The sequence below is a fragment of the Nuphar pumila genome, chromosome 9, assembly GCF_984573655.1.
Source record: "Nuphar pumila chromosome 9, dmNupPumi1.hap1.1, whole genome shotgun sequence".
NCBI lineage: Eukaryota > Viridiplantae > Streptophyta > Magnoliopsida > Nymphaeales > Nymphaeaceae > Nuphar > Nuphar pumila.
Genome location: NC_143257.1, coordinates 8628027 through 8700115, shown reverse-complemented (window position 1 = coordinate 8700115; position 72089 = coordinate 8628027). Strand labels below are relative to the sequence as shown.

The 72089-nt window shown below is 37.0% G+C and overlaps 1 protein-coding gene across 1 annotated transcript; it reads right to left on the bottom strand.

Moving 5' to 3' along the window:
- Positions 1-12134: 12134 nt before the first annotated feature.
- Positions 12135-62140, bottom strand: LOC149828378 (GRF1-interacting factor 3-like). Its single transcript, XM_090016831.1, has 4 exons — positions 61566-62140; positions 38151-38227; positions 12777-12864; positions 12135-12687 (listed from the first exon to the last, which is right to left on the bottom strand). Exons 1-4 carry the CDS (start codon positions 61764-61766, stop codon positions 12202-12204), a joined length of 852 nt encoding a protein of 283 aa, XP_089872957.1. The 5' UTR covers positions 61767-62140; the 3' UTR covers positions 12135-12201.
- Positions 62141-72089: the final 9949 nt, after the last annotated feature.

Below are 72089 nucleotides of genomic sequence, written 5' to 3'. Positions count from 1 at the left end.
TCCAACAGTCATATTTCATACCCTGCTATAAAATGAAGATGGAGTGCTTTGGGGTTGTTGAAACCACATACACCTTTAAGTTCATCAAAGATTCAAAGCTTTCAAGATTCAAGCTCTTCAAAGATCTCCAACAACAAACTATCTTGAATCTCTTCGATTGTGTTAGATATATTTAGGCTTTTTTGTTTTGGGTTTATTTCACTCTTGATTAGCATTATATACAAATCTTGTATTGAAAAAGTGTCTTGCTTTCAACCTATTTTTATTTGTATGCTATAGGGTAGAGTTATCATGAACCAGAAAAGTTTACGTTGTTTTTTCACAAAGAGTGTGAAACGGTTGTATTGGTTGCTAGCACTGTGAAGCTAGTGGATTAAGCATGAGACTCAGAGGACGTAAGCCAAGATTTGTCAAACCTCTATAAATTTGGTGCCTTGAATTATCTTCTTCTCCCTATCTCTTGTAATTTCTCTTGTGTGTATCAAAAAGTTTTAAATCCCAATTCAACCCCCCCCCCTCTCGCTCTTGGGTGTTTCACCATATTGGGACTCAACAATTGGTATCAGAGACTGGCTTTTTCATTAAAGATTTCACCATTAAAAAAAAAGATCTCTATGACAAACATCGTAGAAATTGTTCTTGGTGAAGGATCTTCATCCATTTGATGTCCTCTATTCGATGGATCAAATTATAAGTATTAAAAAATTAGGATGAGCATCTTTATTGAATCCATTGACTATAAGGTGTGGAAGGTTGTTATGAATAGACCATTCAAACCAAGTGAAGTGGATGAGTCAAAATGAATAGACTCTTATTTCAAAAAACTAATCATCAATGCTAAAGCTATAAATTTGTTATTTTGTACTCTTGATGCTAATGAATTTAATTGTGTATCTATTTGTAAGATGGCCAAGAAAATATACGACAAGCTTGAAGTCACCCATGAAGGAACTACTCAAGTAAAGCAATCAAAAGTAAACATGTTGATACATTATTATAAACTCTTCAAGATGAAGCCTGAAGAAATAATATTTGAAATGTTTACAAGATTTACCAACATCATTAATGGTTTGAAAGCTCTTGGGAAAGAATACTCAAGTCCAAAGTTGGTGAGTAAGGTACTTCGGTCACTTCCAAAAGCTTGGAGCCTAAAAGTAATGGCTATTGAGAAAGCCAAAAACCTCAACAAGTTGTTTTTTGATGAGCCTATAGATTCTTTAATGACTCATGAAATTACCTTAAAAGGAGAGGAGAATGAAACCGAGACAAAAGGAAAGAAGACCTTTGACTTCAAATCAAAGTCATCAAATCTCCTTGAATTCAATAGTGAGGAAGAAAAGGGGAGTGAAGATGAAGAATTTTTTATGATGTCAAGAAAGTTTAGAGAATTTCTTAGACGACAAAAGAATGGCAAAGGAAGCAGTAAAAGATTCACGAAGAATTCATCAACCCACAAGGAGTAAGATAAAGAAGAAATCATTTGTTTTGAGTGTAAGAAACTGAGACATATTAGAATAGATTATCCGTCATTAGAAAAGAACAATCAAAGTAAAGAAAAGAGAAAAGGCAAGAAAGTTGTGATGGTTACTTTGAGTGATAAAGATGACTCATCATCCGATAAAAGTGAGTATGAAGTAGCAAACATATGTTTCATGGCCAACAAGAACGACCATGAGGAGGTAATTGATCTTGATCACACTTCTTTTACCTTTGATGAACTTTTAAAAGCATTAGATGAATTATTAGAAAACTTATTTAAATCTCAAAGTGAAAACAAAGACCATAAGAAGAATGTTAAAAGGCTAACTAAACTCAACGAAAGCTTGCAAGGTGAAGTAAATAACTTAATGATAGAGAAAAATAACTCTTATGATAAAAGTGAATTATTTGGAAAAAAATTTATTGATTTGTACAAATGTCTTGCAAAATTTGTATGAGGCAAAGAAAAATTAGATGCAATGCTTGGGTCTCAAAAGAAGGTGTTTCAAAAAGAAGGGATAGGATATACTCCTAAAAATGATTCATCCCTCAAGAAGAATGCATATGCTAAAGATATATTTTTCAAATTTAAATTATCTAGTACTCCTTTTGTCACTTATAATTTTTGTGAAAAAAATGGGCATAAGACTTGTTGGTTCCTGAAAAATGGTCACAAAGTGAAAACAATGTGGATTCCTAAAGATCAAATTAAATTGTGGACTAATATCAATAGACCCAAACATATTTGGGTACCAAAAACATGCACTTGAACTTTTCTCTCTTGTAGGTATGCCTTAGAGCCAAGGATGATAGTGATGCTTGTATCTTGGATAATGGATGCTCAAGGCATATGACCAGAGACAATTCCTACTTCAACTCTCTCCTCATGCAAGATGGTAGATCGGTTGTCTATGGAGACAATGAAAGAGAAAAAATCATTAGGGTAAGAACCATTGGTAATGAAAGCTTCACTTTTATTGAAAATATTTTTTTTGTAGATGGTCTAAAGCACAATCTTCTTAGCATTAACCAACTATGTGACAAAGGACATAAAGTATATTTCGATGAATCACATTATTAAATAATAGATAAATCATCTAATATTGTAAAATTTTATAAAAGTCGCATTGGAAATGTGTATGTCATTAGATTAGATAAATTGCATGAGAAAAATGTGTGTCTAATGTCTAATGACAAGGCTGATTGTTGGCTTTGGCACATAAGGTTAGGACATGCAAGCATTAGTGTTTTATTCAAGTTAATCAAGCATGATTTAGTAAATAGTTTGTCTAGTCTATGTTTCACTTTAGATAAAATGTGTGATTCATGTGCAAAAGGTTAACATACTACTCATCTTTCAAATCAAAAATATTTTCACCTCTAGACCATTAGAGCTTCTCCATATAGATCTCTTTGGTATAACTGGTCTTGGTGAAAAATGGTTTGGCTTTGTAATTGTTGATTTTTCATGTTTCACTTGGATTTTTTTTTTTTTGCTAACAAAAAATATGCATTAAATCAGTTTACTAAATTATGTAAATACATTCAATTAGAAAAGGTTTATTCAATTACAAATATTAGAAGTGATCATGGTAGAGAATTTGAAAATTCAGAGTTTGCAAAGTTTTGTGATGAGAATGGATTCTCTCATAACTTTCTGGCACCTAGAACTCCTCAACAACATGGAGTTGTTGAAAAGATAAATAGGACCTTAGAGAAAATGACTAGAACTATGTTTTGTGAAAATAATCTTCCTCATTATTTTTTAGTTGAAGTCGTCCACACATCATGCTACATCATAAATAGGGCTATGATAAGCCCTATCCTTAAAAAGACTTCACATGAGCTTTATAATTGAAAAAAGTACAATATTTCATATTTTAAACCTTTTAGTTGCAAATGTTTTGTTTTGAATAAAGTTTAAGATAATTTGGAGAAGTTTGATGCCAAAAATAATGAAGGAATATTTCTTAGATACTCATTGTCCTCTAAAGCTTATAGAATTTTTAATAAAAGCTCATGTTGTTGAATAATCAATTCATGTTATATTTGATTAATCTAACCTCTCTCCAAGTTAGAATAATATTGATGATGAGATAGGTATTTTTGAAAGCAAGAAAGAAGATTAAAACTACCAACATAAAAATGAACAAGAAGAGATAACCCCACCTTTGGAAGATTTGCAAGAGAAGAGAATCCAACATAATGATCTTCCCAAGGAATTGAGGTATGCCAAGGATCATCAAAATGAAAACATTCTTGGTAATCCAAATGAAAGGGTAAGAAATCGAATTCATTTGAATAATGTGTGCAAGTTTCTTGATTTTATTTATCAAATAGAATCTAAATCTATTTATGTATCCCTTAATGATGAATCTTAGATAATAGTTATACAAGAGAAACTTAATCAATTTAAAAAAAATGATGTTTGAGATTTAGTTCTTAGAACTAAAGATCATCATGTCATTGAAACAAAATGGATATTTAAAAATATACATGATGAATCTGGTGAAATAATTAGAAATAAGGCTAGACTTATTGCCCAAGGATATAGCCAATAAGGAGTTAACTTTGATGAAATGCATGCACTAATAGCTAGATTAGATGCAATTAGAATGTTATTAGCATTTGCATGTATACTAAACTTTAAATTATATTTAATGGATGTCAAAAGTACATTCTTAAATGGATTTATCAAAGAAGTTTTTAAATCAAAGAAAGTTTTTATGGTTTGAAACAAGTCCCTCTTGCTTAGTATGAAAGGCTTAGTGTATTTTTGATAAATTAAGGATTTATAAAAGGTCAAGTTGATACCATTCTCTTTATAAAAAAAATGAACATAACATTTTAATAATTCAAATTTATGTAGATGATACTATTTTTTGTGCTACTAATAATGCTTTGAATAAAGAATTTTCTAAACTCATGCAAGGAGAATTTGAAATGAGCATGATGGGAGAATTAAGCTTCTTCCTTGGACTTCATATTAAACAAAGCAAAGAAGGTATCTTTATTTGTTAAACTAAGTACACAAGGGAGTTACTTAAGAAATACGAATTGCATAACTCAAAAGGAAGCTCAACTCCCATGCCTACCTTAACAAAATTAGAAAATGATGAAAAAGATAAGTCCATTGACCCCAAACTCTATAGAGATATGATAGGTATATTATTGTATCTGATGGCTAGTAGACCAGACATTCTATTTAGTGTGTGCTTATATACATGATATCAAAAAAAATCTAAATAATCTCATCTAAGTGTCACTAAGAGAATATTTAGATATCTATTGGACACCTTGAACTTAGGTCGTTAGTATCCAAAAGGATATCCTTGTGAACTTACGGTTTACTCTGATGTTGATTATGCAGGATGCAAGATAGATAGAAAGAGTACAAGTGGAACATGTCAATTGTTTGGTGGGTGCTTGATCGATTGGTCTTCAAAGAAACAACACTATGCGGCATTATTCACTACCGATGTCGAGTATGTGGCCATCGATAGTTGTTGTGCTCAAATATTATGTCTTATACATCAATTTCATGATTTTGGCATTAATTTAAATTGTATACCTCTTTATTATGATAATACTAGTGTAATAAATCTTTTCAAAAGTCTATTCTGACATTCTACATCTAAGCATATAGAAGTAAGACATCATTTCATTAGAAATCATGTAGGTAAAGGTGATATAGAACTAAAGTTTGTTGACACCGATAAGCAATTGGCGGATATCCTTACAAAACCTTTTAGTGAAGAAAGATTTTCTACAATTAGAAGAGAGCTTGGTATATACAATTGTTCTTGATTTGTAATATGAATGCATGTTCCTAGATATATGCTCTTTAATGGAAAAAGAGTTGTCTTAAAATTGCTTAAACCATATTGTTGATTTGAATGAAAATTAGTTTGTAAGGATACTCGATGAATCTCAAACCATTGTCTCAATCCATCGGGTTTTATCTTAAGTTTTATCAAATCACGAGACTCAAGTATGCTTGAGTCGACTCCTTCACAAAGAAGAGTTGTCTCCCTATCAGACCGACCAACAATTGGCGGGTATTTTTACAAAACCTTTTAGTGAAGAAAGATTTTCTACAATTAGAAGAGAGCTTGGTATATACAATTGTTCTTGATTTGTTATATGAATGCATGTTCATAGATATATTCTCTTTAATGAAAAAAGAGTTATCTTAAAATTGCTTAAATCATATTGTTGATTTGAATAAAAATTATTTTGTAAGGATACTGGACGAATCACATACCATTGTCTCAATTCATCGGGTTTTATCTTAAGTTTTCTCAAATCACGAGACTCAAGCATGCTTGAGTAGACTCCTTCACAAAGAAGAGTCGACTCCCTATCAGAATCTCGCATTGTTAAACTTCAAAATTGTTTTTAAGCCTTAAGAATTGACTCCTTTGTGTTAACTATTGAATCTTTCTTACCAAGTGTCGACCCTCTCATTTCGAGAGTCGACCCCTTGTTTTTTTTCGCACTCAAACTCCTCATGAGAGTCGACTCCTCTAACTCAAGAGTCGACCCATTTGTGACCTATTTAAGTAAAGGGCTGACCCTTCACCATCTTTTCGAGTTGTGTCTTTCTCTCTTTTTTTTTCTCTCACCCAAACCATGCCTAGGGAACAATCGACCCCTAACCAACTCAATGCCTCATCCTCTACTATGAGCAGAGAATCCTCCTTTCGGCTTGTGCATCCATTCCATCACAACCTTTTAGCAAAGCCCTTGTAGATTTCCCAAAAATGGTGAAGAAAAGCCTTGCAAACAAGAGGAAGATGGTTTCTTCTTCCTCCAGAGATCCAATCGGTGAACGAGAGAACCAATCCAAGCGAGCTCAAGACACCCCAGATGCTTCACTAGATTTTGACCAAAGGTATTTTCCCAACAAAGTCTGTCAAACCTTTTATGAAGAAAAGTTTGGAGAAAGAAGGGTATTGAACAACAAGGTGGTAGATTTCAAGTTTATGGACAAATTTTCTCTTCCATTAAGAGAAAAAATTGACATAATGAGCTGGACAGAGTTTCTATCATTCAAATGCCACACTTACCCCATTTTAATGGGTCATTTTTTATGCAAACATGAAGGTACCCCAACAATGGTTTTTTCACATTCGTTAAGGGGAAGAGATCACCATAAACAAGGATGATCTGAGTGGTGTTCTACACATTCCTGATAGGGGGATAGACAGTATGGTCAAGTTTAAGCAAAGTGAAACTGAAGTAGTGAGGCTTATTACTGAAAACCCCTATGCATCGGGTTCAAAAACCTAGTAGCCACCAAGTTAAGACTAAATTACCGCTTAATCCACTACAGTGTCATCACTATCCTCCTTCCAATCAGCGCTAAGCTTGCAGGTATATCAAATCTCCAGATGATGTTTCTGAACTACATCATCAGAGGCCATCGCTTAAATATGCTTGAATTTATTTTATAGCACATGATCTAATGCATTCAATCACAGAGAACCTCTTCTTTATGGCTCTATGATTACAAAGATTTTGGAACTTTATGAAGTTCCTTCAGCAGTAGAAAAAGGAAAAAAATTGGGGGCACTCAAATGTGTTTGATTTAGGTACCCTACATAGGATGAGGTATACTTGGGAAGGAAATTATTGGATCCCTAAAAGAAAGCCTGCATCTACTAAGGGGGAGGACACATCTTCATATGATGAAGTTTATGCTTCAGACACTCCTTTCACCCTTGCATCCTCTTCTGCACCATCATCTTCCAAATCTAAGAGGGCACCAAAATAGCCTGAAGAGGAGCAAGATGACTTTTAGAGATCACAACTTGGCTCTTATACACTCGAAGAAGTTTGTGTTGTAAGGACTGATCTAGCCGAAATAAGGCAACTAGTGGTTAAAACACGAGATCATATGTTTGATATGGAAACTCATATGAACGAGTTCCTGCTTGAGATCAGGAACACACACATTAGTCAATAGTGCCAGAGGCCTCCTCCTTAGGGTGTCCTATCTATCACATCTAGACTTTAGTTTTCTTTTTATCGTTAACAAGGCACTCTTTTGGCTAACTAAACTCTTTATGACATGTATTCAGTGACCTTATACTCTCTATTTTATAAGCTTCCCTGTCAAACATTATATGAATACAAGACATTTTATATTTGCTCTTACATGATTAGATGATTAGTCTTTTCGATGACTGTCAAAACAAGGGGAGAAATGGTAAAAATATTAGAAGAATAATAAATAATTGTAAAGTATAAGGCATAACTATATATTAAAAGAATTATGATGCGTATTTGAAGTTGGTTTTCTTGTGTGCACATTATCTTTGCTTATGCATATCTTTTTGCATTATCTTTGGGAAAGTTTTGTCATCATCAAAAAAGGGGAGACTATTAAGTCCCTAGATTGATTTCAATGATTACAAAACTATCCAAGGACTAATTATTGAATCTCAAGTGTGTAGGGAGTTAATATTACTTACATTGACTTTGATAATTAAAATTCTCTTGAAAAGTGATAAAAGATCACTTTGTTTCAATGAAGGCTTTTGAAAGAAATACACATACTCATAAGGAAGAAGAGTTGATCCCTGAATTGCTTCAAAATCAACTCCAAAGTCTTATAAAATAAGGCACAGAAGAGTTGACCCTTAAACCAAAGAGTCGACCCTTGTAAAAACTTAAAACTTGTGTTTTAATGTATAGTGAGTCGACCCTTAGGCCACCGAATGCATGTTGTTTGATTGTGCATTAAAAGAGTCAACCATCCAAATGAAGAGTCAACCCTTAGAGAAAAAGAGACAACTCATATGGTAGGCCTAAGTCATACTATATGTTAAAGAGTCAACCCCTAGAATGAAGAGTATTAAATTCAACCCAAAGCGTAACATATGAATTTTAACGGTCTTCTAGCCGTTGGATAGATGAGATCTTCTACCCAACGGCTCTCCAATAGTCATATTTCATCTCCGGCTATAAAATGAAGATAGAGGAGTGTTTTGGGGTTGTTGAAATTGCATACACCTTCAAGTTCATCAAAGATTTAAAGATTTCAAGATTTAAGCTCGTCAAATATCTCCAACAATCAACTATCTTGAATCTCTTCAATTGTGTTGGATATATTTAAGTATTTTGCTTTAGGTTTATTTCACTCTTGATTAACATTGTATACAAATCTTGTAGTGTAAAAGAGTGAGTTGCTTTTAACCTATTTTTGTTTGTAAGCTCAAGGGAAGAGATATTGTGAATCAAAAAAGTTTACTTTGTTTCACTAGGGGTGTGAAGTAGTTGTATTGGTTGTTAACACTGTTAAACTAATGGATTTAGTGGATTAAGTGTGAGGCTCAGAGGACGTATGCCGAGATTTGTCGAACCTTTATAAATTTGGTGTCTTGAATTATCTCCTCCTCCCTATCTCTTGTAATTTCTCTTGTATGTATCAAAAAAATTTAAATCCCAATTCACCCCTCCCCCCTCTTGGGTGTTTCACCATATTGAAACTCAACATGTTTAGGTATGCATGTAGAAATTTACGAGCTTTTAAATCATGTACGCATATGTTTGAAATGAAATGTGCATGTTTAAGGCTTAAAATTGGATATCTTTACGTATACGCAATTTTTAGATGTTTTGAAATGCTCGATAATGTGTATACATATGTTAGATTTTATGAAAACATCATCTATGCATGTTTTGAACTGTAAATTGTCCAAAAGAATGGGTTTTGATGCATATATGTTTCTGACATACACAGTTGAAATATTTTGACTAAGCAATTGCGAGACTTTGATTATGTGAACTATGATTGCATGTATATCGAGTTCTTGGATATGCATCTGAGGAATCTAGTTTATCTTGACTTAAGGTTCAGGTATCATTTATGATGTATGTCAAATTTAATTTTCCCAATTACCCTTGTTGGTTTTCAAGTACGTATATGTTGACTTTTGAAAACTTGAATCCTTGATAAAATGCGATATTTCATGTGGCCGTGATGTGATGTCAAAGCTTGCAATAATTTTGTTTTCTTTATTATATTAAATGTAACATGATATGATGTATGCATGTGATGAATGCTTTTGGCTCATGTTGGAGCATGCGGCTCAAGGAATACGGGGTATGGTGTATACTTCTATGTACTGTAAGGCGTGCAAGGGATACATGAGCGAGAGTTAGCTCTAGAATGAGTTGGGGTTGTTAAGAACCACTATGGGTGCCAAGGATTCACATATTTCATGTCAAACATGTACACCTAATAAATGTGTTACTTGCCTTTACAGGTGAAGTGCTTATATGGGCTAAAGGCATCGGAGCAATACTGAATGAATTGGATACATATGAATGAATCAATAATGTATTTTATTATCCTAAAGGGGTACTTGTGCTATTGAGCTTTGATTTTTGTCTACTGCTATGAGGCATACAAAATGATAAGTTTCTGTAAGAAAGATAACCATGTAACCCATTCGGATTTATGGTCTACCTAGAGAGGTAGGTGGTACAAGTCTCGAGTGACAATATCATGTTTATGAGAGCAAGGCATCTCGATGGTCTCTAGTCACTCGAAGGTTAGGAGACCGGAGCTATCAATGTATCATAGGTGATAAATCTCCAACTACTGCATTTAGTCCTGGATGCATCATATATTGAATATTTACCATTGTGGAAGCTTCTCCCATTCTCGGGCCACCTGCTTTAGACTCCAAGCAATTAGACCTTTGAAAAACTTAAAATACATAGCATAATAAATGCCAAAGTATTTTTTTCTGTTGTGTCGTATACCCCGTGTACCCAAGGAGATTATAATCAAGAGAAACAAAGACCTTGTTTAGACAGTCTTGAAATGAAAACATGCCTTAATCACACATGATCACATTCTAAATAAAGTTGCACGATTCTTCACAATTTCTTATTCTTGATACATGTATTATTTTTTTGTTAAATCGTATCATGCCTTGATGAATTGTGGCATCTTATATGTAAATGAGTATTTTAATGTAATGTAATTACTCAAAATTGGTGTATACCTACCAAACTTTCACGAATCCAGCCCTTTTAAGGGATTTCAAGTAATTGATATGCTACACAGTGAATGGTGAGATGCAGAGGCGGCATCGAGAACCAGGACCTCTGAAGATCTAGGGCTAGACAGGATTTTGATTTATTTTCATCCTAAGCTGTTTAATTACAACTATGTCCTCATCTATTTTACTGTATTTTGTAAATGACTACCTTTAGAAATATAAATTATTTTTTGGTTTTTCATAAATGATTCTATGATCTTACACTGTTGATTCGTACCTTTAACCTGCTCCAGAGTCTTTCAACCCCCTGCATGAAAATATCATTTTCAGTTGTTTAAAGTTCAAAAAAAAATTGCTAAAATTCGGGTTAAGATTTTTGGGGCATTACATAAAATGAGATCCCTTTCATGCCTACCCACTATCCCCTGAGGATCATAAAATGGAAGTTCATTCCCTTGTCCGTGAGGATGCCGAGAAAACCTACTAATACAGTTAAGCCCATGGGCTAAAGAAGCTGGGAGTACCTGTTTGTCGGGTTTCCCTGTCTAGCTTGCACCACTTCGACAATTGCGCTAAAAGCAACTGGCCTCTCAACACAACATGAGCCCAAGAGCAAGCATCGACCTCTTTATATCGTCCTGGCTCCTCGATACTGATGGCAGTCACTGTGTCGTGCTTCCCCCTGCCTAGCAGAGGAGGCCATGTGAAATCCTCTACTTCCTATACCCCCTCGCAATCCATTGGTTGTACCCTCACCATCTAGGGGTTCTTCACATAACATGAGCTTCATGAAACAGCGAAGGTGATGGAGTGGAGGAAAGCATTCCTTGTCTTCTTCATTCTTGAGAGAGAGAGACTTGCAACAGTCACTCCAAGGGATTGGTGAAGGCAATGTTGCAGCCGGGCACACTAAGGTTCAGATTTCGACGAGATGGGGTTTCAGCGAGGAGTTTCGGGAGAGATGGGGTTGCGGGAGAGATGGGAAAGATACCAATATCTTCCCATAGAGATAGGATATCAGGAGAGATGAAGAGAGATGGGGTTTCAAGAGGGGAAATGGGCCGAGTAGTTTTGGGGGAGATGGGGTTACGAGGGAGATGGGATTTCAGGAGAGATGGAGAGAGATGGGGTTTCGGGAGGGGAAATGGGGCTGAGGACTTTCAGGGGAGATGGGGTTTCAGGAGAGATTACTTCAACTGGCGAGAGAGATGGGGTTTCAGGAGGGGAAATGGGGCTGAGGAGTTTCTGGGGAGATGGGATTTCCAGAATTCACCAAACCAGATTAGCAGATTTTAGTGGAATATAGTTGCGGTCTAAGGCAAGACATGGAGGTCTAGTCGACTCTCCTAGGACGATCATATACCAAAAAGAATTAGCTTGAGCCATTTGAACCCAGTCAAGGCCTGACATAACCCACCCAACCTATGTGGGACTGATGCACCCTCCATTTAGCAACTAACCCTCTTACGGTTCACAATATGAGCCTGTTGAGCATGTGCTGTGGCGATGATTATGGTGATCATGAAGATAACAATGCCAAAATGAATCCGGTTAAGTAGCTTGGGCATATTGGCCTCGTCATATATGCAGATTCATACACGTATGCAAGCAGAATACCAAAGAACAATAAATTACTAATGGGTCCCATTTTATTCCATAAACAGGTTCATGAGAACAGTTTTTTCTGTTTTCAGACACCCTTTCTCTAGACCCCATTTCCGAATGGTTTAGAATCTATACCCATATGTCCAGTGGTTAAACTCCTAGGACGATTTCCAGATAACGGATTATCAGAGCTAGTTGCACGTGCTTCTTGCTTATTCCCTTGTGCATCAGCCGCCAATCCACTTGTCACTTGCATGTTTTCCATTGGATTACTGGAGGACGATCCCACGAGCATTGTTCCTGCCGGTAATTGTTGTGCTGCATTACTACCCCCTAATGCTACTTCTGCACGAATCCCATTGCTAGACCCAGGCCTCATGCCAAACGGGGTCTGAGAAAACTGTTGCTGATGCAGCATCTGCTGTTGGATATGCTGATGGTGATGTTGATGCTCCTGCATTTGTTGTGGTCCGTTGGGCTGCATAGGGACCTTGGGTGGGAATGGGTGTTGTGGTGTTGCATCAATTGCTTGTGGATGCTGCATAAGATGCCCCTCTCCAGCTTGAGTTGTAGAATGTGGTACGCCCTGTTGCATTTGCCATCCACTCATATTATCAAGATGGATTCAGAAAACTGGAAGGATACAAGAACATCTAATTTTATAAGCAGCAGTACCTGAGCAAGCTGCAGAGCCTGTAGTTGTGGCTGGGCATCAGCGATAGCAGCCAGGTATATGAGATTCTGCTGAAGCCTGTTCTGGTACCTAAATCATCTCCTGGTAATTAGAAATGGCACCGAGGGCAACAACATCATTGTTGCATTGTAATTCATAAGGCCATCATACATGAGTGATAATATATGCAATATGCAATGATCCTATACAGCAATGAGTGCTGATCAGTAGATGGAGGTCCTGCATACTAGGGAACACTCACTAGCACAATTTTTAAGCATTGCCACAGCTCCAGTCTCTTTAATTTTTGAAGCTTCCATATAATCCTATATTCAGCGTTTGCTGTTGTAATTGACATCTCAGATTGGGTCAAACTAATGGAGCTACTTTTGAAGGAAAGACCAATCCCATTATCTATATGCGCAATAGAAATTTAAAAACAGCAAAGGTCATACATTCAAAAGCACAAAAAGACACACAGCAGGTTCCACTCACAGCTAAAAAATCATATAAATAAGCTTGATTTACCCAATATGGAATTCAGAATGAAATGATCGCTTCCAGAGGCTGGCTAAATGTATAAATTGAAATTTCAGTTGCGCATCTTATCAGCAAGAGAGAATGGCAAGGCCGTAAAACCACTGGCAATGGGTTGGTCAGATTTCAGATGGTCCTATCTTTTACTTCACTACCAACCACTTTTCTTCCCTTTTTTATTTTATTTCCATCCATGTATTCATGATGACTATTAAACAACAATAAAAGTCAAAACACTTCGAAACAGATCTTCATTCCCATAGCCTCCACATTTCTTTCCTTTATCTTCATAACAACGTGCTGTTTTGTGCCTTATCCTCATTCACAAGCCTTCTGGCTAATTAGAATGTCAAAATATTGTTGTTTCTTAACAGTTGATAAAAGTCGTCTCCAAGGCTATTATAACCAAAGAGAGTAGATGCTATTGACTACAATTACATATATCACCTTCGTAAGCTGATCTTTGGATGCTTCTTTACTTGTCAGTCAACAATTAGTAGCTGGATCCTTCTATTGGGCAATATAGCTCTTGCTCCCACTGCCAATTCACACTCAAGCAAATCAAGAGCTCATCCATGCTCAAATCACACTTTCAATTAGATAGTCATGCTCCCATAACTTATATGATCAAACAAATGAGCAAGCAGGTTGTTTTATCTCAGACCTACAAGCACAACATAACATAAACTAAAACCGCTTAAATACAAAAGCAAAATAACCTTATGCTATTGAATGTCCTCTAATTGCACACACGCACACAGATTCAGCAATTACCTTCTAAACTATCACACAATACTGCCTTCAACTATTCTGATTTTGCTATCATAGTGCACACCTGCACTCTCACATAGCTTATTTCATTGAACAAAAAATTCTAGGGTTCCATTTAGTTGCAACATGGAGACATTTTTAACTTGAATTCCATGACATTTCCCCTATCCTTCCAGAAGGTACAGAATACAGATGGTACGTAACTCCAGAAACTGATCTTTTGCTTTGCAGTACCACTATAGGTTGACAGCGTCAGATCTGGCTTTCACCTCACGTAGCCATTGGTTGATCACAATCAAAAGACTAGACTCAGTCACTTACGAAAAATAAGAAACTTAGCAAAGCTCCAATCACAAGAGAAGCCATGAACATGATCAAAGATAATAGAACTTACGCAAGGCTTCAGATCACAAGAGAAGCCAACAAAAAGTTGAAAGAAAATAGGAGAATTTGCAAGATTGATCCAAAAAAGGAGAGGATATTTCCTTCCACTAAAGACTTCATTTCATTAGTTTAGGAAAAATGACATACTTCCACACAAAAATCTACATTACCTTTTAACTAAAGATCTAAATTAGAAAGATAAATAAGTAGGATTTTTGCTTTGCCACTTCAAATATTTCTGATTAAAGTTGAAATCTAGAACAGTTACATGGTCAGACTTGCATCAAATTCAAGAGGTATTGGGTCTAATAGAACAAACAAAACCACTAACAGAGTTTACATGGTTAAGGCTCTTGGAAAACAAGCCACATCATTGTAACTTGGCCTGGAAGTCCACCTTCTAAACTAAAGTATGTGCGAAACAATTTAATAAGAAGCAATGAAGCAGAAAGCGTGCCAGCAATGGCAGTTTCTGCATGGAGTTGTAACAAAATGGCATGCAACCCGAGATGCTATGTCTCATAGGTGCGGGTGCGGCACTTTAAAAAAACTTGGGTGCGGGGGTTCGGGGAGGATATATATATTTTAACAGTTTTAAGTTAACACTATGTGTATTTGTGTGCATTTATGTCTTTATATATATAATATAGATAAAAATGGACTTGATCAGGGTTAACTGAATCTACTTTTGGATAGAAATAGACCTCAGTGTGGTTGACTTCACCTAACACAAAGGAAGTTGTGTCCAAGTGTCGCACCCACCTGGGTGCAGGTGCGACCAGGGTTACCGGAAGCGCCTAGCTAAAAGGGGAAGCGCGCTTCCCCGAAGCGCGCTTCGGAAGCACGGAACGTCGCGCTTCCGAAGCGTGGGGGGAAGCGTCCCCCTTTTTTGGGAAGCGCGTTTCCCTTTAATGGGGGACGCGTTTCCCTTTAATGGTGGACGCGCTTCCCTTTAATGGGAAGCGCGCTTCCCATCACGCTTCCCCCACGCTTCCCCCTCGCTTCCCCCTCGCTTCCCCTGTTTTTTTTAAATTTTTTGTATTTTTTATTTTTTATTTTTTTCGCTTCCCCCTCGCTTCCGAGACGCTTCCTAGGTCGCTTCCGAGACGCTTCCTAGGTCGCTTCCGAGACACTTCCCGAATCGCTCCTAAGTGGTCCCACGCTTCCCCGCTTCCTAAAATTTTGAAAGTGCCTCGCTTCCCGCTCCCGCTTCCCGTATCGCTTCCCGCTCCCGCTTCCTCAACTGGCAACCATGGGTGCGACGCAGGTGTGGTGCCCTGTTAGAAGAGTTCGTGTGACATATCCGAGATGCAAGAAACTAAAAAATAATAACATAGATGAAATCCAAGTGCATTAAGCATGAAAGGAAGCACATAAAAAACATGAAAAAAAAAAACATGAGAGAAAAGTATAGGAATCGCGTAGGAAAATTGAGAAGAAACATGTGGGAAACATAGAGGAGAAATGAGATTCTTGTCAAGTTTAGAAAGCGAGGAGTTTCACACTTTCGAAGAGAGTTTTCGGGAAGCGTAGTTCCCACCTATATATGAAGCTTCCGATAACTTTGGTTTGGTCACCACAAACAATCAGCTCATTGACCTCCAAAATCCAAATGTATGAATGCATAGGACAAGATATCAAAAACACATGTCAGCAATAACTATATCAGTAACCATGTACCAACAATATTGGCTATCTAAATTGTCAATAAACACCAGCTACCAAGGTTGGCAAACCCAGCGATCCGACTCAGGAATTCGTCGAGTCGTCTCAAATTTTAAACTGGTTTGTTTAGATACGAACCTGTTTAACACTTTAAAAGGCAAATTTTTTAGAAGGGCATGTTTTTTCTCTCTCGCCTCTTCTCGTTCTCTCTTGCCCGTTTTGCGACTCGAAGTCTAGAACCCCCTAGGGCGACGGTCAATGACCACTGACGACCACTGGCAGCCATCGTTCATCGCGTCATCGGCAGCCAGGTGCTCTCTCTCTCTCTCTCTCTCTCTCTCTCTCTCTCTCTCTCTCTCTCTCTCTCTCTCTCTCTCAGGCGAGCCAGGAGGCTCTCTCTTTGCGAGCCAAGCCAAGGAGCCCCTTTCTCTCTGGGAGACGAGCAGAGGAGGCTCTCACTCTGTCTTTGTGTGAGGCGAGCCAAGGAGGCTCTCTCTGTCTTTGCAAGGCGAGATGAGCTGAGGAGGCCTCTCACTCTCTCTGTGAGGTGAGTCGAGGCCCTTCTCTCTCTCGTTAAAAATGGTGAAAAACCCCCAACAGTGTGCAGCATGGGTTTTCCTATCATTTTTAGAATTTTTTTAGCTTTTTTCTTTGTAATCGTTAAGTACGCAGTGTGTAGTGTGCAGTTTTGCACAACTGGGGATGTTTGCATAATTTTTTCTATCGTAACAACCTCTCTCTCTCTCTCTCTCTCTCTCTCTCTCTCTCTCTCTCTCTCTCTCTCTCTCTCTCTCTCTCTCATTGAAAATGGTGCAAAACCCCCAACTGTATGTGCATTGCGGGGTTTCCTTATAATTTTTAGGAATTTTTTACCTTTTTTACTTTGTAATCGTTAAGTATGTAGTATGCAATGTGCAGTTTTGCACAACTTTTTTTTGTCTTTGGGTGCATACTGCATGCTGCTAAATTATATGCTGCACTTGTATTTTGTCATTGTTGTTCTTATGTATGTGCAGGAAGTTTTTTTTTATGCAAATATTTTGTCTATGTAACACGGACTCTTCTATCAGGGCATCGCACACGCACGACACTTGGACACGGCTTCTTTTGTATCAGGTGAAGTCAACCACACTGAGGTCCATTTCTGTTCAAAAATACATTCAATTAACCCTAACCCAGTCCAATTTTATCTATATTATATATAATAAATACACACACACACACACACACACACACATATATATATATATATATATATATATATTCGCACCTCTGCACCAGTGGTGTTATTTTTTATTGATGAGGAATTAGGAATTGTAGATTGTTAATTTGATTTATTGCATGAATTTATGCATGATGAATTGATGATATGAAAATTGTTTTTATTTTATTAGTGTTAACTTAAAACTGTTAAAAATTATATGTATGCCCTCCCCACACCCCCACACCCAAGTTTTTTTAAAGTTCTGCATCGCCGCATCCGCACCTATGTGACATAGTATTTTGTAATTTTTATTTGTTGATGTTTGTATTTAATGAATTTGATTATTTGTATTTAATATTTCAAAAATTAAAGTATTATTAAAAAAACACTAAAAAAAGTTAAGTCCTAACCCGCCCGAATTACCAAGTTGACCCGCTGTCCCATGAGTCAAGAGTCGGGCGATCCGAGTCCGAGTGACGGGTTTGCCAACTATGCTAGCTACAACTATAAGATGTGCATACCCCTCACTTCACAAATGATTGTAAAACTGTAAACAACACAATTAACTACAACATGTGCACATAACACCACACACGGTTGTAAAACTGATAAACAAGATATCTTGTCCAAAGAAAAAAGTCACTCAAATAAGAGGAGAGATGAAAAACAAGGGAGCTAAAACTACTATAATGAAAACAAAATAATGTCAACGAAAAAAAGCAAGAAGATTTGAAAATATAATCCAAATCAAGGAAAGAGAAATACATTTTGCAATATTATGAGGTTTCATTCATAGAGACTAACATAGTCACAAGCAATTTACAGTTTAGCCATCACAGTTAAAGATCAATACAAGCATCCAACATAATAACAATAAGGGCCAAATAAGCAAATGAGTGATACAACACACTCTCAAAACCAGATATCAAACAACTGTCAGTTAGAGTCAATCTGAGTGCTAACATGACACTCATAAACCAACAATCAAAATTGACAAAACAACAAGGTACACACAACTCACCCCCAACAACCAAACATCTCTGATTCAACAACAACAAGGTGCACACAACTCATCTCAAAAGGCCATAAGAAAGAGATGATGCATCAAAAAAAATAGTGTGCTGGACTAAAGCAAAGCCAAAGGAAGACAAGAAAACATCATAAATCACTTTCCAAAAAGAGGGTTATAAACAATAGCCGATTTGAAAAACAAGATTTCAAATCAAATCCAACAAAGGGAGTTTGAAACCTAGAGTAAATAAAGATGCAATCATATGCAAGACAAGGTGACAAGATGCAAGTCACTAAAAACCTCATGAGAGACCATATATAAGACATCCATAAGTCACACAATAATCTGCATTAAAAAATTCAAAAAATATAAAGCCTCATAAAGAATGCAATGAGAAGGCAATTCAAGAGGGAATTAGCCAATAGTGAAATAATCACAATGCCACTAGGGCAATGGAAGCACTCACGTCACGAACACAAGCACAAGAGTGCACAAAAGAGCCACCAAGGACACAAACAAGACCATACTTAAAATATTAATTAATTCTCACAAATACACAAAGCATTTTCACATTCGAGACCATGTAATGAAATGAGAGATACACATTCAAGGCCACTAAGGTCACAAACACAATCCTATAGGGCAAGAGAAAACAAACCAGTAAGGGTGAGAGAGCACACTTAATTTATTTTATTAAGCTCAAAATAGTGATCAAAGAATGCATAAAGAAAGACATTATAATATCCAATGAACAATATGATCCTATAGATCTAATGCATGTTAAGATGCAAGCAAAAGTGTTTAATAGACAATACAAGAGCATGCATTACAAATCTAACCAAGTAAGAATATGAACATGTCATGTATGAAGAGAACATATCAAAATCTTATAAAGTGTTCATGCATGAAAATATCCTCATGCATATGCAAAAAATCTTATAACAATATACATTGTCAAATAAGACTACTAAGGACTTCACACAAAAGATTATTTAAGAGTATGCAACATGCATCCATACAAATTTCACAAGTTTCTAAGTCATGCTCACAAGGATTAGCCTCAACAAATGATCACAACCCTCAAAACAAAAATACATAAATTTGAACAGGGCTCAGTAGCCGAAATACCTTAGGGCAAAAACTATAACATGATGCTATTATATACCCAATCATGTTGTTTTGGTGCCTTTAGCCCATATGAGCAATTCGCCAATAAAAGTGAGTGCAACCATTCAAGATGTAGATATATGCATTTAGTATGGTACCTTATGCACCCCGTGGGTTCTTAACAGACCCAAGTACACACACGAGCTATCAAATGAATGACATGGCTCACATGCATAACAATATTCCATGCAATAACAGAAAAATCCACACGAGTGTGTACATTGACACTGTGAAGGTGTTAAAATATGTATATATATATATATACATATACTTATATATATACATCCGTATATATATATAAGTATATATATACATATATGTATATATACTATTTCTTCTAGTGAAATACCCGATAGGGTTATTATTGTAAAACCACCAATGTACTTTTCTATTTTTTCTTTTTTACTTTTTTCCTTTTTTCTTTTACTTTTTTTCTTTTATTTTTTACCTTTTGTAATGACCACAAGGGGCCCCACACTTGTAGTCGTTGGGGCTCCAACGGTCTGATTTCTGACCGTTGGGGCTCCCAACGACTACAAGGGAGCCCCCTTGTGGTTCCTTTTTAGAGCCTCCCTCCTCTATAAATAGAGGAGGTATTCTCCTCTTGTAAGCATGGGTTTTTACACCCTTCTCTTCCTTTCTTCAATAAATCCAACTTATGACTTTAAGTCATTTTCTATATTTGAGAGTTTTGTGTGTGCACATTTGGTGTTTGTGTTCTTGGCTCTAGTAGTCACTCTTAAAGAGTGACTTTTTGCCCTATTGGTGCTTCCGCCTCTTTTCATTACATGGTATCAGAGCTCGGTTGGTGATTGGGCTTTTCCTTTGTCATCTTGGAACGCGTGCCTCTCAAAGTTTTGAAGAAAGGAAGTATATTTGGTGCCGATGGAACGTGACTCTAAAGTGGAGCTTTCTTTCAAGCTAAATGGGTCCAACTATCTCATGTGGGCCTCCGCTATGGAAAATCATCTAAGAGGTAAGAAACTTTGGGGCTTTGTTACGGGAACTAATCCCGAACCCTCTCTTGTTCTTACCAAAATCGAAAATGATGTTGAAAAAGCTTTAGATGGCGATGAGCGCATCAAAGCCATTAATGAACATCAATCCAAAATTGAGGATTGGGAAAGTAACCATGCCAAAATTTTGGCATGGTTTATGAACAATGTTGACCTTAAAAATTGTGCTAATATTGCCAAATTTAGAAGAGCCAATGAGGCTTGGTTTTTCCTTAAGGGTATGTATACCCAAAAGGATCTTGCTCGGCAATTTTTTTGCCAAGAAAAAATTTGTTCCACCAAACAAATGGATATGAGTGTCCGGGACTATTTTAGCTCTTTAATCACTCTTTGGGATGAGCTTGCCCTTCTTGAGCCTAAATGGGTTGCTCCACAAGATATTGAACTAAGAAGGGAACAAATTGAAAAGGAGTACTTTTTTCAATTCCTTCATGGACTTCGCCCGAAATTTGAACAAGGGCATCTCTTCTCCATAGAAGCAAAGCCCTACCTATTGAAGATGCCCTTGCCGAGATTTGTCAAGAAGAAACTCGACTTGGCTTGAGCATTAGGAGTGATGAAGTTTTGGCCGTTAATAGGCCCGGATCAAATGTTAAAGCATATAGACCTCCCCACTTTAACAAAAATAGCAATGAGTCTAGAAAGAGAATTATGTCACTATTGTAATGAACCGGGGCACATTAGACCGGTTTGTCCAAAGCTTAAAGGAAAGGTTGCCGCGGTTGGAGAAAGTTCTCCAAAGAAGGAAGAAAGTACCAAAGAAGGGGATATCAAAGAAACTCTTAATCATATCTCTGAAGTTCTCCAACACCTTCTCAAGTCTTCTCCTTCAACATCCGGAGCCGCCATCGCCTACTCTTCATCACCTCCAGGTATGTGGATACTAGACTCTGGTGCTTCTTTTCATATGACATCCCATAAAAACTCTCTTTCAAATGTTTTTTCCGAACCCAACGTCATTAAAAATTGAAAGTATTGGAACACTTGACTTCAAAAATTCTCAAAACTTTTTTGTTCCTAAAGTAAGAGTCGTTCCAAAAATTAATTTAAATCTTTTTTCCGTTTCCCAAATCACCGACCATGGATGCCAAGTTTCTTTCTCACCTAAAGATTGCACCGTGCAGGATCTCCAGTCAGGGAAACTGATTGGGCAAGGCCATAGAAGGGGTGATCTCTATTTTATGGACTTTTTGACGCTTTCATCTAAGTCATCTTGCAATCTTGTTAAAGACAAAAGTATTGGAATTTGGCATGAGAGACTTGGTCATCCAAATTTTGTAAAAATGTCTCTTTTCCCTTTTTTGAACAATACTTGTAAAGACAATCACATGACTTGTAAAGATTGCATTTTTGGGAAATCTAAAGCTACTATGTTTCCTCAAAGAAGTTACTTTACCTCTCGGCCATTTGAACTTGTTCATTCCGATGTGTGGGGACCCTCCCCAATTTTGTCTAAAGGAGGTTTTTCGTATTATGTGGTATTTATTGATGACTTCACTAGATTTACATGGATATACTTCCTAAATCGCAAATCCGAAGTCCTCTCCTTCTTTAAAGAATTTCATGCAATGGTTAAAAATCAATTTTTGAGAAATCTATCTATTCTTAGGTCTGATTCGAGAGGTGAATATATGTCTAATGATTTTCAAAGTTACTTAAAAGAAAATGGAATTTGTCATCAACGTTCGTGTCCCAACACTCCGCAACAAAATGGTCTTGCGAAAAGAAAGCATAGGCACATAATAGAAACTACAAGAACATTATTGATTTCAAAAAATATCCCAAAATCCTTTTGGGCCGAAGCGGTTCTAACCTCAACATATCTCATCAAAAGAATCCCTTCATCATCTTTGAAAAATCTTTCTCCATTTGAAAAACTCTACAATATGTCTCCCGATTATAAAAGATTAAGAATTTTTTGATGTAAATGCTTTGTTTTAACTCGCAAAAATGATAAACTTTCTCCTAGGGCTATTGAATGTATTTTCTTGGGATATGGCGAAAAACAAAAAGGATATCGATGCTTTGACATTCTTAAGAATAAACTTTATATCTCAAAAGATGTCACATTCCTCGAAAAAGAAAATGGTTTTTCGCATCAACCAAATGAAAATATTGACTATTCTTTTTTATTTGACTTGTTACCTCAAGAAAACATCATAGATGATCATGTTGATCCTAGTGAACCTCTTAATGAAGATCTTGTTAAACATTCAAATAATCAAAACTTAGAAGAAAATGCTTCAAGACAAATACAAGTCTACTCTAGAAGGAATGAAAGAAATCCTCCTTGTGCCCTTGAAAGATTTTCTCAAAGTGAGTCGATAGAAGAAACCTCTCAAAGAAGATCAAATCGCATTCCCAAGATACCAAATAGATTTATTTCTTATGACTCTTTTTCTCCTAATTATCGAGCATGTCTACTTGTTCTTCACTCCTTTCATGAACCATCTCATTACAATGATGCTAAACAATATGCTCATTGGAATGAAGCTATGGAGCTTGAACTTAATGCCCTTAAAAAGGCGCAAACTTGGGAAATCATTGATCCTCCCAATGGCAAGAAACCCATTAGATGTAGATGGGTGTTTAAAGTAAAAACTAAGAGTAATGGTTCATTAGAAAGATATAAGGCTAGGTTAGTAGCCAAAGGATATGCCCAAGAGTATGGGGTAGACTATGATGAAACTTTTGCCCCAGTTGCTCAAATGACTAGTGTTCGAGCCCTTATTGCTATAGCTTCTGTTAAAAAATGGTCAATCTTTCAACTTGATGTTAAAAATGTCTTCTTGAATGGTAATTTAAATGAAGAAGTTTATATGGAACCACCTCCAGGTATGAATTTAAATGGAAAAGTTTTAAAATTAAAAAAGGTTTTATATGGACTTAAGCAAGCTCCTAAAGCTTGGTATGACAGGTTTAGTAATGTATTAATCAATTTAGGTTTTTCTTCTTGCTATACTGACACTGCTCTTTTTGTTAAAATGACAGGTGACTCAATGATTATGCTTCTATTGTATGTTGATGATATGATCATCACTGGGAATGACAAAAAGGGAGTAAATGATGTTAAGTCTATACTAAAAGATACTTTTGATATGTCTGACCTTGGTTATTTGAGATATTTTTTAGGAATTGAAGTGGCTTATTCTGCACGAGGATACATCTTATCTCAAATGAAGTTAGCTGCAGAAATTTGTACCAAATCAGGAATATCTGATGAAAAGAAAGTTGAGACTCCCGAAGTGATCAATGCGAAACTAAGACTTGAAGATGGTATTCTTTTTGAAGATCCAACTCCCTACCGTCAATTAATTGGATCCCTCACCTATCTATCCATCACCCGTCCTGACATAGCTCATGCGGTTCATGCAGCAAGTCAGTTTCAGCACGCACCTACCACGGTTCATATGGCAGCCGTAATGAGAATTGTGCGCTATATCAAACATACCATCTCCAAGGGACTCTTCTTATCATCTTCCTCATCTCTTGAATTGACTGTTTTTACTTATGCTGACTAGGGAGGAAATCCCAATGATCGAATCTCAATTACGGGTCTTTGTATTTTTTAGGTGAATCACTCATCTCGTGGAGATGCAATCATTATCATCTACTGAAGCTGAATATCGGGCTATGGCGATGACAACTATGGAAATTGTATGGCTCAGAAGTCTTCATGGTGACATGGGCATTCCCATTTTCACTCCCACCAAGCTCTGTTGTGATAACAAGAGTGCGATATACATTGCCAGCAATCACACCTTTCATGAGCGGACCAAGCATATCGAAATGGATTGCCATTATGTTCGAGACGAATATCTCAAAGGGACCATCACATTGCCATATGTCACTTCAGAGTATCAACTGGCTGACTTCTTCACCAAGGCGCTTCCAACTCCACGATTTATGTTCCTCAGCAAACTTTCGGTCTTCTCCCCGTAAAGTTTGAGGGGGCGTGTTAAAATATGTATATATATATATACATATACTTATATATATATACATCCGTATATATATATAAGTATATATATACATATATGTATATATACTATTTCTTCTAGTGAAATACCCGATAGGGGTATTATTGTAAAACCACCAATGTACTTTTCTATTTTTTCTTTTTTACTTTTTTCCTTTTTTCTTTTACTTTTTTTCTTTTATTTTTTACCTTTTGTAATGACCACAAGGGGCCCCACACTTGTAGTCGTTGGGGCTCCAACGGTCTGATTTCTGACCGTTGGGGCTCCCAACGACTACAAGGGAGCCCCCTTGTGGTTCCTTTTTAGAGCCTCCCTCCTCTATAAATAGAGGAGGTATTCTCCTCTTGTAAGCATGGGTTTTTACACCCTTCTCTTCCTTTCTTCAATAAATCCAACTTATGACTTTAAGTCATTTTCTATATTTGAGAGTTTTGTGTGTGCACATTTGGTGTGTGTTCTTGGCTCTAGTAGTCACTCTTAAAGAGTGACTTTTTGCCCTATTGGTGCTTCCGCCTCTTTTCATTACAGAAGGTTCCTTGAACTATACGTTCAAATCACAGGGCAAGCACGATTCAAACATACATAGAACCTCAAAAATATCATGCTTCACATTCATTTTCATTGCCTAAATAATTTATACATTTAGGTCATATACACAAAGACATGCTTTGACATTCATAACCACGAGGTACTTGAATAAAGCATCTAAGTGCTATAAACACATGTTCAAGAATACTCGATCACACACGTACACATTAAATAAAGAGAGTTCAAAACCCTAAGATTCAAACTAGATAAGATGGAAGCACACACACATGTATAAATATCATTTCATAAAATCAAATAAATATTATAAACCTTATAAAAACATTTAATAAATTTTTTAAATTAGCACAAATATGAATGCAATTAAATCCAACAATAAATTTGAAAAAAACATTTAAGGGTTTTAAAAATAACCCCATATACCAAACAGAATTCAAATAGCTCAATCATATGCTAATTAACAAGCATAAAACAAAGAAATTTCAACGAAAGAGCTTTAAAAAATAATAAATAATTTTTCATTGATAAGAAAATGAGTGTTTTATCATTTGCATAATGCATGAGATAGACAACTCATGTAAAAATAACCATATATATAACGATTTAAGATAGATATCGGGTTAAGATCTCCCTTGAATCCAAGCCATACATTGATCATGATTTCTTCACGACGCACGAACTCAAACCAAAGAGTCCCAAGACCCAAAGAGGAAAAATACCAAGAAATTTTTCTTGGCTCTGATACCATGTCATGAAGTAGCACAGAACCCGAGACACAAGAAACTAAAAATAATAACATATATGAAATCCAAATGCATTTGGCTAGATACAATAAGTTCATGCAAAAAAATGAGAAGAAACAAGATATAAAAAATTAAATATTTTATTGATGTGAAATAAACACAAAAAAAAATATACAAGCAAAACCTCACTACAACACTCATGCACACACTCAATATACATCCATCCTCTCTCACATTCACTTACACACCCACGCACTTATATATACAAGAGGGAGAGGGATGGCTAGTTGGAGGGAGGTCCAACGAATAGTTGGACCCCCTCCAAGTAGCCGCTTTTTGGTCAACCTAATTTGACCAAAAACAAAGAAAAATAATAAATAGAAAACAAAAAATTAAAATACAAAAATCAGTAATTTAAATAATGACTGAAAAATACATGCAACAAATGAGAAATAATTATTCTATCCTATTAAGTCTACTTACACTACTAAGGACAAAAACCAATAGGTATATCAAAAGTATACCTTAAGTACAAAAGAAAGAATACAAAAAGAAATACCAATAAGTATACCCAAGTATACTCATGTACTATGTCACATGGGTGCGGGTGCGGGTGCGGGTGCGGGTGTGGGTGTGGGTGTGGGTGTGGGTGTGGGTGCGGCACTTTCAAAAACCTTGGGTGCGGGGATACGGCTGGGAAAAAATGTAAAATATATATATATATATATATATGTGTAAAAAAAAGTTTTTGCCCTTACTGGGGATTTCGGGGGCTCCCCCCCCCCCCCCCGGTGCGGGTCCCGCTGCGCGTTCAGCGGGTAGGGGTCCAGGGGGGTCGTAGGGGGGCAGCGCCCTCCGGAAGAAATTTTTTCTTGGGAGGGGCTTGGCCCCTCCCCTAAAATCAGAGGGAGCAGAGTGGGGGGCTCGGCCCCTCCACTGCCGAAAACAGCGAGGGGCTCGGCCCCTCCCTGAAATCAGAGGGAGCAAGGAGGGGGCTCAGCCCCTCCCCTGCCGACCCAACAAGAGAACGAAAGGGAGCAGGGGGGGCTCGGCCCCTCCCCTGCCGACCCAACAAGAGAGCGAGCGGGAGCAGAGAGGGGGGCTTGGCCCCACCCCCACTGACCCAACAAGAGAGCGAGAGGGAGCAGGGAGGGAGGCTCGGCCCCTCCCCTGTCGACCCAACAAGAGAGCGAGAGGGTACCTGCGACGAGGGAGAGGAGGAGGTAGCGTCGGGCTCCCCTGCGAGACGTCGGGAGGAGAGGAGGCGAGCGAGAGAGCGAAACTGCGCGGGAGAGGAGAGGATTAGGTAAAAAAATTGGACGAAAACGACCCTAGGTGCATTGACCGCACCCAGGGTCGTGTTGACCGCACCCGCATCGACGCGGGTGTGGCACCTGCTTTGCCGAGTCCCTGTGACTTAGCTCATGTATATACAACAAATACAATATGATATTATATATCGTAACAGGAACCTCAGGCTATTGAAGGAACATGTTCTAAATGAAGAGTTCAAGCACAATCCACTAACAGCAGGTGTCAGGCTGAAGAAAAAGAGTGAAGAGTTAAATGGGGAGAGAGAGAGAGAGATGCATTTGGAGGGAAAAACTGGAGATTGATATAATTGTAACGGCATGCATGGTGATGAGACTAGACATCATGGCAAGGCTGGCAAGTTGTTTTGTTGGCTAGAACACACCAGCATAAAGTAATGAGTTCTCTATTCTGTCAATGAAAATACATGGATATTTTTAAGCTGAACAATTCCACCAACAGAAATAACCCCTTTTGTGTCGCATAACATCAACCATATCCTTAATCAAGATTATACGAAAGCAGTTTCCGATATTATTAATGATATCAAGATCGAAACAACTCCATCAATATACTTAGTAAGTATATTAAATACAATATAACTCAAAAGGTGAACTTTGTTAAAGGACCACCTTTTATACTAATGTGAACATAAAACCAGAAATAACCAGTCATGGCTGAATGTTTTTGCAAGAATCTATTCAAATCTAGACCTTATGAACACAAGAATGTTATTGGATAATGAAAGCGAAAAGCAATGGACAACCCCCTTATCAAGGGGTACCAAGGCTTGATGTTGTGACCCCTCCCTCATCTCCTAGAGTTTGCCAGTGCGAACTTGTACATTGATGGTGGGAAACATTCCTACCCATGAGGATGGAGGTGACTAGACCATCCGAGTGCGGGAGACCGCTGATAAAACCTGTTTGGTGATATCAATAAAGAATGTGTGGAGTTTAAATTTGAGCAACTCTGTGTGAAAGTATCTTCAACAAGATACTTCAATCAAAAGTACACTATTCTTAGAAACGAATACGTGCACATACGCACAACAAGAACACTTGAAACACTTATGCACAATACACAAACTCACAAATGTGCAAATGCACTCATAAGATTCATAAGCATCAAAAAAGGTTGGGCTATAGTCCCAAAACCCACTCATTTACAAGGGGAGGAAGCCCCTATTTATACATTTAGAGAGGCCTTGGAGGGGCCAACCTGTAGCCGTTGGAGCCCCTCCAACGGTCACAATTGTGACCGTTGGAAGGGCCCAACGACTACATGGTTGGGCCCCCCAAGGTGGGTCAAAAAGTCAAAGAGAGAAAAAAAGAATAAAAAGGAAATAAAAGGAAAGAAAAGAATAAAAAATACATGCATATTCGTAATGTGAATATGCGCAAAAATACAAAGGAAATGCCTAAACTACCCCTACGGCTAATAAGAGAAAATACATATTTTATATATATAAATAGGTATATACATATACATATATAATATATATGTATATGTAATATATATTGTATTACAAGATCGAGATATATTTTAACACCCCCCTCAAACTTAAGGCAGGATGACCGAGAGTTTGCTTAGAAGAAAATTGAAGCGCAGAGCGCATAAAGCTTTAGTGAAGAAGTCCGCCAACTGATATTCTGACATGACATATGGAAGGTCAATGACTCCTTGAAAATACGCCTCACAAACATAGTGACAATTCATCTCTATGTGTTTGGTATGCCCATGAAAAGTGTGATTCTTAGCAATATATATTGCACTTTTGTTGTCACAGCATAGCTTGGTAGGCCCTTCAATTGAGATCCTCATATCTTTCAGTAACTGATGAATCCATACAATTTTCATGGTAGTAGTTACCATGGCACGATATTCGGCTTCAGTTGATGATAGAGACACTTTTTGCTGCTTCTTACATCTCCATGAGATCAGTGAGTCTCCTAAAAATACACAAAAACCACTGGTAGAGTGACGGTTATTTGAGTCACCTCCCCAATCAGAATCAGTATATGCAATTAATTTTAAATCAGAGGAAGAGGACAAGAAAACTCCCTTATTTAAAGTACCATTTATGTATCTTACAACCCGTAAGACGACACTCATGTGCATGGAGGTGGGTGCATGCTGAAACTGGCTTGTTGTATGAACTGCATGTGAGATATCTGGTCTGATAATACTCAGATAAATAAATGATCCTACAAGCTGTCTATAGGGAGTAAGATCGGAGAGAGGAATACCATCATCAATTTTCATTTTAGCTCCTACTATAGCAGGAGTTTCACAAACCTTATCATCAGTAATACCTGACCTATCAATAATCTCAAATACAAGCTTAGCTTGAGACAAAAAAAACCCTCTATGATAGTAAGCTACTTCAATACCCAAAAAATAAGTTAGAAAACCCAAGTCAGACATTTCAAACTTATCCTTTAAAATTGATTTTATGCTTTTAACCCCTTTAGAATCACTTCCGGTTATAAGCATATCATCCACATATAAAAGCAAAATAACAATCTCTGCATTAGATTTTTTAACGAATAAAGCAGTATCAGTAAAGCAAGATGAAAAACCATTTTCTATCATTACAAAGTTAAACCTATTATATCAAGCCTTATGAGCTTGTTTTAAGCCATAAAGAGCTTTCCTAAGGCGAAGTACCTTCCCTTTGGGAGTCCCCATTCCAGGTGGAGCATCCATGTAAACCTCTTCATTCAAATCACCATTCAGACATGCTCCATTTGTTGATAGATGCAACAGAAATGAAACATCGAACAGTTATCATTCGGGCAACGGGCGCGAAGGTTTCTTCATAGTCAATTCCATACTATTGACTATACCCTTTAGCTACTAAGCGAGCTTTGTATCTTTCCAGAGATCCATCGCTCTTAGTTTTAACCTTAAATACCCAACAACAGCCTATGGTTTTCTTTCCCACAGGTAGAGTTCGGAATTCCCATGTCTCTGCTTTCCTAAGAGAAGTGAGTTCATTTTGCATAGCATCTTGCCATTGTATACGATTGTTAGCTTCCTCAAAATTCCTTGGTTCAAAGTAAGAGTGGATAGCGCTAAGACAAGCCCTATATCTGGGTGAAAAAGAATCAAATGAGACAAACCTAGAGGGTACTCTTCTACTTATCTCAGTTCTTCGTAGATGATTATTTGCTGAGTTAGAACTACTAGGTTCACTGTATTTTTCAATAGCACTCCTGAAATTACTTCTATCTCTATGGGTATATGTTATGGGTTCTCTTAAACCTTCTTTATTACTATGTTGAGGTACCAAGGGAAGAGGAGGGGAACTATCTTCATTCTCATTGATGTCATTAGGAGCAGAGTAATCATCACTATCCTCATTGACATCATCATGAGCTAACATTTCAAATAGGAAAGAATAATCCATGTTATCTTCAAGGGATTCACCTGTTTCAAAACCATTAACATTTTCTAGAAAACGCACATTTCTGGAAACATACAGCTTATCATTCTTGATATCATAACAATGAAACCCCCTTTGGGTTTCGGAATATCCAAGAAAAGAACAGGGAATTGCTTTAGGTGAGAACTTATCGTTCTTATCAGTAAGAACAAAGCATTTACAACCAAATATTCTTAATCAATTGTAGTCAGGTTCTTTAGTATAGAGTTTTTCAAAAGGCGAGATATTGTTCAAATTTTTAGAGTAACCAATTTATAAGATAGACAGATGCAAGAGCAGCTTCAGCCCAAAAACCTTTTAGGATGTTTTGAGAGACCAACAAAGTTCGGGTTGTCTCTATTATATGTATATGTTTTCTTTCGGCTAACCCATTCTGTTGAGGGATTTTTGGGCAAGATCTTTAGTGAAGAATACCATAATTTTCAAGGTAGTTTTTGAAATCATTTAAAAGGTATTCTCCTCCTGAGTCAGTTTTAAAAATTTTGAGATTCCCATTAAACTGATTCTTAATCATCATATGATAGGTTTTAAAAGTTGAAAAAACTTCATATTTGTGTTTAAGAAAATAAATCCAACAATATCTCGTATAGTCGTCAATAAAAATAACATAATAAGCAAAGTCACCTTTTGATAAAACCAGTGTCGGGCCCCATACATCAAAATGAACAATTTCAAACGGTCTAGATGTAAACATAGATCTTTGAAGGAAAGGTAATTTTTTCATTTTCCCAAATATACAATCATTACAACTGAAATCACTTTTGCATAAACTTTTGACAAAAGGCAAATGAAAAATTTTTACAATATTTGGATGTCCAAGTCTTTTGTGCTACACATTAATATCTTTTTGGACAACATTACAAAAAGGATTCTTGGGAACTTGAAGGGAATCGACATAGTAAAGATCACCCTTCCTAGAGTCTTCCCCAATCAATCTCCCGAACTGACGATCCTGTATCCAACATTTATTAGATGAGAATTTTATCACACCCATGATCCGAGAGTTGAGAAACGGAAAGTAAATTTAAGTTCAATTTGGGTATAAATCTAATTTTTGGAATAAAAAATCTTTGTTTTTCAAAGTTACCCGTTCATTTTACTTCAAGAGACATTCCATCCGCGGTTGAAACAAAGGATGGAAGGGGATTCTTTTATACTCGGAAAAAGAATTAAAACTTGGAGTCATATGAAAAGAAGCACCCGAATCCAAAAGCCAAGAAGTCATACCGGGAGAAAAGGAGGTTGACATGGCCGCACCGAAAGTGACCCCTTTTAGAAGGGGTTGAAGAGCTTCTACGATTTGTTGAAGAGATAGAGCTCCATTTGAAGATGATGGGCCTTCTTGAGATATAGTAGCCATGGCAATAAGCTTCTTTAACTTTGGACACATGGGTTTGATGTGCCCCGGTTCTTTGCAAAAGTAGCAATTAAGCTTGCTATAATCCCTTCTTCCTCCTTGTCCACTTGGATTTTGATTTTTGAAATGAGGAGGCTTGTATGTCTTTAAGTTGTTCCCTGGTCTTGAAACGGCATTTACACCTTCATTATCTTTATTATTGGAAGGTGTGGCTAAAACACTTGGGTTATTCTTGCTTATACTCATCCGAGTTTCTTCCCCACTTAATTTAGTTAATACATCTTCAAGAGGGAGAGAAGAGAAGGCGGATAAAAGAGAAGACCGGATTTGTTCGAATTTGGGCCTAAGCCCATTCAAGAAATTGAAAAATCTATCTTCTTCCAATTGTTTGTGACGAAGCTCTATGGCTTCACCACTCCATTTGGGTTCGAGCATAACAAGCTCATCCCAAATATAAGAGAGCTCGGCAAAGTACTCTCTAATAGACATTTCTTCTTGTTCAAGTGTTAGCACTCTCTTTTGGAGATAGTATTTATGGGATAAATCCCTAGAAGTATACATTTTCTCAAGATATTCCCATGCTTGAGAAGCCTTTTTGAACTTTATGATATTTGCATTGATTCTCGTTTCTACGGATAAAAATATCCAAGAGAGGATTTTAAAATTTCTCATTTCCCATTCTTCATGCTTTTTCGTATATTCTTCAAGGGCTTTGGTTCTTTCATCTCCTTCAAGAATCTTTATCTCTCCTTCTATTGAAGTTATCTTGGGTTCCGGTTCGAGAATCAAGCCTTGGACATATCCCCAAAGCCCTTTTCCTTTGATGTGAGCTTCCATGTTACCGGCTCAAACATGATAGTTGGACCCATTGAGTTTGAACCCAAGAGAAAAATGGAAGTCTTTTTCACCGATTAGAGGAGAGATTATGAGAAACAACACGTACCTCAAAGGCTTTTCAACTCTTTCTTGACAAAAGAGGCTTCTAAAATGTTGCCCGAAGGAGATGATCCACTCCAAACTCCAATAGCTTGAAGGCACATTTTTCGAGGGACTCAAAAGAGAAGAAATGCATGATCCTCCTTCAAACGAGACTCTGATACCATGTGAAAGTATCTTCAACAAGATACTTCAATCAAAAGTACACTATTCTTGGAAACGAATGCGTGCACATACGCACAACAAGAACACGAAACACTTATACACAATACACAAACTCACAAATGTGCAAATGCACTCATAAGATTCATAAGCATCAAAAAAGGTTGGGCTATAGTCCCAAAACCCACTCATTTACAAGGGGAGGAAGCCCCTATTTATACATTTAGAGAGGCCTTGAAGGGGCCAACCTGTAGCCGTTGGAGCCCCTCCAACGGTCACAATTGTGACCGTTAGAAGGGCCCAACGACTACATGGTTAGGCCCCCCAAGGTGGGTCAAAAAGTCAAAGAGAGAAAAAAAGAATAAAAAGGAAATAAAAGAAAAGAAAAGAATAAAAAATACATGCATATTCGTAATGTGAATATGCGCAAAAATACAAAGAAAATGTCTACACTATCCCTACGGCTAATAAGAGAAAATACATATTTTATATATATAAATAAGTATATACATATACATATATAATATACATGTATATGTAATATATATTGTATTACAAGATCGAGATATATTTTAACACTCTGAACTTTATGGCCTTCTATAACTGGGATTTGCTTTCCTGTGCTTAAGAATGGATTGTTTCCTATGTCACAGGGATTCGGCTAGCAGAGTGCCGCACCCGCGTCGACGTGACTCGACACGGGTGCGGCACCGGGTGTGGTCAACCCGACCCTGGGTGCGTTGACCGCACCCAGGGTCATTTTGGTTCATTTTTTTGGGGGGGGGGGGTTTAAAAAAAAAATTTCCGGAACAAAAACACAAAAAGGATGAAGAAAAGTTTTGAACCAACGAGTGATGTGTTTCTTATCCTTCTTTGTTATTGTTAGGTAGGTAGAAGGGAAGAAGAAATACCTGCAGAGAGGCGAACCGCATCTCGTGGTGATGCGAGTCGAGGGGCTTTTGCAGGGGGCAGAAAGCTCTGGTCTTCTTCGATGTGAGATTTCCATTGCGGGTGTTGCTGCTGCTCATGATGGTTTTAAGGAGCCTCCATTTAACATATGCTCCCTCTGTTAACCTGATTTTTCTTCTGAACGCACAGACGAAATGGGCAGAGAGAGAGGCGTCTACTGTTTCCTATCGGTCTAGGCCTGTCCTGCAGCGTGTACGCGATGAACCCGAAAAGTGTGCCGAGGGTTGAATTATTAAAAGACGAAGTTGTCGATTTAGCTTTCTTATCTTATTCATTTATTTTGCACACTGTTTGAAGCTTTTGAGTGTCAAGATTAGGGGTATCAACGGGTCGGGTTTACCCGGACCTGACCCGTACCAAGCCTTATAAGGTCATGTATGGTGACCTGATTAAGATTCGGATTCAGACCCGAAGATTCGATTAATCCCAGTATAGTTTGTGAAATTTTATGTCAGACCCAGACCCGACCTGTGTTTCGATTAAGACTCGCAATTTCTTAATGTAAATATGATAAAAAATAGTAGTTTATCCGGTATGGCCTGAGTCTGGTTCATGTAGTTTTTATCGAGTTTGAGTATGGTTTTTCTTATGATGAATCTGCCTGGACCCCCGCCCACTGACCGCGCAGCGGGACCCACGCCGGAGGGAACCCCCGGACACCCTATATATATATATATATATATATATATATATATATATATATATATATATATATATATATATATATATATATATATATATATATATATATATATATATATATATATATAATTTTGGCCCTGCCGCACCCCCGCACCCGGGTTTTTTGGAAGTGCCGAATCCCCGCACCCGCACCGGCACCCATGTGACATGGATTGTTTCTTATTCGTGCTACAAATGAAGAAAATATGCAGTTAACTATGCAACGTGTGGCTTGGCATGTGACCCATCGTACACCAGTTGTTAACCGATGGACTCCTAGTTTAACCCTCAAGTTGGAGGTATCTAACCAGAATTCCTCTTTGGACATGGCTTCTAGTTGGACAAACTTTGATTGACGAAAATTGTTTGACAGAGTCGCCAAACACCTCAAGGGTCAACTATTAGATATCAGCTTGCACAATGAAACCATGACATGAATATTATATAACTGGATTTATATTGAAGTCCCCCTTAATGTTATACCACTTCCAAGTATAGAGGTGCAAGTTGAAAATGGTGGCTGCTTCATGTAGAAGGCAATTAAGTATGAAGGTTGTATTAAGTTATGTTACTCCTATGCTATGTAACACAGACTCTATGTCACATACACACAGCATATCTCCAGCCGTACCCTTGTCGACATGGTCGGACAAGTAAGGGTACCAGACGTGGTGCGGGTATGCGTTGGGTGGGGTCCAACCCTGACCCAACCCAAACATTGTCTCCTTTTTTGTTGTGTTGACCTGGGTCAAAAGGCAGGTCAAATTCACAGGTGGTTCAGGCACAGCCATCAGCCAATCTGTGCATGACATTATTCCAGTAAGTAGCCGTTACCAATTATATAACACTTCCTACAATTACTAGGCACCATAACATGTTGCCTGGATATAGAGTGTGGAGACCTACCTGGGTCTCCATCTTGCTGTCAGTCAAGTCATCAACATTTGGTTCAATGCTCCTGATTCCAAGGGAGACTGGACACCAGACTCCAGAATATGTTTATCAAACCCAGTACACCTACCAGGTCTGCATCTTGCTGTCAGTCAAGTCATCAACATTTGGTTCGATGCTCTTGATTCTTTTCCTTTCAAGGGAGACTGGACATCAGTCTCCAGAATATTTGTCAAACCCAGTACAACTCCTTTGACGTGTTCAACTTAACCTGGACACTCCACCAAGATTTTCTATTCCTCAACCAGATTCATTGATGATGGCTGGCCTTTCTATGTCAATTGTGTTGGTGTCCATTAGTGTACACACACACTCTTCCCACTCCTATTCAACATGATTTTCTCTTAACTGTCAAGAGTACCAGTTCAAGTCGTGCAGTTAACTCGCGTGCTAGTTCTCATCCTAAAACCCATAACCCTCCACTAAGTAGTTAGTGTTATACGAACCACGCATAGTTTTAGAAACCCATAGGTTGACCCAATGACTTGTTCAAATCGACCTTCTTACTGGATGAACCCAGTTGGTTGATCCAATCCATATATCTGCCTTCATATTTTTTTATTTTTAAGGTTTTTTCTAATACACGATTAACATTATTTACAAAAAAATATCATGGTAGAAATGAAGCTTAGTTGTTTTATTTGTGCACGAATCTACTCTAATTTTAATTTTTATTAAAATATAGCATTCTAAGCATTCTAATTACTATTATTTGCTATTTTAACATTTTGATGTTTTCTTTTCACATTGAGGTTTGATTACTTTATTGATATCAAAATATCACGTCCTATATGATGCCAAAGTCTATGCATCACACTATTTAATTGATTGTGATGCTTGATATAATAGTTTGGTGACTCATAAAAATTATGAATTTACTTACTACAATTCATATTTGTTCATACTTAGATAATTGTTACACCATTCTGTTACCTAATTGTTACTTATATGTTAATATTTTTATGGTCATCATAGATATCTTTGCCATTGCATACAATATTTTATCCATATAATATATTTCTATCAGTTTTACATATGAAATAGAAGTTGGTAAAACCCAACCAAGTAACTGAGTTGACCCCACTCGATATCAAGTCAAGACCAAATGAGTCCAATCACAAATCAATGGGTTTTAGAACTATGGACCGGAGTAATACTTCAGAAAATATTAGAACAAGAGAACTGCAAGTGTCAAAGCACAACTTGTGTTATCTTTGGGGATTGGTATTCAAGCTGCGATGAAAACAGCATCAGTGGGGAGTCTGTGGCCATCATTCAAAATAATGCATCTTTTGCCTAAGATAGAGGTGTTGGAGATTGTTAATGACTGTTGGTCTTTCCTATAGTCAAATGTTAATCGGTTCCAACAATCACTATTGGATTTGTCGGATGCAGGCTATCATGGAAGGTCAGGACAGGCTTGTACCTAGATTCATAAGGTTGTGTTCATTTCTATACAACGGTCATTTTAAATTGCAAAATCCAGTTTGTTTTTTACAGTATCCCATGATGGGCAATCCTCGACTTGTTGAACCACCTGACTGGAATGCATCGGTGACAAATCAAGTATCATTCTAATCATATTGAATACAGGAGGAGCCTTAATCCCCCAACTCTCTTCTTATTGAGCAAAAAGAAACACACACTCGAGTGACATTCAAAAGCTATCTAGTACAAGGAGTGCCAGAACAAAGCTTCAAACCCAAGTAGCACAAACAATACAAATTGATATTTGTAGCATTCAAATTAACATGAGGAACCAAGGGACTGATACACAATAAAATGTTGTTAGGAAAAGAACAAAGATTGATGTGAAACCTGAAACACATGAAGCAGAATTCTTGCTATTATAAGATGGAAAGCACACAACAACTAATGCATATTGACTACTAGATTCAAAAACACCATTGGACTGATATATCCATAGTGGAAACATATTAGAAAATTGCTTCATCATTGGATCATAGGCAATAGAGAATCATCAAAGTTCTTCCTGTCCCAACCAGAGGCCAGTGAACCTTGGATTCCCACAACTGCGGCCACTGCACTCGAACCATCATTAGAAACCGATGCCGCAAAACTAAGGATGCGGAATCAGGGGCAGCTGGAAGGACTTCCATACTAGATAAAGAATCCTTCTGAGGGGGACACATTAGAAGGCCTATCTGAAACCATCCCAGCCCCTCGGTGTGCTGTCCACTCAAGAGGTAAGGACGGTAACCAACATCTTCATAGCAGAACCTGCCCACCAACTACCTATAGATTTCTTCTAAATTGTCATTCCAAATCATTTCCAAAACAATGGATTTTTTACAGCAAAACCTGCGGACAGCTACTCCAAGAAACTGAAAAATGAGCCCAGAGAAGCTTCAGGTTAATGGGAAGCTGCCACTCATCAAATTTCATGTGGTAACAACCAATAAGGCCTATCCTTGTTCATGTTCATTACGTGTTTATAGGTGCATTATACAACTTATGAACCAAAACTCATGATCATATTAAAATGAAGGCCAACATATAGTCACAAAGTACTTACTGAGTAACTTCAGCCACCTTCCCAAGGTTCTGGTTATCCAGGATTGCCAGAATCAATTGCTTGTTTTCATCTAAATACTGCAACAGAAAGAGAATGTAACAAAACATAATATTGTCTATCAAAGGGAGATTCACTCACTATAGAGAAACAAATAGCGACTAAGAAAATTCCCAAAAGAAACAGGCATGAACCAGATAAAAATAAAATAGCTATTAATGGTACAATATGGAGAAAGAAGTACATAACAGTTTTTAAAAGCACTGAAGCAGTAGTGCAGAATGATGAATTTAAAATACAATGCATATTTAATCAAAATACACAAAAAGAAGGCTCCGTGGTTCTGCAATAGTGCAAGATGAGTCGGCCAGTGAAAGTTGATGCTTCCATGAGAGAACTTTTACCACACAAGAAGTGAAACAGCATATAAAAGGCATCAAAGTAACTGCACACGTTGATGGCTCCCATAAATGTGGATCTGATCCCCAAGAAAGGAAATAACATTTTTAGAGAGTTGCTTAGATTCCCAGGATTTGAGTTTTGAATAAGAGACTGTGCCTGAAGAAGGTAAAGACTCCACAGGTACCACTCCCTTAATAAAAAGGACGTCATGAACTGAAGAAATAAATTTTACAAGAATCACCTTAATTTTTATAATCTAATCCAGGAGATTCACACATTTCAATTATACATTTCAGCCCAAATAATAATCTCATAGTTACCCTGAGAAGGCGAAGAGATCAGCATGACAGTAAATGCAAAAGCACTTTCTTTTAAAGGAAGCAGATGGTGGATAGTGTTGTGGCTATAGTGACTGAATGGAAGTGGGAAATCTGGAATGCAAGGTTTAAAACATACATACATACATACATACCTATGTCACACGGACTCGGCTAAGGAGGTGCCGCACCCGAGTCGACACGCACCGACACGGGTGCGGACTCGGGTGCGGCTTCGGACTCGGCCCGGACTCGGTCAACGCCGAGTCGGACTCGGTCAACGAGTCCAGGCCAAGTCCGTCCACATTTTGGACTCGGTCAACTTTGACCGAGTCCAAAAATGTCCCTAAAAAACCAAATTTTTTATATTTTTTATTTAAAAATATATATATAAAAACTGTGACTGTGCTGCAGTCACAGACTGTGACTGTGCACAGTCACAGACTGTGCACAGTCTGTGCAGTGTGCACAGTGCACAGTATGTGACTGTGCACAGTGCACAGTCTGTGACTGTGCACAGTCGCACAGTCACAGACTGTGACTGTGCACAGTCACAGTCACAGTGCTGTGGCATTTTAAAAATAAAATAAAATTATATATATAAAATTATATATATATAATTATATATATATATATAAAATTTTATATATATATATATATATATATTATTTTTTTTTTTTGCCGAGTCCCCGTGTCCAAAAATTTTAAAATTGTGCCGCACCCGCACCCGCACCCGCACCCATGTGACATAGATACATACATACATACATATATATATATGGATCACATCTGGGCAAGTCGCCATGACGTCCAAATAAGTTTTCTTTTTCATTTTTTTATTTTTTGTGTCATTTTTCATGAAACTAACTGTACAGATGTGATCTACATGTTTTGATTAGTGGGAATTGGCTTTTGAATCGCCTGATTATGACATGTAAGCATGATTTTATAAGCCTTGAAAAATCAACTGCCTACAATATGCGACATTTTCTCAGCTCATAAAATCATGTTTTTTCATAGAAAACACATTATCCAAAAGCTGGCTCCTACCATTTGGACCATGCTGAATCCAACCATCAGGTCGGATTGGGTCAACAATACCCCCCATATGATTTCCAGCTCATTTGGATGGTCAGGTCAACATTACTAAATGTTAACATACATACATACATATAGGGATGCACAACAAACCGAGCCGGCTCGAGCTCGGCTCCAAGCTCGTACATGCTTTAAAATGAGCCGAGCTTGAACATGGTTCTAAGGCTCAGACGAGCAAACGAGCTGAGCTTGATCAACCTACCGAGCTCGATAAAGCTTGGTAGGCTCGATAAGGCTCGGATACAAGTATATATATAATATATTTGCAATTCTATTCAACAAGTTATTGTCGGTGTAACGGGTAGGCCATTGGTTTTTATCAAAAGGCTCATAGTTTGAATCCCATTTTTCACTTTTTCTGCTGTTAATATAGAGTACTTTTAGTATGTATATATTATTTTCAGTGTCAATGACTAAAATATATTCTTTGGCTTAGTCGTGGGTCACTTGGAAAACTTGAGAGAGGTTTGGGTTCGAAACCCACCTTCAATAATATTTTTAAAAATTGATTTTTTTTGGAATGTCTTGAAGCTCAGCTCGGAACCGAGCCAAGTCAGGACAAAGACATTCAAGCTTGGCTCCGAGCTTGAGCCAAGCTTGGACAGAAATATTTTGCACCGAGCCGTACGGCCCAAACTCGGCTCGTGTGCATCCCTAATACATATATTGAAGAGAAGCTAAATGTCCATTTTTAACAATTTTTTTGTTAAAAGCGATGAAAAACATGGTTAAATTGCTCATTAGAAAATGAAACAATTGAAAGTAATTTTATTGAGCATCACATTCTTGACAAAGATAATTCAAGGTAATTTTTTCCAAAAGAAAGACTCAATGATTTTACAATTGTCTAAGGGCTATATCAAATTGCACTATTTTTAACAGTTAGTATGTTGAGTTGCTTTGGTTGCTTGAACCAGGGAGAGCATCGATTTCACATTGAAAAGGGTTAATGACAGTGCACTGAAGTGTTTGATGAAATAGTAGATGTTGCTTATTTTCTATTAATAAAGGGTTGAACCCTTTTTCTTACAAGTATATGAGATACCTGACAACACATGTATTCTTCATTGAAAACATCCGAAAAAAAGTTTTAAACATCTAAACCTAAAATCTAATTGCAAAGAGAAAAAGGAAATGGAAGTGCATGAAGTTATATGGAAGCAAGCACCTACTCATTCTCCAAGTGTTTAGCTGGTGCATGTCCCAGATATTTTAAAAGTTCACAACCAATTTTACTGAGTGCAAATTACACCCAAATCTTGAACTCTATGTTTATAGTTGTTGCCATACATAAGGTGATTAACAAAATCTTTAGGAGACGAGCAGTTTCATTATCATTAAAGGCTTATATGGGAAAAATACAAAAAAGCTGGTTGGATTAGTTGTCTGTGCCCTAAACAGCAATGAGTTTTAGGATAAAGTGTAAAAGCCTAACATCAGATCATGCTAATCAATGTGTAACATAATCAGGACTAAGAACAAGTGCCATTAACTTTTGAGGAATCTAGTGAGTGTAAACCAAGGAGACTTAATGAATTTATTCAGTCACTATCATGGTGGAATCCTTCAACACTATACTAGTGTAGGCCACAACAGCATCAAATGCTATTCTAACATACTTATGCCATGGTGCAGAGATATGCATCTCTTAGAATGCAAGTTGGAAGCCACAAGCACCATGTTGTAGCAGGAAACAACATCACAGTTTTATTCTGGTGGAGATGTCCCAATGCAGAGAGGATTATCCAATCTTTGAAGTGCAAATAGCACATTTTTATTCAAAAAGGTGGTGTAACTTCTGTGGCGACTGAAAGCCCATTATTAGATGTTTCTACATAGTTACAAGAAGAATGAGTTGCCAAATTGAAGATGATGGTGATCAAGAGCAAATGAGTGGGACCTGACAAATAGTAAGGGAAGGACCTGAGAAGCAGGGTTAGCAAGCAACTTATCAAGTGCTTGAGCTTATGCCTATGCAATTTGCTGCATGAGTATACAGCATGGTACTTGGAGATTCTAATGTCAACTGTTTGTTAGAACCCCATCTTTCCTCAACAAGGACATTAACGATACTTGAATTTTTGGCTAGTACCAGTACCAAAATCCCCAACAAAGGGTTTCCAGTTGAAGTGCTTAATAAACCAAAAAGAAATATGTAAAACAAAGTTGAGTGCAGAAAGAGGTGTGCTAGTTGGGTGTAGGCTAGTCCCTAGCCTACGTCACAGAAATACTTCATGTTACTTCTATCCAGCATCCATATGTTGAAAAGTTTTACAAGAATAGCAATAGCCATGTATCTATAGTAAGACTTTCAATAAACAGAATTAGAAAGCTAAGTACCACGAGTGATTCGCTTGGAATAGTTTTCAAGAATTAGTATTGAATGTTCTCGCCAATGTGAACAATATATGGCATCCAAGGAGCCATCAAAATGGTAAATACAATCAGGCCTTTGGAAGGATTAGTTAATTTAATTATAAATATTTCTTAATGACCATCGTCCCCCTCCCTCTCCACCCACCACCTCCTTTCCCACTATGACCACCACCACCAAGGGTGGAACCAGAAATTTTATATAGGAAGGGCTGGATATATATATATATATAGTCTGTTTGCCATGACATTCGATTAATTATTTTTTTCTATTTTCTATGTTGTTTTTAATAAAACCAACCTTGTGCATATGATCTACATTTGTTTGGTTTAGTAGAAACTGGGTTTTGAATCGTATAATTATGACACATAAACACGATTTTACAAGTCTTGAAAAATCAATGGTACACAATATGTGATATTTCCTTGAAAAATCTTATTTTGTGTCCAGAAAACATAATCTAAAAACCAGTTCCTAACATTTAGACTACACTGAATCCATCTATGAAATCCAATTGGGTCAACGTATATGATTTCTAACTCATGGTCAGGTTGCTGTGACCATATATATATAAACTAAATTACCAAAATTAGTTATTTGATCTGATGGTCCATGAATGTGAGACGGAGAATGAAGAACCTAGTGACCGACAAGAAATCACTTGGTTAGTCAATTGAGAAGGTGCATGTTTATATGAGTAAATCACTTTTTTGCTACAAGATGGTGATCATCCGCTCAAGGCTGCCATTCTTGTCTAACCATACCCATGGCCTCAAGACAGCCGAGATAACTACTTTCCGAAGGGAATCAGCAGCAATGAATTTCAAGTCCATGGCATAAGGATTGTTGGTGAAGATGAAATGAAAGGAGAGGAGATGGACAGCCAAGACAGTGACAAACCTGTTTATGCCTGAGCACTGATCAGAGGTAAAGATCTTCCACCATTTTAGAGAACCATAATTGAAGAACAAGGCCATATAGAGAGGCATCACTGCAGCAAAAACATTGTAGATGAACCCCCAGTAATCATGTTTGCATCTCAGCCAGAGAGAGAGAGAGAGAGAGAGAGTAAACAAAGCAGGTAACTTAATTTTTTTAGGAAACTGGTTTTAACCTTTTAGAAAATGAAGGCATACGGACAAGACAAGAAGGTAAACCAAGCAGTATTTGTTGTAGCTCATTGTTCGTTGCAGAAATCGATTGTGATGTTGTTTGGATTTATGCATCCATATGCTACAGTTGATGACACATATCTAAGTTGGTTTAAAAGCATTGTATAATACTAGCAACTAAGGTTGTATACTGCAGTAAACTTTGCCACAATTTAGACTGTGATCCATGCATGTCTAAATCGCCCTTAGCTAAAGTGTTTTCCAGAACAAAGAACATGCATATAATTGGTTGCTCCATAGTTTTTTACAAGGTCCACCCAAGTTGCCATTATCATGTTAGGAAGAGTTGTTGCATGGTAGTGAAACGACCATCCATTTGATACTCTTTTGTAATGAAAAAAGTTGGAGATAGTTTGGGCTTGCCTTTAATTTATGATGAAGTAGCGATAGCAATGATAAGAAACATCATATATAACACCATTAATATATATATATATATAAGATCAAGTAAAAAACATGTAATATTTGTTAAAATGTAAACTGTAATATATATATATATATATATATATATATTATTTAATATTATTATATTTTCTTTTATTAATTTTTTTTTCTATTTTTCTTTATTTTCTTTTTTAGCATCTAGTTCAATAGAAACTAGATATTTGATCCAGTCAAGTTCCTGTTGGAACTTGACTCTGCAAATAGCTGTTGGACTGTAGTCCAACAGCTATAATAAATGTTGTTGGACTATAGTCCAACAGCTATAATAATAAATGTTGTTGGACTGTAGTCCAACAGCTATATTAAGAGACGTTGGAATCCAACTCTTTTGTGAGCTCTCCTCTCTCTCCCACTTTTTTGTATATATAGGGGTGAACCCCTTCAATGTAAATGACAATGCTTCTTAAGCATTTTGTTCATGAATAAAGTATTATTTATTTTTCAAGTGTTCTTCCTTTTATACCCTTTCAAGGGTCATGCTTGTAGTGTCTCCAATAGACACTTGTTTGTGAGTTATTTGTGCATTTGTTGAAGACCACCATTTCATTACATGGTATCAGAGCTACGAAACCCTTAGATCTTGAAGTGCTTTCGCCTTGATTTCCGTGCCACATTTACAAAAGGTGTTTCATCACCTTGTTCTTGGCTCAAGAAGATTTGTTTGAAGGCAAACTTGTGCTACAAAAAATTTTGGTTTTGTATCTTCTCTTATTCTTTTGTTTACTATTTTTCTTTTCTTTTTATTTTTCTCTCTCTCTCCTCCTATTTATTCCTCTCTTACCCTTGTAAAAGATGGATGACAATGATAAGATCACCATCATTCCTATGAAGCTAAATGATACTAACTATGTAATGTGGGCTTCGATTATGAAGCACCACATTTGGGGAAAAGGTTTATGGGGTATAGTGGATGGTTCCGATTTGGAACCTAAACTATCTCTTACCAAGAAAGAGGGTGATAAAGAGGTTCCTCTAACGGAAGAAGAGAAGAGTAAGGCGTTAGCCACTTATGAAAAGAAATGGAAAGAATGGAGGATAGGGCATGCAAAAATTATGTCATGGCTCATCAATAGCATAGACATTAAAAAATGTTCTAGTCTAGCTAAGTTTGAGCATGCCGATAAGGCTTGGGAATACCTCAAAAACATGTATTCCCTTAAAGATATTGCACATGTATGCAATTTACAAGATAAAGTTCGGACAATGACTCAAAAAGATAAAACTATTCGAGAATATTATAATGAGTTGTCCGAACTTTGGGAAGAGTTGGCTCTTCTTGAGCCCAAATGGCATTGTGCCGAAGACATCGAGCTTCGTCAAAAGCAACTTGATATGAAACATTTCTATCAATTTGTGAATGGTCTAAGGCCGGAGTTTGAATCCACCAAATCGGCCCTTTTACATCGTGGAAAGATTCCTTCTATTGTTGATACTATAGAAGAACTCACTATGGAGGAAAATAGACTTAAAAAGTACTCCAAAAGTTGATGATGACTCCGTATTAGCCGTATCTACACCGGGGAATCATACTCGTACTTACAAGCCGCCTCATTTTGGAAGGCAAAACGGCGACTTTGATAAAAGAAAAATTATTTGTCATCATTGTCATGTACCGGGGCACTATAGGCCTCAATGTCCAAAGTTAAAAAGAAGAGAAGAAAAAAGAGTTGCATCTGTTGAATCTGAGTCAAAAGATCAAGATGCACCTGTGTCTATGGCTCAATTGATGGAAATCCTTCAACCTCTTCTCAAAGGGGTATCCTCCTCAACTGAATCCTCAACTGGATCGGCAGTTGCATCTTTCTCCGGTCCAGGTAACTTTCCTTGGCTTTTAGATTCTGGTGCTTCTTTTCATATGACCCCAAATGTTAATAGTCTATCCGAATGTCTTAAAAATAACTCAAGTGTGTCAAAGGTTTTTACAGCCGATGGCACATCTCTCGAAGTAAAAGGAATAGGATGTTTTGAAAATCTTCAAAAATCCAAAAGATTTTTTATCCCAGAAGTTAGATATATCCCTAAACTTAATTTGAATCTCTTATTTGTCTCGCAAATATCTGATTATGGATGTAATATCTCATTCTCTTCTCATGGTTGTTGGGTACAGGATCGCCAGTCAAGGAAGCTGATTGGGGAAGGCCATAGAGAAGGAGGACTTTATTACATGGACTTTTTGGAATTACCCAAGAATGCATTTTGTTATAATATTCAGAAATTAGAATTGGATTTATGGCACAAAAGGCTTGGCCATCCTCATCTGTCTAAAATTCAATATTTTCCAAGTTTGGAAAAATTTTGTAATTCTGAAAATTTTTCTTGTAAAGACTGCATTCTTGGCAAAATGAAAAGGTTACCATTTCTTAGTAGAACTTTTGTTTCCTCACGACCACTTGAGTTAATACATTCGGATGTTTGGGGCCCCGCACCAGTTATTTCCAAAGGTGGTTATACATATTATGTCATTTTTGTTGATGACTTTTCTAGACATACTTGGATTTATTTTCTTAAACATAAATCTGATGTCTTTGCTAACTTCCAAATATTTCATAAAATGGTTAAAAATAAGTTTCAAAATGATATTTCTGTTTTTCGCACTGATTCAGGGGGAGAATTTATGTCCAACGAATTTAAAGACTATCTCAATTTACATGGTATTACTCATCAAAGATCATGTCCACACACTCCACAACAGAATGGCCTAGCCGAACGCAAACATCGGCACATTATGGAAACTACTAGGACATTGCTAATTGCAAATCAAGTTCCAAAAAGTTTTTGGGCTGAAGCGGTCCTAACTGCCACCTACCTCATTAATAGGATGTCATCTTCCTCATTAAAGAATACAACTCCAATAGAAAAGCTTGTTAATTTAACTCCAGATTATTCTAGATTAAGAGTCTTTGGATGCAAATGTTTTGTTTTCACCAACAGAAATGACAAACTCTCTCCTCGTGCAATCCCATGTGCCTTTTTAGGATATGCTGATAATCAAAAAGGCTACAGGTGTTTCGATTTTCAAAATGACAAATTATATGTGTCAAGAAATGTATCTTTTTTGGAAAAAGAAAGCTTCTTTGAATTTGAAAAATCCAAGGATGTCACTGAATACTTGTTTTTAATTGATCCAACTTCAAAATCCAATGAATGTGATGTTAGATGTGACCTTGACAATGATGAAAGTCCTATTGTTGTTGAAAATGATGATAATGAAGAGCAAATCCATAGGGATGTTAGTCTACAATATTCAAGACATAGAGAGCAAAATCTTCCATGTGTATTACAAAAATACTCTGAAGTCTCACCTAGAAGAACGTCTAGAATCTCTAAACCTCCAGAAAAAATTGTGTCTTATGAATCTTTTTCACCCACGTATAGGGCCGCCATTACATTAATACAATCATATGTTGAACCATCATCCTATTCTCAAGCAAAAAATCATATAGAATGGATAGAAGCCATGAAAATAGAATTGGATGCACTAGAAAAGGCCAATACTTGGACGATACAAGATATTCCTTCGGGTAAGAAACCTATAGGTTGTAGGTGGGTATACAAAGTCAAAACCAAAAGTGATGGGACCCTGGAAAGATATAAGGCCCGTTTAGTAGCAAAAGGATATGCCCAAGAGTATGGCATCGATTATGAAGAAACATTTGCTCCTGTGGCCCGTATGACCACTGTTAGAACTTTAATAGCCTTGGCCTCCATTAGAACATGGTCTATCTTTCAATTAGATGTCAAAAATGCTTTCCTGAATGGGAATCTCGTTGAAGAAGTATACATGGAAGCCCCACCTGGTATGAGTATCCCTAAGGGTAAAGCTCTTCGTCTAGAAAAAGCTCTTTATGGTCTTAAACAGGCTCCAAAAGCCTGGTATGACCGATTTAGTCATGTTATGCTTGATATTGGTTTTCAACCTTGTTTAACTGACACTGCTTTGTTTGTTAAGCAATCAGATGCAGGCATCATTATTCTTCTTCTCTATGTGGACGATATGATCATCACCGAAGGCGACAAACAGGGAGTTGCAAATATCAAATCTCTTCTTAAAACTCACTTTGAAATGACTGACTTAGGTTTATTAAAATAGTTTTTAGGCATTGAAGTTGCTTATTCTCCTCGGGAGTATTTGATATCTCAATCTAAATTTGCTCTTGATATCGTTTCCAGGTCTGGAATTACAGATGATAAGAAAGTAGACACTCCAGAAGTTGTCAATGTTAAAATGAAAATTGATGATGGAGAACTTCTTGATGATCCTACTCCTTATAGACAGCTTGTTGGAGCTCTTTCTTATCTTTCCATTACTAGGCCAGATATAACTCATGTGGTTCATACAGTCAGTCAGTTTCAGCATACTCCCACCTTCGTGCACATGGGAGCGATTTTGCGTATTATTAGATAATTAAAATCCTCTCTTTCACGAGGACTCTTCTTGTCTGGTTCATCTTCATTAAATTTAATTGCATATACTGATGCTGACTGAGGAGGTGATCCCAATAATAGACACTCAACTACTGGTTTTTGTGTGTTCCTAGGTGAAACCTTAATTTCGTGGATGTGCAAGAAGCAGCAAAAAGTCTCTCTTTCCTCCACCGAAGCTGAATACAGAGCCATGGCAACCACTACTATGGAGGTTGTTTGGCTCAGACAATTGCTAGCGGATATGGGAGTTAAAGCAACGCAAGCTTCAAAGATGTGCTGTGACAACAAAAGTGCGATCTACATTGCAAGCAACCGGACATTCCATGAGCGCACTAAACACATTGAGATGGACTGTCACTATGTCAGAGAGGAATACTTACATGGAACCATTGATCTGCCATATGTTACATCAGAATATCAATTAGCAGACTTCTTCACCAAGCTTCTCGCTGCTCCCAGATTTCACTTCCTCTTAGACAAACTTTCGCTCATTGTACCGTAAGTTTGAGGGGGAGTGTTAAAATGTAAACTGTAATATATATATATATATATATATATATATATATATATATATATATATTATTTAATATTATTATATTTTCTTTTATTATTTTCTTTTTCTATTTTTCTTTATTTTTTTTTTTGCATCTAGTTCAATAGAAACTAGATATTTGATCCAGTCAAGTTCCTGTTGGAACTTGACTGTGCAAATATCTGTTGAACTGTAGTCCAACAGTTATAATAAATGTTGTTGGACTATAGTCCAACAGCTATAATAATAAATGTTGTTGGACTGTAGTCCAACAGCTATATTAAGAGACGTTGGAATCCAACGTCTCTTTTGGAGAGCTCAAAATGAGCTCTCCTCTCTCTCCCACTTTTTTGTATATATAGGGGTGAACCCCTTCAGTGTAAATGACAATGCTTCTTAAGCATTTTGTTCATGAATAAAGTATTATTTATTTTTCAAGTGTTCTTCCTTTTATACCCTTTCAAGGGTCATGCTTGTAGTGTCTCCAATAGACACTTGTTTGTGAGTTATTTGTGCATTTGTTGAAGACCACCATTTCATTACAATATTCAGCATCCTTGTGTAAATATAAAGAGGTAAGTACTTGTGAGTTGTGATGTGTATAATGTTCAGATCGGCATAAATTGTAAGAAGAAGAATATCATCAAGCAGATAGTATTGAGCACTACCCTTTTTCCATGAAACTGGCTGCTCTCAGTATGGGTATGGGCTTTCCGTGCTTTTCTTGTCACCACTGCTTGATGAGCTAGTAGGGAAGGAATCAATTAATATAAATAGGCAATTAAGGTAGTTCATGGATGGGTATGTACAGTAGGACCTATCCTGTTAGTTGGACACCAGGCAATGTCATTATAGGTTCAGATATGACCTGAGCTAGGTTGATTTAAGGCCCTTATATGGACCATTGGGCTTGTTAAAGATTTTTTGTTGAGCCGTCATTTTATACATCTTTGTAATGAAATAACAAGTGCGCAAATACAATGCCGCAAAGTGGCTACAAAAGTGCACACACAAGTACAAAAGCCTCTAATGGGCCAAATACAAAGAGCCACTAACGGCTAACACAATCTCTCAAAAGAGATTAAGAACACAAGTAAAAATTATAGGCCTTTATTTAAATATTCTTAGAAACAAGCATTACTAAATAGAAGGGAAGGAGTAAATAGGCACTCCCATACACAAGGGGCTGGCCCAAGTAACTGTTGGGCTAGATTTCCAGCCGTTTTAGCTGTTGGGGCTGGTCCTTGGATCAGCTCCCAACGCCACTTTTACAACAGTCAAAAGATGAAGAAAAATAAAAATAAAAAGAGGAAGTCATCGGTCCCTAGTGAACTGACACCTATTACAATGTTGAAAATGACCGAAATACACTTAATGGGTATTTCAGTTTGAATATATATATATATATATATATATATATATATATTAACACCCCCCTCAAACTTATAGTGTGATCACCGAAAGTTTGTCAAGAAGAAAATAAAATCAAGGTGATGGAAGCGCCTTGACGAAGAAGTCTGCTAGTTGATACATAAGATACGGTGATGGTCTGCCTCAGAAATTCTTCAGCCACATAGTAGCAATCCATTTCTATATGCTTGGTTCTTTCATGAAATGTATGGTTGTCAGCTATGTACATTGCAGTCTTGTTATCACAAGATAGTCTCGAATGTGTCTGAAGATGAACGCTCATGTTTTCAATTAATCTTCACAACCAAGCAATCTCTGATGTTGTCATAGCCATTGCACAATACTCGACTTCAGTGGATGATAAAAATATTTATGTTGTTGTTTTTTAAATTCATGACATTGGAGAATCACCTAAAAAACATAAAAACCAGTAGTTGAGCATCGATCATTTGAATCTCCTCCCCAATCTGAATCAGAATAAGCAATCAACTCAAGAGAGGAAGAAAAGGATAACAAAAGACCTCTAGAAGTAGAGGTTTGTAAATATCTAACAATTCTTATCACAGCAGCACTCATGTGAACTATGGCGGGAGAATTTTGGAATTGACTAACAATATGAACTACATGCGCAAATCAGGCCTATTGATAGCTAAATAACCCAGGGTGCCAACATTTGGCGATATGTAGTATTATCCAGAGGTGTCCCATCGTCAATCTTCATCTTGGCATTAATAACTACAGGTGTGTCCATCATTTTTCATCAGTAATGCCTGACTTGTCAATAATATCATTAGCAAACTTGGTTTGAGAAAGCAAGTATCCTCTAGGAGAGTAAGCAACCTCAATTCCAAGGAAAAAACAAAGAAATTCAAGATCAGTCATTTCAAAATATTTTTTAAGAATACATTTAATATACTTTACTCCATGTTCGTCTTCACCTATAATGATCATATCATCAACATAAAGGAGAAGTATAACAATTCATGCATCAAATTTCTTAGCAAACATGACAGTATTAGTATAACAAGATTTAAAACCAAGTTTTAACATAGAATAATTAAAGTGATCATACCAGGCTTTGGGTGCATGTTTCAAACCATAAAGAGTTTTTCAATCGAAGTACCTTACCAGATGAAACTTCATAACCAGAAGGTGAATCCATATAAACTTCCTCTTTTAAGTCTCCATTTAAAAATGCATTTTTTACATCCATTTGGTAGATAGGCCAATGAGAGTTCTAACTGAAGTCATCCTAGCTACTGTTGCAAATGTCTCATCATAGTCTATCTCGTATTCTTATGCATACCCTTTGACAACTAACCTGGCCATGTTTCTTTTTAAGGTCTCATCACACTTAGTTTTGACTTTAAATACCCATCTATAACCTATAGTTTTCTTACCTTTAGGCAAATCACATATTTCCCAAGTCATAGATTATTCAAGTGCCCACAATTCTTCATTCATAGCTTTTATCCATCAGGGATATTCTTTGGTTTGTTTATATGTGGTAGGTTCAAAATAAGATAAAATTTTAGTTAGACAAGCCCTAAATTGTGGTGAAAAAAACTCCTATGAGACAAATCTATCAGGGGGTCTAAAAGTCCTATCTGATCATGTGACTCCTTCAAATTGTTGATTTTCTAAGGTGGAGTATCTTTCTAAGGCATTTGGTTGACTATCGTTTTCTCATTTTCTATATTGAATTATGTTAGGTCATCCAGTTTTAATATTTTCATCATCTTGATTTGATTGAGGCTCTTAATTTCAATCATTCTCAAACAAAGAATCATCCTTCTTTTGAGGCAATAACTCAAGCAAAAAATAATATTGAGAGTCTTTCTTAGGCACATTTTGAGAAAATTTTTCATTTTCTAGAAAACGAATATTTCTGGATATATATAGTTTGTCCTCGTTGAAGTCAAAACATCTAAACCCTTTTTTAGTCTCTCCATATCCAAAGAAAGAGTACGGTATGGCTTTAGAAGAGAGTTTATCATTTTTGTTGGTGAGAACAAAGCACTTACATCCAAAAGGTCTTAGTCTAAGATAATTGGGAGAGATTTTGAAAAAAAAAATCATAAGGAGAAATATTTTGAAATTTTGATAACGAAAGTCAGTTGATGAGATATACAATCTTCAAGCATGCTTCAGCCCAAAAATATTTTGAAACATATTTTGCAATTAAAAGAGTTCTAGTAGTTTCAATTATGTGTCTATGTTTTCTTTCAGCTAATATATTTTGTTGAGTATAGGCACATGATCTTTGATGAATAATTTCATTATTTTCAAAATAAGTTTTGAAATCATTTGACATAAATTCTCCCCCAGAGTTGGATCGAAAGATGAAATTTAGGTCTTAAATTGGTTTTTGATAAAGTTATGGTATCTTTTAAAGTTCTCAAAAACTTTATTTTTGTGCCTAAGAAAGTATATCAATGAGTATCTAGTATAATCTATGTCACATAGGTGTGAGTGGGGGTGCAGATGAAGCGGTGTGGCACTTTAAAAAAACTTGGGTGCGGGGGTGCGGGAAGGATATATATATATATATATATATATATATATATATATATATATATATATATATATATATATATATATATATATATATATATATATATATATATATATATATATATATATATATTTTAACGGTTTTAAGTTAACACTATGTGTATTTGTGTGCATTTATGTATTTATATATATAATATAGATAAAAATGGACTTGATTAGGGTTAACTAAACCTACTTTTGGATAAAAATGGACCTCAGTGTGGTTGACTTCACCTAACATAAAGGAAGTTATGTCCAAGTGTCGCACCCGCCTGGGTGCGGGTGCGACGCGGGTGCGGTGCCCTATTAGAAAAGTCTGTGACATACAGTATAATCATCAACAAATATTACATAATAAGTAAAACCACTTTTAGATAAAATAGGAGAAGGTCCTCATACATCTAAGTGCACTAATTCAAATGGTTTAGAAGAGAAGAAGATTCCTTTTTGGAAAGGAAAGAGCCTTAATTTTGCCAAGAACACAAACCTCACAATAGAATTTTTTATTACAAAATTTGTTTAAATAGGGTATGTGAAATAATTTTGATAAACTAGGATGTCCCAATCTTTGATGTCATAAAGCTAAATTTACATTTTTGAACATTATAAAAAAAATTGTTTTTTGGAAGAAAAAGATGATCCATGTAGTAAAAGTCTCATTCTCTATGTCCTTCCCTAATATGCTTCCCGAACTAGAGATCCTGCACAAAACACATTTTGGATGAGGAGACACTACACCCATGGTCGATAATTTATGAAACAAAAAAGAGATTTATATTTAATTTTGGAACAAACCTAACTTTTGGAATAGAGAATTTTAAAGTAATTTCAAAATTTTCAATGCTTCTTATGCTAAGAGAGGAACCATCGACGGTAAAAACATTATTTTTTGTTGAATTAGTGCAACATTCAGAAAGTAAAGAGGAATGTGGACTCATATAAAATGAAACTCCCGAATCCAAAAGCCATGAAACCTTACTGAGAGGTGACGATGTAGAGACCGCGGCACGGGAAAGAGAAGAGTTTTTTTATTAGTGAATGAAGGGCCTCTATGATTTGAGAGAACATGGTCCAATAGATTTTGAATTTTCATTTCTTCCACTTTTTTCTTCGCGAGACACTCCCACGGATGCCACCCTTTTGTCTTCTCTTTCTTTAAACTTAGGGCAAGATGGTCTAATATGACCCGGTTCTCCACAATTATGAGAAGTCAATATAGTTTTCTTCTTGTTGTCATCATACATAGACTTCTCATGGTAAGGTTTTGAAAAATGTGGTGATTTATAATCATTTGTATTGGCACCCGATCTTGAGACAGCCAACACATTATCCTTTATCTCCTTAGATTCGGACATAGAACTTAATCTTGTCTCCTCCATGCATAGCATGGACTTCACGTAAAGAAAGAGGTTTTTTCCTATAAATAATATTGACCCAATCTTATTCAAATTCGGGTCTAAGACCTCTAAAAAGTTGTAACAATTGTTCCTCATGCTTGTAGTTCTTCCATTCTTGAGCATCATTAGGAGTCTCCCATATAGGCTCAAGTTTAGCCAATTGATCCCAAAGCCTTTTGAGGGTACTACAATATTCCCTCACGGTTTTATCACCTTGTTTGCAACTATGTATTTTGTCTTTGAGGTCCCATTTCTGTACCACATCTTTTGTCTAGCATATTCCCAAGTCTCATCAGCTCTTTCAAATTTAAGGATATCGGAGCAAGGCTCCTCATGCATACTACCTATAAAGAAGGAAAGAAGCTTGGCATGGTCTACTTCGCACTCTTTATAGGCTTTTTTGTATTCAAGCATCGCCTTTTCTCTTTCAATCCCCTTACGGCTTTCTTCTTTGGATTCACCATCGATTCCAACAACCAATTTTGTGAGAATTGGTTGTGGTTCCAATGTAAATCCATCAACAAAATGCCACAAATCTTTACCCATGAGGATTCTTTTCACCGTCGCGGCCCACATGCTGTAGTTTTTCTCATCAAATTTTATGGGAACAACCATTATAATTTCTTTATCGACCATAGTGGAGGAAAGAAAAGAGATAAGAAAAACAAGAAAGAAGAGGAGAAGATAGCAAAAAAAGTGTTGAAAAAATTGATAGTATGCTTCCCAAAGCAATGAGCCAACGAACCAATGTTCCACCAATCCCACGATCCTCCTCTTTACGTACAAGCTTTCACCCAAGAGCACCGAAGGCTCTGATACCATGTAATGAAAAAACAAGTGCACAAATACAATGCCACAAAGTGGCTACAAAGCTGCACACACACAAGTACAAAAGCCTCTAATGGGCCAAATCCAAAGAGCCACTAAGGGCTAACACACAATCTCTCAAAAGAGAGTAAGAACACAAGTAAAAATTATAGGCCTTTATTCAAATGTGCTTAGAAACAGGCATTGCTAAATACGAGGGAGTGCCTTTAAATAGGCACTCCCATACACAAGGGGCTAGCCCAACTAGGCTGATCCAACAGCTAAGTTGGACCAGCTCCCAACACCACTTTTACAACTGTCAAAAAATAAAGAAAAAGAAAATAAAAAGGGGAAGTCGTCAGTCCCTAGTGGACCGACACCTATTGCAATGCTGAAATGACTGAAATACCCCTGATGGGTATTTCAGTTTACATACACAGAAAGATATATATATATATAATACATTTTATCATATACACAATACATTTTAACAATCTTCAATAGCTTTTTATAGAGTGACATCAAAAAGTAGACACCTGTAATGCGATCATAGGTTGTGTTTTCAAATGTGACTGGAGATAGGTTGATATATGACCCTTGTATGGATCGTTGGGCTGGTTAGGGATCATCTTTTGAGCTGTCATTTTATGGATCTCCAGCAGCTTTTTATGGAGTGACATCAAAAAGTAGATACATGCATTGAAGAATGTGTTTTGTTATAACTATAAGTTTAGAGCAGTTACCGGAATTCATAGATAGGTGGGAGGCCTGCTTCTCGGAAACTCGCTTCGAAAGCGCAATACCAGTCGCTTCCGAAACTTGATGAGAATCTTGATTCCCCCACGCTTCTCCTATGCTTTCCACACGCTTCATTTGTCTTCTTATATGTTTTCTCACTCTACTTTTCATGTTTTTTATGTGTTTCCTCCCATGCTTCCCACTCACTTCCATGTGCTTTTTCTAAATTGGCAGTCATCATTTATAGATTTTGTTAAAAAAATAATTCTTACACTAAAAAATCGTGAAATTTAAGAATAGTCACTTTTTAGTTTTTATTTGTGTTTCAATTCAATTCTTATATTGTTTTTTTGTTTTATTCCATGCTTTCCGCTTCCTATACATTTTAAAATACATTGTTTCTTGCTTCATGTATCATTTCCCGCTTCCGCTTTCTCGTCTGGCAACCTTGGTTTAGAGAGGTCATCTGCTAACAGTTGTCATGCATGATCATTTTAGCTGCTGTTTTATAATATTTTAAACAGCTTTTTATGAAATGATATCAAAAAGATGTATATATTCATACATCTTTTTGCACTCTTATAATAGTGCAAACTAAAGAGTTCAACAGCTTATATTATTTCCAACTCGGTTAGCGTAATTAGTTCTTCCATTTTGTACTGGTGTGACAAGATATATACCATTCAGTTAATACAGGTGAAAACATTGTGAGAAACCAATTGTCTAAGTGCACTACCTGACTGTTTGATTCACCGCATTCTCTCTTTACTTCCGATGAAGGATGTGGTGAAGACAGGCAGCTTGTCAAAGAGATGGGACCATCTATGGGATTTTATGCCTCACATGGATCTGGAAGAGGTGGCCTTCAGCAAACCACACCTAAGGGCAATGCACCAAAATAGTGAAGCGACATGGGAAAAGGAGCTTGAAGTCTTGCAAAACATCAACTTCACTAGCGTAGTGGATCAATGCTTCCTACTTAACAATTGGCAAGTAGAAAGTGTAGCCCTCCCCTTCTTTCCAAGACAAGGACATGTTTATACTCTTCAAACATGGATCCAACCTATGTCACATGGGTGTGGGTGTGGGTGTGGGTGCGGGTGTGGGTGCGGGTACGGGTGCAACACGGTTGCGGCTCAATTTCAAAAATTTTGGACACGGGGACACAGGTATATATATGCATATATATTTTTAAAAATATATATCTAAAGACTGTGCTCTGCACAGTCTTGCTAAAGACTGTTTCTGCTAAAGACTGTGCAGCTGCACAGTATATATATTTTTAAAAATATATATATAAAAGATATTTTTTTTAGTTTTTATACATTTTTTGTCCTAAAAATGGACAAAATAGATTCGGTCAAAGTTGACCGAGTCCAAAATGTGGACGGACTCGGTCCAGGTGCATTGACCGAGTCTGACACCTGTTGACCGAGTCCACACCCGTGTCGGGGCGTGTCGACGCGGGTGCGTCGCCTCCCAAGCCGAGTCCGTGTGACATAGGATCCAACACTTATTCTCTACACGAACACTCAGTTGCCTTCAACTATACCTAGACACATCCTTTCACCTTGATGTACTGAAACTTTTTCTGCTATCTCATTGCAAAGTTCTTCATCACCTAAATACCATAAGTCTTCGTGATATGAAAATATCAGGAAATGTGGTTTGTTGCTTGTTATCCCACTGTGTACTCCTTGAGAACCTTATGTTACAAGTGTGATAACTCTTTTTCTGTGACATCAAAATCAATGGAGCTCCTAACCTGCAACTAAAGACTTTAAAAATCATTGTGTTGTTATTGGGATCCGTTGGATATTGATGCACCCAATCTCCATTCTTTTGAGTTTAATGGGTTAATATGGGAGGTAAAATGAATGCATGTGTCATTGCTGGAAATTGCTATAATTTGCTTCACTGGATTCTCAGAAGATGACAAGAACCAAGCAGAGGCACACAAAGCTGTACTAAGCACATTTCTTGCTAATGTTGCCCATGTAAAACTTAACTGTCCTTTCGATATTGAGCCAATAATCGTGTCTTGTTTTTGTGTCCCTAGCACCATATAAAAATAGCATTTTTCACAAAAACATTTCATATTCCTTTTCCACAAGCGCTTACAGGTTATGACTCCATAAATACAGCTCTTCCATGCCACTTTGCCATTTTGGTACAATTAAAAGTGATTGTCTGCAACCGCATGACCTGGACTGGTCTATGTGTCTTACTAAAGAGATCCCACCACCTTGAGAAACTAACGATTCAGGTACTGCTTCATAAAGTTTACCTTCTTCTTCGTACTCATGTTCTCTAGATTTAGTAAGCTTCTGTGACAAAATTCATGGAATTGACCACCACTTCTCATGTGTTACATTTTTAGTCAAAAATGCATCTTATGAGTTATGATGTTATCAATGGAATATGAATCTAGATGACTCTTGGAGGCGATGGCTAACCTGCTTGCTTAGACAATTAGTAAAGATTATTGAAATGAAGAATTTTGTGTTGGTATGCCAACACCATGCATGATATCAATGCAAAACTGTTGAACATGCACGCCTCTCAATACACCCAAGTGATAGTCTCACAAAGAAACAGTCACAAGAATGAGCAAAATAGTGAGAAACAATACTTTTCCAATAGCCACATCAGCTGTTGTATCATATCTGTAAAGTACAATAGTTTTGGCATAGCCAAATAAAAAAAGTTGGTTACTATGTACGTATTCTTAACTTTTCTTCAGGCCTTACATATGAGATGTTTCGTTACTAATCCTCAGCTACAGAGAATTGACAAGGCTCGTATCTCAAGTTCCTCACCCGATAAACTCACCATCAATTGTCTACACCTATCAACACCCAGATGCATACAATTGTCAATTGTATGATCACACATCATCAAACAACAAATGAGAAACAAAGGGAGAGAGAGAGAGAGATCATCTACGGTCCAAATGCACGTGCATTATCACTTTCATGGTTTGTCACAACCATGTTGAACTTTCAGCTTCCTTTGCACAAAGATATTGTAATGTCTGAAACTGTCATAATGATGAGAGTTGTCCTATTTTTACTCTACTGAGCAGATCCTTATTTGATCTTACTAAAAACTTACATCGCTTTGTAGAAAGGCTACAACTCCTTTCACATTGGTAAATAAGTGCTAGGGCATGCATTATATTATAAAAAAGGAGTGACACACATGCAAAGAGACAATTATTTTCTAGGAAACACTAATACAACTTCACTAGGATACGTCTACCGAAAACCATCCATCAATACTCACATCTGCTTTCTAATATCATTTTGTCATACAGTGCCTTCAAACCTACTTAGAACTATCATCAACTGCAACATATAGAAGCAACAATCCAAACAATGTCACAGTCAATTTCTGCAACGAACAAGCTACAACAAATACAATTAAATCAAGACCAAGCATTTGCAAACACAGATGAAGCTGTTGCAATGCTACAAACAACAAACGGTAAATTACAGCTGCTACCAGAGACATTTCCAGCAATTAAAAAACAACTTTAAAACAGCTCAATACCGAGTGAAAGAAGCCAAAAACCAGAATCACATCATCCTCTCTAAAGCACTAAATTATCAAACAAAAAGAAACACCACAAGACGAAACAATGCAAGAAGTCATTAGTTCATTCAACATGGAATAACTTGCACCCTGTTAATCCATACTGAACCTGCACCAACTTCATCAATTTTCTTCTTTTATCATCTCTATTGCAACTGGTCCAAAATGACGGAACTGGCCTTCTATTTATAGGCAATCTCCTCACAACTCCACAAAGAGTGCAAGCTCTTTCTCTGTCCCTCCTACATGCCCTCAACAGTGCAAACACACCCCACATACCGCCTCATCCGCTTCCGTCCGTACACCATGTCAACACACACATGTCACAAAATTGCATGAGTCATATTACCGCCTTCTCTTCAAACGACATGTATTCCCACCACAAACCATGTAACATGGAATGGTCCCTAACTGTTTCCACCCCAACCCAAAATCCAACTCTTCAACCTCCGATCCACCCCCCACCTCAGCCCACGATGACATGAAACAAAAACAAGACAATCCAAATCCAAATTGTGAACCTTCGATCCATAACATGGCTCCAACCACCTCTCTCTCTCTCCACATGGCACCCCCAATCCGTCAATGTCCACTTCCAAAAAAAAAAACCTTAACGGCAGGCAAAACACGACAAGAGTAGCATCCCATACCGACCACTTTCCTCTTAGTAATATTGTATAGAAATCCGCATCATAGCTGAATAAAATGAATTGATATGAGTGTCCTTTCGCCATACATTGTGAATTTATGCAAATGCATACTAAAATGACACGATACAATTTTTTACGATATGATACAATACATATTGTATTTTGAGCCCGACCGGTACAGGCTATGATACACTTTTTACAACCTTGGATATGGTTCTATGTGCATAGTTCTATGGAAAAATTTCATAAAAAATGTAATATATGTTTGTTGCACAGAGATGGGATATGTCTATTACTGTAAATCGCATTATGATGAATCTTCAAATTGATCAAAAACATTGAAATTACAATCACTTCAAATCTGTTCTTCTATGAAGTTTTTTTTTTGCACATAAGCCACGCAAGACTGAGACAATTTCCTAGGTCATCCCTCCTCTTTTGATATCACCAAGTCATGATTAACCCCATTTCAACCAGCAACAAAATGACAATGAAAAAGAAAATGAACTAATTTTAATACAGTAAGCAACTCCAACAGGACCCAATACAGTTAATCTCATTCCTCATACAAGCAATACTTTCCAGAAGTGCCCTGCAACTAAATTGGAAATCAAATACACCTTTTTTTTTATTTTAACATACACAGACATCTTGATTTTCATAATATGTTATATTTCGCCAATTCAAGCTTGTCTTTTAACAGCCAAGATTGTGTTGTCTAATCCACGGAAACATAATTGCCAATAACCGAGTAGAAACAACAGGCAGGCCATTTTGATCCTTAGGTGATGTTTGGATGTACCACATATTCAGAAAATTTGGCGTAGCTAGGAAATTGCATAGCCAATGCAATATACTGACTTATCCCAACTTTTGGATAACTGAGTACATCCAAACACCCCCTTAATGTCGTGGCAACTGTACTTGAATGGACAGATGCATAGTCACAGATATGCGTAGGGATTTTCTTAGCAGGGGAAAAATCTCATGATAAATTTAAAAAAAGAAATCCAGATTATATAAAAGGAAAAAAATAAAATAAACAAGCACAGCATCATGACAAGTCGGGTTAAAATGGTGACACATTGAAAGCAGGTGAGAAATTGAATCTCTTGTGATTTTATCAGCAATTTCATGTTTTGGGAATTTCATGCGATTTTATCGGTGATATTTGGTACTAAGGTGAGATGTTATCGATATCCCAACAAATTCATATACCCATAATCCTTGATAGTATTCCGAAACGATTGTATAGTTGATGAACAATCATAGCAAGAGCAAAAATCTGAAACAAGATGAAAAGAAACGCTTCTCCAGCTAACACAAAAAGGAAACAAATAAAGTACTGAACAATCAACAGAACGAAAACAACAATAACCTATCAATCACAACCGTTATCACTTTGGCACCAAGAAACCAAGGACTCGAAATCGAGAAAGGGAAAAAGAAAACACAAAACAAAAATGGGACGGACGAAGCCTATAAGGGATGGGGTGCGTGCATACTGCTTGAATGTGCTCGGTGGAAACCAGAGCAGCGGCCAGGTGAGGTGGGATCATGGGGTGTAAAGCCTGCTGCGGCGGCGGGTGCCGCGTCTGGTGCATGGGGTGCACCTGCTGCTGCATTGGGTGCATGGCGTGAATCTGCTGCTGCGGTGGTTGCTGCTGCATTGGGTGCATAGCCTGCTGCTGTTGCGGTTGCTGCATCTCTCTCTCTCTCTCTCTCTCTCTCTCTCTCTCTCTCTCTCTCTCTCTCTCTCTCTCTCTGGGTAAGGAAAGGAAAACAGAAGGAGAGGAGGGGTGGGTTGATGGTCCCTCCCTGACACGGTTAAGCCTTCAATCCTGCATGGCCCCCCTACCTCCTCCGGCCACCAACAAAAGAATCCCGTCCCGAAGAAAGAAAAAGAAAAGGTGAGAAGATGCCTGGATTGGAGCAGCTGCAGGGCCTCCAACGCCTCTTTCCTTCCCGGGACGGTTCTTTTTTACTTGACAAGACCACCGGATCCACGCCCACTCGCGTAACGCCCCGCGGCCCCTGCCACACCAAAAGGCTGCTTCCGGCCGCCTCCTTTTTTTTGATCGCCGCTCCCTTCGACTCTCTCCCTCATTTCACTTGCACATTTGCACCCAATCAAAGGCAGGCCCATTCGTGGACCAGTCAACTTGAACCAAGTGTTCACAAGTCAGCTCCCGTCCACAGCGTGTGAGTAGGGTGTGAACGGGTCGGATTTGGTTCAGATCCGGGTAAAATCAAACTTATATCTGATTTGAGATAATGATTTGGGGTCCGAGTCCAGACATTGGATTCAATCGGACCCACCATAAAAAGAACATACACATCTTATAAGGATTAGATGAACCATACTAGGTAAAATTTTATTTTGTAAATTGAAAAATTGTGAATCATAACTGAAACTTGGGTCGAGACTGGGTCTGATATGAAATTTCACAAACCATACCCGGTTCCAGGTATTAATCACACGTTCAATCGGTATTTTAATTGGACCTTCTTATTTGTCATCAAACCCTAACCCTATAGGGTTTGGTACCGGTCAAACCCGACCTATTGACAGCCCTACCTGTAAGGTTCAGGTCCCACGTGCAAGTCAGCCCACTTCAACAGAGATAAGCACAGGTTCTATCCATGGTCACAAATGTCAACCTTTTAAAAAAAAAAAATCTCATGATTTTATTGCTGGATTTTCAAAACCAAATATCGCATTTTTTATCATTATGTTATCACGATATTAATGTGACATTTATATTTTATGTATAATTTTGTATTTTTAATGATTTCTTTCCAATGTTTTACATTTGTATATTGCTAAATTTTACATATACCAATATTTTCTTTGGATTTTCTCATAAAAAGAAATTTTTTCAATTATTGTCAACTTTTCCTTTGAGAAGAAAAAATCTTTTCCACTGATTTCCAACAACCCTAATGTTTTTTAAACATGGTATAGTGCTAGATAGCTTACCATACTTGATTGATTCACACACTAACAAGGTGATATGGATTTAATTGAGCACCGATCCACATTGGCAAAGATTGGTTCCGATTCTAAAGAATTCATACCCATATTGGCAAAGATTAGAATAACTCTAAAGGACTCAGATCCATTGTGGCATTGGATGGAGCAGATCAAGGACTCAGCCCTAACTTGGAGAGATCCAAATCCAAGAAAAGTGGAGGGGGCAACTAACCCTAGTGGGGCCCACATGGAGGTCGACCTTTCCTTGAGAGGTGCCTAGATGGACATGTAGTGAAATAAAGGGGGCTTTGGAATCAGTATCCCTATCTTTGGTGAAGTCAACATGGTAATACTTAGGTGTGGGAAGGCCTTACCTATTATTAGGAAATGGCTCGAGAGGTGTTACCTAGAGTTGTCTAATTTTAGTATATGATCAAATTTTCTTCTTTTACTTTTAGATTTTCATGATGATTGTAACTTATGCAGAGGTGTTATTATCTTCTATACTCTATATAAATCCCTTGTAATGTTTTTTGGAATATCATCAAGAAATAAAATTGAACTTTTGCCTCTCTCATCTCTTAAAATCGTCTCCCTCTTCTCTTCTCTACTCTTTCTCTCTCACTCTCTCTCTCTCTAGGACATACCCCCTATAAGGGCTCTCTCTCTCTCTTTATCTCTCTCCTTATTCCCTAGGTCTTCTCTTACATCTCTTACATTGCACCCTCTCTCCAACCTTGTTGTATCAAGTTCAAACCCTCTTTGGTTGGGCTTTTGGTACTTGGCCCAAGCCAAGTGAAAGGTGAACCTAAGCTCGATTGTTGGTGAACCTCTGTCCTGCATTCAAAAACCGGTATAATCCCTAAAGAATATGATTTTTCAATCATTTATTTTGAAAATATCATATTTTTATCTTTTTGTTATCATGATATTAATGTGACATGTATATTTTATGTATATTTTTGTATTTCTAATAATTTCTTTTTAATGTTTTACATTTGCATATTCATAAAATTTACATATACCGATATTTTCTTTGGATTTTCTCATAAAAAACTAAGTTTTCCATTTATTGTCAACTTTTTCTTTGAAAAGAAAAAAACTTCTGTATTGATTTCCAACAATCCTAATGTTTTTTTACCATGGTATATTGTTGGATAGCTTAATATATTTGATTGATTCACACACTAACAAGGTGATACAAATCTAATTAAGCTCGGATCCACATTGGCAAAGATTGGTTCAGACCCTAAAAAATATGAACCCACATTGGCAAAGAGTGGAACAAACCCTAAAGGACCTGGATCCATTGTGGCATTGAACGAAGCAGATCAAGAAGGACCCGACCTTAGCTTGGAGGGATTCAGATCCAGGAAAGGTGGAGGGGACAATTAGCCCTAGTGGGTCTCATATTGAAGTCGACCTTGCCTTAGGAGGTGCCTAGATGGATGTGTAGTAGAGTAATGGGGGCTAAGAATTGTTGTCCATATTCATAGTAAAGTCACCAAGGTAGTACCTAGGTGTGGGAAGGCCTTACCTATTCTTAGGAGATGGCTTGGGAGGTGTTATCGAAATTTGTCTAATTTTAGTGTATGGTCAAGTTTTTTTCTTTTACTTTTAGGTTTTTATTATGAATAACTTATAACTTGTGTAGAGGTGTTACTACCCCTCTATACTCTATATGAACCCTTTGTATTATGCTTTGGAGTATCATCAGGAAATAAAATTAAACTTTTACACTTCTCCTCTCTTTCAAAATCGCCTCCCTCCTCTCTCTCTCTCTCTCTCTCTCTCTCTCTCTCTCTCTCTCTCTCTCTCCTTGGCCCCTAGGCCTTCTCTTACATTTCACCCTCTTTGCAACCTTTTTGCACCAAGTTTAGACCCTCCTTAGTTTGGCTCTTGGTACTTAGCCCAAGCCAAGTGGAAGGTGGACCCAAGCTCGATTGTAGTTGAACCTTTGCTACATCATCCTGCATCCAAACAACCATCTAATGCATCTGACCCCTAGTAGACCTTTCCAAGGATTCCCTATAACACCCCAAAATTTGACCCAAAATTTCCAATAAATTTTTTATTTATTTTTAAAATAGTAAGCACATCAAAAATAATTTAAATGAAATAGCAAACATCTTGAGTGAGTTACAAGTATTAGCATTCAAACATGAACTTGATTAAAATAAATAACAATCAAAGGTTTATCACATCCAAAATTAAAATGATTATTACAATAAATGTATTTGAATGAAATGGTATGGTGTTCAAATAAATAATGGGTGTTAGGATCCCCAAAGATTGTGTAAATCATGATCGCACCCGCAACATCCCACAATAGCTCCTATAGTCACTTTGTACTTGTAGATTTTTGGCAAAATCCCAATCAGACTTCACTAGTCTCAATAGAAAAACTTGTTTCAAAGCATGCAAATAGCATACCTGACATATAAGAGCATGCATCATATTAAATTAAATTCTTTGGACATCAATTAATATAAGAAATACTGCCAATTATATGAGAGCATGCACTATAAGAAATTAAATATTGAATATTTATTAATGACATTTTTTAAAGCATATTCCAAAGCTAATCATAGAGCATTCACACAATTCAAAGGGCAAGTATCATAAAAGATTAAATATCTAAACAATTATAGACACAACATTTTTCAAGCATCTCATAAAACTAATCATAGTGCATTCACATAATTCTAAATCAATTGCATTCAGAAATATAAAGTTGTATAGTTATTATTTATATTTCACAATTAACCCCTTGCGGGTACGCATAGTTCACTTATGTCAAGATAGATGAGATCTCCTAGAGATTTATTACGCTTAAGTGTTTTAAATCCACCGAATGACTATTTGAAACAGATCCCTAAAAGGGCAGTGTAATGATGAAAGAACTCAAAATTTCAGGATGCATCCAACTTCTGAAGAAGTTATAGAACCTACCCACCTAAGACAAAAGTGGTAGACCGGATTCCCTAAATTTCTAGGGCAAGGAACCATCGAGCTATTGTTACTTGCAACAAGTTAGGCATACACCACTGGCACACCAAACTTTGTACCATCTACCCTCTCTAAGGTAGCACCGAGACCAAATAACCATCAACCTTATCAATTTAGTGTTTATGTCATTATTATACCTGTCGCATTGGCAATCAGGACTTCAAGAGCCTTCGTACCTCACCAGGGTACACAATAAGCCTACCTTCATGGCAAGAACACCAACTACTTCACTGTAGTAGTCAATACATTATTTTATGATACTTTATGATCACCCCTCAAGTGTACTCCTGGTGTCAGGACATCGATGAAGTTCAAAACCAAGCCCTGGTACAAAATCAAGTGAGCCTTAATTTATGTTTATATTCATGCATTTATTCATTATTATGATCTTGGGCATACATACAGTACCCCGCTGGTCCAATTAGACCACATACCCAGCTTATGGGTGAAACACACAGGTGTAGTCACCACATACCCAGCTTATGGGTGAAACACACAGGTGTAGTCAGGACACCATTACAACACAGTATTTGCATAACACACAAACACAATCACAACTATATAATTTATCAAAGGCTTTACCAAAGATCAATTGCGTTCACTTTTGGAACTTGCTAATGCTTGTTGGGTCAAGGTTCACTCAACGTCGCATAAACCTTTGAAGTTTATCTCATGACAAGTGGTATCAGAGCATGAGGGTGCTCATAAGTATGCAAATTCCTTACCACCCAACTTTGCACCTCTGTGAGAGGCTTGACGAATGCAGGTTGGGGAACGATGATTCTTTTTTGCTAGGGAGCTTCACTACGTCAAACTAACAACTGACTTAAGTTGAGGGCTGAAAGATCATCTTCATCGCAATGGGGGTTTACTCGTAGGGTGTGCTACGCTCCGCGAGACCCGCAGGTGTCAAAATACAATATGTCTCTCATTCAGTGCATCTTAAGAACCCGATGCTCACTCTAATGTTTGTGATACTTATTTAGACGCGTATCTTACTATATTGACCATCGACTGCTTGTGCGCTTGTCACAAGAAGATGACACACCCATCCTTCGTAAGCTTAAATGCTTGTACGCCAAAGACTTTGGCATTGCCCCACTCTATTGACACGTTCGACTCTATCACTTTCGATATTCCACTGTACTAAGCATGTATGAGATATGCACGACTCTGAACTTGCTTTCACTAGGCTTACGTAGCTCATCGCCTATGACAAGCTACGTGTCGCATGACCCAAACAACCCATTAATCTCCCTCTCTGTGTGAGTCAGGAAGACACTGAGAAAAAGGCTGTAACAACTGGTATTAGAGCCTTTTTTGACAAAAGTTAAAAACGGCAAAAGTATTGGTGGCCAAAAACTCATAGAATTTGATGTTTTTTTTTTAAATCTCACATTTTATGGGAAAATCTCGACAATAAAAAATAATTAAAAATATAAAAATAATTTTCTATAAGAAAATATAAATAAAAAATAAAATCCACAAGTTTTCACAATAAATAGCTGATAAAAAATAAATATCATGTTTAAAACATGATATTTATGTTTTTGATGAAAAACTCGTGAGAAATAAAAAATATCGCAAGAAATGTCCGTTTTTAACTTTATGGTAATTTCTTGCTATATTTTTGCAAGATTTGTAGACTTCTCGCGAGATTTGTCACCATGAGTACACCATCACTCAGATTGGCCATTCAAATTTATTGGGTGCGTGTGTCTGCACAAATCTCGGATCCAAGTGACCCCACGAGGCAATTTAAGAGTAGAAACTCGAATCTTCAAAAAAGAGAGGAGCTGACGTTCATTTTTTTTGGCAGAAGAGACATATCCCTTATCCAATTTGAAGGTACAAGTACCGAAGAACCCATAAGAATGAGAGGGTGTTGCATGTTCTCCCCCGAACACGCACTACAGTGCGTGTTGGGGGGGGGGGGGGAGGGCATATAACTTGCCCCCATAAGAACCAAGGCATTCAAGCTCGGGCGCTCAGTCGGGACCCCCGAATAAGCACTATAGGTGTTCGAGGAGGGGGAGGACATATAACCTGCCCCCCATAAGAACCAAGGCATTCAAGCCCAATGTGAAAAATATCGCAAGATTTATGAAAATCTTGTGATAATATCGCAAGAAAATGCCTGAAAGTTTAAAACAATAATTTCTCGTGAGATTTATTAAAAAACATAAATACCACGATTTAAACATGATATTTACGTTGTAAACGACTATTTATCGTGAAAAAAAATCCTATATATTTTTTAAAATAATTTTTATTAATATTTTCTTATAAAAAATAATTTTAATATTTTTTAATTATTTTTTTATTGCCAAGATTTTGCCGAAAACAAATGCGAGATTTATGGAATTTTTTCAATTTCTAGTGAGTTTTTGAAAAACGAGAAATTGCCGATAAAAACTTTTGTCACTATGTTCAGCCCTATCATTCTTGTGCACAACTCATTCTAGTGTTCCAAATATTTTCCATAAGAAACGGGGAAACCACCCTTAGGGTCGTTTGTTTCAATCACACGAGAATCAGTCTCTCATTCAAATGAGAGTGATTCTCATTCACGTCAAATCTCATGTTCAACCGAACATGAGATTTCGAGATTTGAATAGTGAATTGACTTCAATTCTCACAAGAATCGAAATCACTCCACCCGTGAGATCAGGCCCACTCTGCAAAAAGCTGAACATTTGGGTAGAACCCCAACATTCTTGTTCTTCTTTGTCTCATACAAACCATGGGTTTGGGCGGCAAAGCAACCGTCCACCACTCCACCAGCATCCGTTGAACCCAGAGGTGGAGGGCACGCCGGAGGCAACCTCTTACAGACAAACGGGAGGCCTCCAGCATCCGTTCAACCGCATACACACATGGATTGAAGCAGGTGGAGGGCACGCCGGACGCAAGCTCCACTACCCTCCGTTCAACCCAGATAGGGGAGCATGCAGGATTCTTGATTCTGGCTAGGTCAAGATTCCGGCGAGGAAGGCCATGCCCTCTTTGTGACGGACGAGGGACTCATACCAGAGAGACCCTTATTTATTTTTTTTGAATGGGCGGAGCTCACCGAAGTACCGTCTCCGGTGAACCACCGTACATCTTTCGTGACCGAAACAGGGCCTCTGGCGAGTAGTTTTTATTTTTTATTTTTTATTTTTTATTTATTTTTTTTATCATGTTTTATGTTTCTCTGAGATTTCATTCCTCACGTTAAACAAACATGAGAATTAGAATCACATGAGATTCTAAATCACGTGATTTTAAATCTCATGTGATTCATTTTCATTTTTGAAAAAGGGCAGCCAAACGTACCCATAGGATCAAAGACTTAATCGCATTGGCTAAGCCTGTCGTACTTGTGGTGTAAACTGGTGGCGCACCTGTTTTTTCCCCGGGGGTTGTGTAGTTTTCAAGATTGGAAAATACTTCAATAAAATCAGTCCAGATTATTGCCAATATTTGACAAATAGGTGTAGGTCATCAGACCGAAGGAGCGCTCTAGTTTAACCTACACCTATTTGTCATTTTCTTTTTATATTTTCCAATATTTTCATATGTATTTTAGTATTTTATGTACGAGCATTTTCTCATGATTATCCACAAATAAACACTCTTTTCGTTTCAAAAGTACAACATTCTACGGATCCAATTATCATTGTTCGACTATGGAAACACCAAGAAAAGGAAAATCAGAAACCAGTATATTCCCATAAAAGGATGAAAAATCAGGTTTAAAATTTCAAAAACAAAATCTTTTTCCCTAAAAAAGATTATGAAATGTGTCTCCTTGTTTTGGTAGTTAAAAAGAACAAAAAATGACCGTCATTGTAAGTATGATTTTGAAAATGCCTCACAATTTGTCAAAATCCTCCCCGTGCTCAAAATTATGATCCTTGACTTTTTAGAACATTTTTACCCTTTAAAGAAGTGAACTTGTTGATGTTCACGCTATAGATATGTACATCGTCGGAATGTTGTAACATCTCAATAAAAATGAGATTTGAATGAACATTTCGTAAACCTAATGAAATTTGCATAAAGTATTTGAGAATATGGCTAACTTGAATCCCAACACAAGAGATTCACATTTAAAATGCATGGATCTTCTCAGATTCGCAAGCCTGATGTGAACCTTCTAGAATTTAAAAGTGCGAGCTCGACAAGTTCACTACATACATTTATGGCAATCTTGATGTTCACACAAATATCATGCGAATCACTCTTAACTAAAAACTCGCTTAAAGTCAGGATATACATCCACAAATGTATCGTCAACATTTACAAATGCATGTAGTGAATGTCTTTATCTTTGCATATTTTATGGTTCGAGCTCGACAGGTTCGCATCAAATATTTGTGAACATCACGAGCTTCGCGGAGATACCATGTGGACCTCCTTTAACTAAAAACTCGCAAAAAGTCGTGTTGTATGTCCATTAGTGTGTATCTAATATTTGCAAATATTGTTGTCAATGTAAGGCTCATAAACTTTGAACGTCGTCCAAAAATGTTTGTCTAACATTCACAAATCTGTGTTGCAAACCTCATGTTAATGAGTGTGAATCTATTTTAATGTGTTTGTTATTTTGTGAATGCTCTTACTCTTTTGTATGTTTTCTAATTTATATAAAAAGTCATTGGAGTTTCTTCTTTTTTATTGTTTTGTTTTTCGTTAAAACCCTAGCCCTTTTTCCTCTTTTCTTGTAGTAATTCTTAAGCATTTCATCTTGCAATATTCTGGTGAGGTTACGACAACTTTTTTTATCAATATTTCATGTCTTCTAACCCTCAAAAGTTAGGATAAAAAGTGTGTTTCATATGTTTTCTTATTAAGGTTTTTTTTATAAATATATATTTGTTGGCCTTGCAATATTTGAGTTTGGTTGTTGTTGTAAATGATTTATGCTTGTTTGCATGTGTTTTATTTAATATTAGATATTAGATTGTACATTTAAAGTTATTTTTTTAGGTAATGGGGTTAGGATTGGGGTTAGGGTTGAATTGATTGGTTTTCAATGTGAGACAATAATCATGATTGGTGTAGGCAGTTGTATTAATTAAATGTATAAAAGCTATATAAATGATCTTTTGTTATCTGTTATTTTTATTTGATATATGATATGTTGTGTAATTGGTGTATGCAGTTAATGATGGATAGCCTCAAAAAAGGGTTAAAGTATACCATCGTCTCAATAATTATCCTTAGTAGAAATCTATATTGGTGTTAAAAAAACAATTTTAAGCAATTCATAACTTTGATGTCTTATAAAACCAAATATATTGAAGAATATTTGAGCTTTTAGTATAGTTCTTCCGCAAACATAAAAAAAAATTATATTTGTTCTAGATAATGATGATTTACTTAATTGTTTTTATCATACTACATGACAAAGTTAAACAAGAAGCAGTTGAAAGTGAACTTCAAACGACAATTATGAACAAAATAGCCATTGCAGAACTAGTGTTTCAAACGATGATGAAAAACATGTGGAGAATGTGCATTTATATCAAGCAATATCTGTTGAGGACAAACATAAGCCAAACATCTAACTCTCTCAAACAATTACCAATATAAATATTAATAACATGCATGTGAGATACAGATGTTGTACGTGCAGGTAATGAACAACTTGCAAAAACAATTAATGTTATACATGATCAGCGGATGTGTGTAAATAATATGCAGTTATGTCAGCAAACCAGTGCTATTAATGTTCATTGAAATAATATGGATAACATCCAACCTTCTAATGTGAATGTCATAATGAGGTACAAGTTGTTGGACTGTGTAATCTATGTTTGAAATGTAGGTGTTATTTTTATGGTTAAGCATGAAATTTAAAAATACGAAAATCATGCATCCATGCAAGCAAAGAAAGTGATAAATATAATGCCCTGTGATTTAGTTTGCACATCCAAACAACCAATTAGTGGTAGCAGATATCATGTAGACAAGGAAGAATTAAATGATGATTATAACTATACCGTGTTCGAATGGGATTGACTCTCAAATAATAGGAGATACCAAGGCACATATGACA

Bases quoted from the DNA above. Each gene is read 5' to 3' on its own strand.
- LOC149828378 (XM_090016831.1), bottom strand. From the start codon at position 61,766: ATGCAGCAACCGCAACAGCAGCAGGCTATGCACCCAATGCAGCAGCAA. The intron at 38,228-61,565 runs GTATGCACGCAC...TTTCTGTTGCAG, and splicing joins CCACCGAGCACATTCAAGCA to TATTTAGATGAAAACAAGCA. The intron at 12,865-38,150 runs GTAAGTACTTTG...GAGATGATTTAG, and splicing joins AAGGTGGCTGAAGTTACTCA to GTACCAGAACAGGCTTCAGC.